This window comes from Urocampus carinirostris, chromosome 1 (genome assembly GCF_059441175.1).
Source record: "Urocampus carinirostris isolate Australia breed hairy pipefish chromosome 1, RoL_Ucar_1.0, whole genome shotgun sequence".
NCBI classification, from domain to species: Eukaryota; Metazoa; Chordata; class Actinopteri; order Syngnathiformes; family Syngnathidae; genus Urocampus; species Urocampus carinirostris.
The window spans coordinates 11,845,535-11,915,375 of NC_142349.1; the positions used below are offsets into that span (position 1 = coordinate 11,845,535).

General features: G+C 40.0%; 4 protein-coding genes across 9 annotated transcripts in view; 2 read left to right on the plus strand and 2 right to left on the minus strand.

Annotated features, from left to right (window-relative positions):
• Nucleotides 1-3,879: 3,879 nt before the first annotated feature.
• LOC148373564 (apolipoprotein D-like) lies at nucleotides 3,880-17,803 on the minus strand. 2 transcript variants are annotated; one of them, XM_088326664.1, is made up of 6 exons: nucleotides 17,492-17,803; nucleotides 12,472-12,589; nucleotides 11,865-11,999; nucleotides 10,626-10,747; nucleotides 10,457-10,560; nucleotides 3,880-8,463 (listed from the first exon to the last, which is right to left on the minus strand). In XM_088326664.1, the coding sequence occupies exons 3-6, from the start codon at nucleotides 11,976-11,978 to the stop codon at nucleotides 8,204-8,206; spliced, it is 600 nt and encodes a 199-aa protein (XP_088182790.1). In that variant the 5' UTR covers nucleotides 11,979-11,999; nucleotides 12,472-12,589; nucleotides 17,492-17,803; the 3' UTR covers nucleotides 3,880-8,203. The 2 variants fall into 2 exon arrangements, with proteins under 2 accessions (XP_088182790.1, XP_088182798.1); XM_088326672.1 differs by having other exon boundaries at nucleotides 10,457-10,542; nucleotides 17,492-17,801.
• Nucleotides 17,804-18,029: 226 nt separating this feature from the next.
• Nucleotides 18,030-32,636, plus strand: samd7 (sterile alpha motif domain containing 7). Of its 3 annotated transcripts, none has more exons than XM_088326694.1 (9): nucleotides 18,030-18,305; nucleotides 24,739-24,870; nucleotides 24,932-25,055; nucleotides 25,130-25,254; nucleotides 25,316-25,397; nucleotides 28,065-28,711; nucleotides 29,566-29,681; nucleotides 29,754-29,864; nucleotides 31,709-32,636. In XM_088326694.1, exons 2-9 carry the CDS (start codon nucleotides 24,768-24,770, stop codon nucleotides 31,961-31,963), a joined length of 1,563 nt encoding a protein of 520 aa, XP_088182820.1. In that variant the 5' UTR covers nucleotides 18,030-18,305; nucleotides 24,739-24,767; the 3' UTR covers nucleotides 31,964-32,636. The 3 variants fall into 3 exon arrangements, with proteins under 3 accessions (XP_088182820.1, XP_088182828.1, XP_088182811.1); XM_088326702.1 differs by lacking the exon at nucleotides 18,030-18,305 and adding an exon at nucleotides 22,814-22,877; XM_088326685.1 differs by lacking the exon at nucleotides 18,030-18,305 and adding an exon at nucleotides 22,819-22,869.
• A 7,014-nt stretch (nucleotides 32,637-39,650) lies between these two features.
• sec62 (SEC62 homolog, preprotein translocation factor) lies at nucleotides 39,651-55,520 on the plus strand. Its single transcript, XM_088326715.1, has 8 exons — nucleotides 39,651-39,750; nucleotides 41,802-41,907; nucleotides 43,388-43,493; nucleotides 43,601-43,772; nucleotides 47,587-47,673; nucleotides 47,742-47,802; nucleotides 48,822-48,941; nucleotides 50,736-55,520. The coding sequence occupies exons 1-8, from the start codon at nucleotides 39,715-39,717 to the stop codon at nucleotides 51,215-51,217; spliced, it is 1,170 nt and encodes a 389-aa protein (XP_088182841.1). The 5' UTR covers nucleotides 39,651-39,714; the 3' UTR covers nucleotides 51,218-55,520.
• Nucleotides 55,521-59,853: 4,333 nt separating this feature from the next.
• nadkb (NAD kinase b) overlaps nucleotides 59,854-69,841 on the minus strand; it is a 20,216-nt gene continuing 10,228 nt past the window's right edge. For all 3 annotated transcript variants that reach the window (XM_088326726.1, XM_088326734.1, XM_088326745.1), the window contains 5 exons: nucleotides 69,436-69,596; nucleotides 65,593-65,692; nucleotides 65,373-65,530; nucleotides 63,999-64,081; nucleotides 59,854-61,160 (listed from right to left, as the gene is read on the minus strand). In XM_088326726.1, the coding sequence (XP_088182852.1) occupies nucleotides 61,001-61,160; nucleotides 63,999-64,081; nucleotides 65,373-65,530; nucleotides 65,593-65,692; nucleotides 69,436-69,596 (662 nt within the window). In that variant the 3' untranslated portion in view covers nucleotides 59,854-61,000. The remainder of the gene's footprint in view (nucleotides 61,161-63,998; nucleotides 64,082-65,372; nucleotides 65,531-65,592; nucleotides 65,693-69,435; nucleotides 69,597-69,841) is intronic.

Below are 69,841 nucleotides of genomic sequence, written 5' to 3' on the forward strand. Positions count from 1 at the left end.
ATAGATAGATAGATAGATAGATAGATAGATAGATAGATAGATACTTTGTTCATCCCCGAAGGGAAATTCACATTTCCAGCAGCATCCCTGAGCTGAGAACAATCGAGAACAATCGAAAATAACACGGGAGCTGCTGGAGTGGCTGCCATTCGTGACGGCGCCGGAAGAAAAGATTCAATTTGAATCATGTACAAACAAACAAACAATTGAATCATGTACAAACAAACAAACAAACAGAAAGAAATGGTAGGTTTGACACAGGTGTATAATTACATAAGCTTTCTGGATCAAGGTTGGGTCGTTTCTGTGGAGGTTTAATAACAGCAGACTTAAAAGCCTCTGGAACAACACCTGATGAGAATGATATATTTATAATATTTAGAACTGAAGGTCCAAGGACTCCAAAAAATCCTTTAATCGGAAAACCCGGAGCAGGTCAAACAGGCAATTAGTAGGTTTGGCCCTACTCACCACCTGTGTAATATTATCAAGTAACAGATCAACAAATGGGGAAAAAAATCCCTGGACAGCCACCATGTGGCGCATCCAAAAAATTTTAGGCGTTTGAAATGTGACATATTGACATGGTCTTTAGAAATCTTTTCCCGTATGCGTTGAATCTTCTTGTTAAAGAAGACCATAAAGTCATGGGCTGAATGGGTAGAACTATCTGGAAAAAATTGTTGCCTCGTTAGCGACGCGACAGTGTCAAAGAGGATTTGGGGGTTATTCTTTTGTGCCGCAATCACCTTTGAAAAATAGGCTGATTTTGCAGAGGCAAGGGCTGCTTTAACAAGCTGTCACACCAGGTTTGACAGAAAACCTCAAGCTTGGTAGCGTGCCATTTTTGTTCAAATTTCCTGCAGTCTTGTTTAAGCTATGTAATTTTTTCAAAAGGTGTATCTTACTAGTATGGTTGGAAAAATGGATTGGTCTCTCAGGAACCGTCCTCTTATGGTTCAGATCCTACCTCTCAGATAGGACGCACTGTGTTAAATATGGTGAAATGACATCTGAGCCCACCTGTAGTGTTTTGCAGGGTTCAGTACTTGGCCCCCTTCTTTTCAACATTTACATGCTTCCATTAGGGGATCCGGAAAGACTACAAAGACTGAACTTGGACTTTTTGGAGCTCCGTAGAATTTGATTTGATTTAATTTTTGTGTTCAAAGTACTGCATGGAATGATCGATGTGCCTTTTGATCAATTTTTTGAGTTCTGTCGTGTTGATGGTTTACGTGGTCACAGATATAAGTTACGGGTGCCTAGACCTACCAGCAACTTGCATGGAAACTTTATTTCTTTCAGGATACCAAAAATTTGGAATTTTTTGCCTGACCGGGTTATTAGTGCAAATACGGTGCAAACCTTTAAGCAAAGGTTGGCAGAAACAGATCTGTCAAATTTCCTTAAGGGAGGGGGTGTAAGGTGACCATATTTGGCCATGCTCACTCTCAACATTAGTTTTTTTTTCTTTGTGTCATGTTTTGATTAATGTATCCAACAATACCTTCAATAAACATTTTTTATTTATTTATTATTATTATTCGCAAGTATAATACCATTGCTACGTAGATGACACTCAACTATATCTTCCGCTGGAGGAATCTGCCACACTAAACTGTGGAAATTTGGAGGCTAGCCTCACTGAGATAAAAAAGAATGGATGTCACTCAAATTCTTGCGCTTTAACTCTGAAAAGACTGAAATGTAAGTTATTGGTCCATCTAAATGCCGTGACTTGTTCTCAAAAACTGCTCTGAACATTGACAAATGTAATGTCACCCAGAGTGACTCAGTCAAAAATTGAGGTGTCATATTTGACCCCGATCTGTCCTTTCAAACACACGTTAAGAATCTTACGAGAACAGCTTTTTTCCATGTTCGCAACATTGCTAAAATTCGCCCTATGCTGTCTCAGTCGGATGCGGAGATTATAATTCACGCATTTGTTACTTCCCGTGTCGATTACTGTAATGTACTACTCTCCGGTCTCCAGAAGTACAAAATCAAGAGCTTTCAGCTGGTACAAAATGCTGCAGCGAGGCTTTTAACTAAGACAAAAAAGTTTGATCACATTACCCCGATTATAGCTAACCTGCATCGCTCCCTGTTAGCTTAAGATGTGATTTTAAGGTTCTGTTCGTATCATACAAAATTATGCATGGACTTGCTCCCACATATCTTTCAGATTTAATTTCCCCATCTGATCCGGTCCGGAGCCTTCGCTCTGAAAATGTTGGTCTACTAGTGATCCCAAGAGCTAAGAAGAGATCCGCAGGTTCGAGAGCGTTCTCCATTCGGGCCCCGGTGCTGTGGAATGCTCTTACCCCTGAGTTTCGATCTGCAACCTCAGTGGAAATGTTTAAATCTATGCTTAAAACGCACTTCTATTCTATAGCATATGAATAACTTATATTTTATGCTGACAATATCTGTGTGTTATATGCCCTCATGTAGGTTTTAGATCAGGGAATGGTGTCAAAATAGTCTGTGGTTTGCAATAATCTGTGGTCTGTGCAGCCCTTTGAGACTCTTTGTGATTAAGGGCTATACAAATCAACATGACTGGACTTGACTTGACTTATTTTGTCTGCATAAGCTACTAAATCAGTTCCGAGAATTCATCTAAGAAAATCGAGAATGGTCCTCGGGCGCGATTGATAGTTACTACAGAAATCGACATGAAAAGGGATCCTCATGACAAACGCCTTATAATTATTAGAGGCACGGGGAGTAAATTTGAGCATATATTCAGAAATAACCACAACACCGCCACCCTTCTTCCAAGAGCGTTCCACATGACAGTTCATACGATCAGGGGGAGAAGTCTCATTCGGCGGCAAAATCTCATCCGGTCTCAACCAGGATTTCACATAGGCCAATAGGGTTAGAGAGTCATCACCAAAACACTGGACAAACATGAAGGTAAAGTCAGCATTGAGGGACACAGTCTCACTTACCTCAGTTTTGTTGATGATAATGCTGGACTGGTCGGAGTAGAACAGGAACTCAGAGATCTGGTCAATCGCCTTGACAAAGCATCACCCCAGTATGGGATGGGAATCAGTAATGACCAAAAACCCCAAGGTATCACTACAAAGATCACCATCAACCACCGAGAGCTTGAACCTGTCACCAAAATGAAATATCTTAGGGCTGTCATATCAGAAGAGGGTCATTCCCAGAAATAATGGCCAGTATAGATCTAACCACAGATGCACTTGTTAAACTTAAACTCATCTGGAGAAACAACTGACTGTAGCAGTAAAATCAAAGATCAGACTCATGCAAGCGCTGAAAATCTCAGCCAGGGAAATGCGATGCTACGGGCAACTTCTAGGCATTTGCTACAAAGTCGATGAGACAAACAAAACGGTGTGCAACACCATCAAAGGGCACATTGGACCCTACAAAGAACTGTTGTCAACTGTGCGCAGACGAAAACTGCAGTCACAAGATCGTCAGGACCGGCCAAGATTATTCTCCAGGGCACACTCCTAAGGGGCTTGAGGAGAGGAAGACCGAGAAAGAACTTGGCCGACAACATCAAGGAATGGTTTGGTGCCAACTTAGCCATAAACCGGCCAGGAACCGTCAGCAGTGGAGAAAGATGTTGCGTCCTCAGTGGTGCCCCCACGCAAAAACGGTTTAGTGAATATGAAAATGTAATGAGTATTTTATTTTATTTTTTCAAATAAGCCCAAAATTGTGAAGTTCAATGAGAAAGAACTTTAACATGAAATAAATGTAAACATTTAATACATTCTAAATATTCTGTATTTCCATGGTGACAGGTGAGGCACTGCCCGTCACCGTGTTGAACATCATGCACATGACACGAAAGATTTTTTTTTGCAGTGTGTTTATTGTCTGGATTGGCCGTATAACACATCCTAGCAGCAAGGGAATTCTGGAAGAAGTCAAGAACTCTAGGCTTGTTTTAGGAGCCATGTTATAGGGTATTTCTCATGCCTCCGGGCATGCGTCTTAATGGCATTGGTCGAACAGCAGGAAATTATTGTGCTCACCTTCCCCAAAACCCATATTAAAAAAATCCATACATCCCTTTCCGCTTTTGACACACTCGTTAAACGTCTTTACCTAGTGAGGTTTTGGTCCTGAGGCAGACATGTCAAACCACTCAGACCTTTTGCCACTCTATTTCACTCTCTCTCACTCACTAAAAGAGACTTTCAGTCATATCCAAGTAAAACAATAGTATGCTTCAAAATACCAACTCTTAAGTATTAGCTGATTTTTTGGGGCCTTCCACTTATGGAACAAGATGTTTCATGCTGTTTTTTCCCACTACCTTTTGAAGTTTGTCTCAGAAAAACATAAAACTAAGACACCATTTGTAGAATGCAATGGATTTAACACAAGTAGCACAGCAACATATTTAGAAAGACTATAACAATACGCAGATTTATATTCTTTATCTCCTGCAAAATACAAGTACTATCTGAAGCAGAGTTACAACCTTTCTGGAATGTATATATTTGTAATATATGTCTTTTTTTGGCAGAAACAATTCCTTCCACTTCAATTATTTGTTGACGAAATTGTGTTTGGCCAAAAATTCAAACTAAATCAAAACGTAAACTTTAAACAGCCATCGTATTTTATTTAAAACAGTGCTTCTCAACTGGTCTGACTCTAGGACCCACCCTAATGATAAGCTGTGACGCAAATTGCGAAAAAAATTCCACTTCTCAAATTTAACAAATGTAGTTTAAAGCAAAAACTGTAGAACATTTTCTCAATTTTTCAGTTAAAAATAACCAGAAAAAAACTAAACACCTTCAAATACGGTACATACTCACCTAAAGGCCTACATCGCGTATGGAACACCCCCTACAACTGCTTTAAAATAACCCAATAGTAAAAGAAGTTCGTACCCAGAGTATTTAAAAAATCGTATTCCTATACTTTTTTTCACTTTTTCTTACCCTATCAACCTTCTTTTTTATGGGCAGAAAAAGGTAATAAATCAAACAAAATCCCAACAAAATGAGATATGGCCCCTCTTAAACACAATTAGGGCCATACAAAAATGACTGAACATGAGGAAGATATCGAGCTGGGCATTATTGCCATCTACTGTGTAATTGACCCTCAGTTAATTTTTCTACTTAGCATTATTTTGCCAGGGCAAAGGCCCGCAACCCACTAAAGACTAGTCTCTGACCTACTCTTGGGCCCTGACCTACCAGTTGAATAAAACTAAATTGAAAGGACAGGTAAACTTCACTTCCTCTAAGGTGCAGAAAACCTGGATGTGCATGTGGCATCAAAAGATGATCTGTAAGATTTGATTTAGTTTTGGTTAGATGAACTCTAACTTTTGTTACCCAACTGCTCATTTCCTCTCTTTGATTCAGTGGCGTGAGGTAAAGTTCATGCCTCGTGAGGCACAGCCAGAACTACAAGTAAATGAACTAACATTTTATCAATCATTTGATTGAAAAAGTAAGAAAGCTATATATAAACTAGCATAGAGGAAAATGTTTCATTGTTTCACCTAGACTTATAAATGAAGTGTGTGCATGGCTGCTATTGAATGAAAGCATTAATAGTTAGGTAATCCTACATTATTCAAAAATATGCAACGAGAAAAAAAAAACTCTGGAAGATTTGCTGTTAGTTTGATAATACTATCACCAATTCTATTGTTTGGGGCTGAGGTGTGCGCCGAATCAGAATCGTTGGTCTCACTATCACCCCCTGCCATGAGTCAAGAGAATTGCATGCCTCATTCTGAATCTGCAGACACCAGCACAGAAATATGTTACATACTAGGTCACAGGTGTCAAACAGGTGGCCCACGGGCCAAATCAGGCCCGCTAAGGGATTGAATCCAGCCCGCGAGACAACACTCAGAGAAGTGCAAGAGAAAAACAAGCTGCAGGTTGAAATATGTCAACTTGATGTTGCCAAAGCCAGGTGCCTCTCACAAAGACACTGTACTTGTATTTATTTCACTGTACTTGTATTTATTTCTCTCTCTCTCTCTGTCTCTCTCTCCCACCCCTTTTCCCCCACTCTGTCTCTTTCACTCTCTGTGTCTTTTAACCTCTTTTACTCTGACTTCCTTTTTTGCTTTTCTCTTTCTCTCTTCATAACCTTCGTGCTTTCTTTTCTCTCTTCTCTCCTTCTGTCTTTCTATTTCTCTTTGAATTTCTTTCTTCCTCTCCCTTTCTTTTCCCCTTCTATTACGACTTTTTATCTTTTGTTTCTAACGCTCTCTCCCTCTCTGTCTTTTTCTTTCTTTGTCTCACCCTCTCTCCTTTTCCTTCCCTCTTACTCTTATTTCTTTATCTCTCTTTTTCTTTCTCTTTAATCTACTAGTCCGGCCCCCGACAGAATGTTTGTTCTATCGTGTGGCCCCCGGGTTAAAATGAGTTTGACACCCCTGTACTAGGTTTTATCAATAATATTCATGATATACCGTGAAAATTGGGTGATTTTGAAAAAGAAAATCCAAAAATGAGTGTAATAAAGTGTAATATTTAGTCCCTCCTAGTGTACACAAAGCTTTCAGTAAAAAAACATTGATTTGAATACTAGGCAAAAATACATGAACTATCATACCAATTTTATGATTCATAAAAAAGAATCATGGATTGAGAAATGTGTATATCTTTTACACAGTGGAATCCACACTTAGTTCACCGACATGTTTGTGTGGTATCCAGATGAGACGCTGTGCTCTGAGGCACTGGCTCTCTCTCCCACCAAACAACACAATGCCATCTAGTGGTCAAATATCATACACTAGGGCTCTAACACTGAATAAATATAACCATAAATAAAATTAATTTTATGTTTCAATTATGGCAGGTGAGGCACAGCCTCCCTTGACTACACGTCAATGCTTTGATCTAATTCTGAACTTAACTTTCTGGTTTATGTTTTAATGGGTTTTGGAGTTTGGTTTTCATGAGTGCATGGTAAGTTCATTTGTTGCCACTTAGATTTAGTTGCATGTGATGTGAGTTAAAACCAATGTTCCCTCTAATTTTCCACGGGTCTGAGCGTTCACACAAAGTCGGCGAGCAGCGCTTGAAACAACAGTGAGCAACAGCAATCCCAAGTGTGGCAACTAAGTCCTTAGTAGTACGATACACAACTATACACAAGATTTTTTAGTGGAAGTACAATGTTGGCAACAAGATTGACTTGGTATAATTGGTAATTATTTGAATGTAACATAAACTTTTTCTTCTTTTTCCTTTTTTTCTATTTTTTTTTTATTCCTTTTAAAAAATTCACATTGTGTTTATTTTTTCCTAGCTGTTACTTTTTTATTTTTGTTCTCTATTTACTTTTTTACTTTGTTTCTTTCTTTTCTTTTTTTTCTCGCTTTTTTTCTGAAATTTTCCTCCTTTTTCTCTTCCTTTTGTTTCTTTTTTTCTCAGCTTCTCTCTACTTTTTCATTTTGGTATTTTTTCTTTTTTGTTCTATTCCCCCTTCCTTTTAGTCATTTTGTGCATAATTTTACATAATATTCGGTCATATAGGGATGAAAGAAGCAAAAACAACCTGAAGAGGCGTTTAGGACCCGAAAAAGCCGGTTCCTTTTAGTGAGCCGAGCCGAAGAAGCCGGTTCTCGAAAAACTCTACTGACTTTACTCAACTTCGTTCTACTTTGACCTTGACTTCAAAATACCGCATTTAGAACACAGCGTCAGGGGAACCCGTGTATTTTTACCTTCATGCACTGTGACTTTGACTTAATTCGCTTTTTAATTAGCCATTTCCCTTTCATTTTTGTGAGCTGGCTAGATTTTCTTGTGCGCAGAAAAGCTCTGGGCGGTGCGCAATTGCGTGCACACGCAGTTTAGAGAGAACATTGCGCTGGATAGATTTTCTTGTGCGCTGAGAATGTGCAGGCAGTGCGCGATTGCGCACACGCGCACCTTAGAGGGAACATTGGTTAAAACTATTATAAATTTGAACAAATTCACAACCAAGAAGGAATTTCAAATGATTTTCTCTCATCACCTCATTTGGGCTTTGTCGTTTGAATGATTTTACTGTTTGTAATATTTAGACAGAAGCAGTGATTCAGCACCATCATATGTGTTGCTATGTTAAACAGCATTATGTAAGGGGCGGCAGGGGGGTTGGTTGTGGTTGACCAATTTTGCTCCCTTCCCCACTATAGAGAGTAAAGCAATACTATAGAAAAACAAGATAATTATAATTGCTCGTCATCGCTCCAGGATGCCTCTTTGTCACAGCCCTGCTGCTTGGCATCCATCATGCGAATCACATCAATGTTGTTATGGGCGAAGGTGGCCCGGGCCTTGTCAATGGCGGTCTGAGGCAGAGTACGCGTGCGGCTCAGGATCCAAGCAAAGTCCAAATGGAAGAGACGCAGGATGTCCGTGCAGGAGTACACCACTGCAGTGTTCACGTAGTCGGTGGACAGGATCCAGTACGGCGAGTAAGGCAGCACTGGCGCATGGAAGACAGAAATGTGACTACAACAGTGTCATCAGATACCAGTTTAATTGCTTTTAACTATGCTAATAGGTGCCTCCAGGTTGTACTTGCCCAATACACACCACAGGAACTGGTGTGCCTACGACCCTAGTGGTTAAGGGATACACCCACCCACTCCTGCTGCTAATAATAATTGTACCAATCTTACAACTACACCGCAACAAAATAAAAGTTAAAAGTCTGTGCTTTAGATTTAGGTTTGGACTTAACTTATTGGTCTCCTCAGGGAAATTCAATTTCCCCGACTGTACCGGGGTAAAACAACACGCATTCCATTACGAAAACTGTAGAATAAGACATATATTTAAAACATATATGATATAATGATTGGATGGGTCGGCGGGGCCTGTCCTTTAGAAGGGAACTGGCAGAGGCTTTTCCCGAAGCAGTGCCCCCTCCATCCTATTGTCCTGAATCTGTGCTATGGCAGTAGTGGGATAAAGTATTGGTGTAATGAATGAGTGATATCCTGGATTGTCAGTCGAAATATGGACCTGTTATTTAAGTCTGACAGGTTGGGTGTGGGAAGGCCAATGGTGTTACCTGCTGTGTAAGTGATACATGTTAGTTTGGCCTTCTGACAGAGCATAGTGAAAACATCAGGGAGCACTTCAGGTGGATGGATAGAAAAACGCTTTGGTACAGTGGTACAATGTGCAAAAATTTCTGTTAATAGGGTAGGATTTTTTTTTTTCCAGCGCACTACTACGACCTCTTACTCTACCTCTGCTGTGAGTGTCTCAGTAAGATACTGTAACGATAGCCACTTTTGCCTCGCACTTTTGTATACTCTAGAGCACAGGTGTCAAACAGGTCGGATCAGGCCCGCTAAGGGATTGAATACGGCCCGCGAGACAACACTCAGAGAAGCGCAAGAGAAAAACAAGCTGCAGGTTGAAATATGTCATCTTAATGTTGCCAAAGCCAAGTGCTTCACAAAGACACTGTACTTGTATTTATTTATTTCTCTCTCTCTCTCTCTTTCCTTTCCACCCCTTTTCTCCCACTCTGTCTCTGTCTCTTTCACTCTCTGTGTCTCTTTTTCTTCCTACCCTTCGCGCTTTCTTTTCTCTTTTCTCTCCTTCTGTCTTTCTATTTCTCTTTGGATTTCTTTCTTCCGCTCCCTTTCTTTCCCTCTCTCTCACGACTTCTCTTTTTATCTCTTTTGTTTGTCACGCTCTCTCCCTGTCTCTCTTTTTCTTTCTTTGTCCCACCCTCTCTCCTTTTCCCTCCCTCTTTCTCTTATTTTTTTATCTCTCTTTTTCTTTCTCTTGAATCTACTAGTCCGGCCCCCAACAGAAAGTTTGTTCTATCGTGTGGCCCCAAGTTAAAAGGAGTTTGACACCCCTGCTCTAGTCTAGAATTTTTTTCTATTAAGAATAGGAAAAAAATACTTGACATAAGCAAAACATTCTGCCATGAGATAATTTTTCTATCTTTAAGCATTCTTTATTTATTTTATTAGACTTTTTTAAAACATATATTAAATTTAAGAAACAAATAAAGTATGCAACATTTTTTTCAATGGGGTGTGATTTTCTTACAGTCTGTTAATGTCTTTTTTATGTTTAGCTTGGCAGTACATTTGTAAAACACGATTGAGGAGTGGAATGTTTGCTTTGTACTTACCACAAAACCTCTGGTAATATTTGTTTAACAAATGCACAGAGCGTGGAGAGCGCCTTAATACTTAACAATGTGCCAAATTTGCAATTTGTTTGACAAAACAGTACTTGAACAAATAGTATTGCGATATTGTGTCTTCAAAGGTTTTGGGAGACAGCACTACAACTCATTCACATAAATTCTATACATCTGAATAGGGAAATTCCATTTCCTGTGACAAGTGTGGTGTGGAAAAATAAACACAAGCCTCAACAACTTATTATTAAAAATATTCATTAAATTGGTGTATGCAAATGTAATGAACATCCTTATATCTTACCATAAGAGTAGCTAATTCCAAGTTTGGCAGGATTCTTCTGATCCTCTATGACACCGGTTCCTTCGATTTTTCTCAGCTCTCCTTTTCTGTTGAACAAACCGATTCTTGTATAGTCCAGAGAGTTTCATTGAAATCCTTCAATTTTATTTTTACTCACTCATTCACTCACAATATTTCTGAGCTGACCACACGAATGGATTTGTCTCCTCGGAATGTGAAATTAGTCTCGATGCAGCGGCCTCTCTCGAACTGCGTTGGCAGCCTGGCTATTTCAAACCACCTGCCCATGAACTGTAACAAAGTTGATTGTCGGATAAATATTAGTCTGAATGGTTGTTTTTGAGCTAAAGAAGAACATGACCAGTCACATTTGAAGAAGGTTGTACTGATTACAGGTGTGAAAAACTTGTATGGCATGATCATAAGACAATCAATGAGCATCAGCATAACTCTGAAAGTTTTTCATTAGAAATACAATCACTGTTCACCGTAAACGAATCTCTTGGGTTGCTGAAGCACTACTGAGGACTCAACTCTAGACAGCCTTCTCAACTGTTGAAAGTTCCTCGCCTGTGTTTTGGACGTTGCAAAGTTGTCTCCAGTCCGATCCTTTATGATGTCGACCAAGTTCTTTTTCAGTCTTCCTCTCCTTCTGCACTTTGGAGTATGCCCTGGAGAATGATCTTGTCCAGAACTGATGATCTTGGGACGTGACCATACCACTGCAGTTTTCGCCTGTGCACAGTTGACAACAGTTCTTCGTAGGGTCCATTGTGTCCTCTGATGGCTTTGCGCACTGTTTTGTTTGTCACACGAGCTACGTAGCTGATGTGTAGAAGTTCCCTGTAGCATCACATCTCCATGGCCTGGATTTCCCCTTCCATCTTTGCTGTGAGAATCCATGTCTCACAAGCGTAGAGGATGATGAAAATAGCCAGTTGCTCGCATGAGTCTGATCTTTGATTTTGCTCCTATGTTCTTATCTCTCCAGATGGGTTTAGGTATGACAAGTGTGGCTGTGGTTTGTGCTAACCTGGCTATGATCACTAGTTCTGACTACTCTTCTGGTATGACATGTCCGATATATTTATATTTTAACTCGGTAACTTTTTTGGCAGAAGTAGTGAGTACAGTACCTATAACTAAGAAAGTCTCCGCTGTTTGTATTCTTTGTTTGCTTTTTGACACTTGTTCCTGTTTCACTATACAATACAGCAACATCTAGTAATCTAATAATACACACTGTCACTTTAAGGATAAGTTTGTACCCAAAGCTACCCTTCCTTTTATACATCTGCAGCAAAAGACTGTTCAGCATTAGCAGACTGAAACTCAATTTCAAAAACTTGTACAACTTAATAGTGCTCTGATGCAATCGATGTACAGTACATGGTTTATCTGAGGTTACCTGTTGGAGGTTGAAAGCAGTTTGAACCTCGGGTTCTGGGCATGGACCCCAATGAGGAACTTGTGCTTCCATGAGGGGCACAATGAATGCCACCAGTACCAAAATTTGCTTCATGGTGAGCTTCAACTTTGAAATCTGACAAAGTCGAAATAATTTGCTGTTTAGTCACACATATTGAATTTGTTTTCATAATTCAAACCAGTTTTGTAGAACTCTTTGTAAAGTGTGCTGTGATTGAATATAAGCATATGCCTGTTGTTGATATCATACGCAATTCTACTTTATCATTTTTATCACAGTAATTGATTGAGCAACTTTACTGCTGTATTTTAACGGCACAATCATAATGGCAAAACATCACATTAAAAAAGAAAAAAATGTATTATAAATTGAATACATTTAACCAACAAAAACAAGCTGCAGTAATCTTTAACTTTGCTTTCGGCATTTTTCTCATCACATTTTTAGCAGACAAACACTTGTCGTGAACTAAAAGTATGACCATACATATGCTTTGTAAATAAATCAAAATTATCATGAATGGAGGTTTACATGCTTATTTTTGTTTTTGAGAATATAAAGCCCTGAACAGATCAACAGTTCTTACCTCAGAGGTGGCTGGACAGAAGTATTGCTGCCAGTGAGATTCGATCCTTGGTGCGCTTCTGCATTATGAACGAGTTCTTTGTCTTGGGGCCACCTCATAATTTCGAACTTGAAGTCTCCTATTAGAAAATTGGAGTCATGGGGGACATACTGGGACAAGTTATAAAACATCCTACATGGAGCCTCTGCCATGCCTTCTGAAATAGTTTGATACCATGTAAACATCTTAGGTATTTTGATCATTTGGACACAATTCTGGAGTACGGGTCAGAAAATGGTCAAAATAAACCTAAAATAGTCACTCAATACCAAATTATTTAGTCTTCTCCTGCACAGGGTTGATCCAAAATATCTATCTAATCAATAGTAAGCAAGTACTTGGATCAGATTGATACTATCGTCCTGGGATCTAGAAGAGAATTTCCTCAAGGCACCGTTTCATTATGTAGACAGCGCAGCCCTTCTCTCTCTCACCAGGAGCCCCCGCCAACTCTTAAATTCATTACCGAGTGTATGACCGACAGGCACACTTTTAACACATCTCCCTACCTGGCCTGCTGTTGTCCTCTGCCTGCGGGGCAGAAGAGAGGGCCAAATCTGAGCGCACACCCCTACCAGAAGCTAAAACTCATCGAGTCAAACGGGAAGTGCAACTCGGTGTGAACAGTTTTAAACTACCGGAAATGATAGTAATTGGTGTAATTTGTGTGGTAAAGTGGTCTGCTACAAATTAGCCCCTACACCACAAATTTACATAAAAACACAAAAGAAAGCTCCCTCTCCCAAGTTGCAACTAAAAATGTAAACACGTTACTGTTGCTGAACAAAAACCTGCTGAGGTTTTGAGTTTTTCCTTGCCCGCATGCCAGTTTCAGATGAGGGTATGGTGTAATTGTAAACTTGTGCAGTCCTTTGAGACATCTTGTGATTAAAGGCTATACAAATAAATGTGACTTGACTTGACCCTGGAATACCATGTCTAATCTTATTAAATTGTGATATGAATGACAAAAAGTACAATTCATTTAATTCAATTTTTATGCGGTGTTTATAATAATTATACATTCAAGGGGGAGGGTTCAATGACCATAACGTTTCCAATGCAAAAGTATCAGTATAGGATCTGATACGCCCATTTGTTCACTTGTTTCCGATCTGTACCAGAATTCCCAGTATCACCCGTACCTACTCAAGGTCTATTGACAGTCAAAAGGTTCAAAAGTATGTATACATTCAGGTAAAATTGATTTTGGGACAAAAAAGGTAAAAAGGTAATCAATTGATGAAAAATGTTACCATCCAACTGCCAAGTGAACATGCCCAAAGAAGCAAACAGTCCTAAACCTTGTCTGTTTTTCCAGCAACATTCTGATGCCAACAGCATGTTCCTGAATGCGCCACCACTCCAATTTAAGGCTTATTTTCGGGATTATTCAAACTAAACAATCAGCTCTCAGTCATCAAGACCTAAACAAGATTTGCGCGAGACGTAATGCTTCCCCTTGAGCTGGATTAAGCCGCAGTGTGAAACGTCCGGACGGCAGATTGTAGCTGTAATTAGAAAAGAAGCAAGCAAAAAGAGTGTCTTGTTTGTCAATTTATAGCCATGGAGGTTAAACCTGTCGTGATCCCTTTGCCTCACAGTGACTCTATAATGCTGCCTGCAAACAAGATGGACAAAAATCCCCTCATAAAAAGCTTATTGGACCCATAGATTCTTAGATGACCAGTTTAGATGTTTTTAAATCCTAATGCTTTACTCTAAAGTCCTTTGTGAAGTCTTGTGAAAGGCAAAATTGCAGTAGAATTGCTTTTAACCCATTCGGTGCCATGGACGTATTTTCACGTCATTTAGGGTTTTTTTACATTGCAAAAAAATAATAATAATAACACCCCCAAGATCAGAGGATGATGGTGTAATTGTAACCTGTGCAGTCCTTTGAGACATTTTGTCATCAGGGGCTATACAAATAAATGTAACTTGACCTGACTTGTCAGAAAATTGTAATGTGTTGTCATTATACCGTATTTTTGCTTCATTTTTTAGCTAAATTATACTCTAATTACAAAAATAAAACATTGTAAAAAATAACTCAGATTCCTACCCCATTATTCATTTGCTTGTAATCGTAGGATATTTTCATTTGAATTTATAACTAAATTACACTTACATTGCAAAAATAAATAATAATTTCACTCAATGTGACTTATTTTCTTTTTCATTATATTTTGTCTTCAAATTATGACATAATTGCACCCGTATTGCAAAACATGATTATAATTTTGACCCTATTGTTAAAAAATGCTCTTATTAGGTATTTTTTTCAAATTTTTAATTTTTTACATTTTTTTTTTTATTAACTCGTACTCATTTTTCAAAAAAATTCCCCCGTCTAGAAAATTTTATATGATTTTGCTTATTTACTTATGTATTCTTTTTAAAAGGACATTTATTATTTGACCACTACAGGTTGTTTTAATAAAAACAAACACATTTGGATCTTTTGCTATTTCAACATTTTTTTATCTTAAGATTAGCTAAATTATATGTAGGTTATTTTAAGTGTGATTTTTCTCATTTTAAAATATTTTTACTTCAACTTATAACTAAATAGTACATCAAAATAGGCAAATGTGTCGATGCTAGCATTAGTGAATGATGTAAAAATCCTTCTTTGGAACTGAATGAGCTTATTAGGAGGCATGTACTGAGCATATACTGTATGACTCAAAATCCACAACATCTACATCTTCTTTCAATGAGGGAGGCCATATTTAATCAAAATGTCTCCATTGTTATGCATCTGATGAACTTATTAGCCTGAACTTGTGTGATAAACCCTGGTGCCTTCATTTACACAGTAATTTATCAAGGGCAAGTGAAACTATTAGAAACCCTTCATTGACTTAATTCTGTGTGAAAGACGACGTCAGAAAATTCTGCAGGGTTTGTGGAAACTATGATTTTACAAAATCTATTCGAGGTTTGACTGCCTGGGGCATTCGAGACAAAGAATGGGGATTAACTACACACTCTGCATTTTTCACATGCGCCTTTAAACCAGAACTCAGTGATAAATGCGTGATAAAATTATCTCCTGTGCTGCAGAAGACTAGGTAGAACTTCAGCCTCTATTATATGAAGAACGGATAAGTATTAATAAGAACCACTATGTGGGTTTGTGAAAAATGGGGAAAATGTGTTGAAACAAGTAAAAGTAATAATAGTAACACACACACAAATGTAATAGAAGGGAAAATGTACTTGTAATGAGCTCCATTACCTACCAACAGCTATATAAGATCATTTTGCTCATTCTAAGTATTATTTTTTTAATTTAAAAAAATAAAAGGCCCAAATATATTTGATAATGTTTTAATTCAAAACGAGGTTGAATTATGGTTAAATTTGTAAAAACTAATCGTCGAGGAGAGCAAAATGATCTAGCACATGGCGTATATCAGCCATATAAGATAACTTTGCTCATTTTAAGTACCGGTAGTATTTTTATTGTTTGAGTCAAAATCACAAACACATTGGGAATTCACGTTAAAAATAAGTAGAAAAATATAATTAAAATTTACTTTAAATGAAAAAAAATTACGTAACATGCTAAATGGCAGTTAACCTGGCTTATTTGAAGTATGTTTCTTTTATGTGGTCCGTATAATTATTTTATACTCAAAATCAATAAAAAAAATGAAATCAGGTAAATTATTATTGACAGTATTTTTTCAAATGAGCAACAATACCTGCCAGCTTTATTAGATCATATTGCTCGGTTTAAATACTGCATTTTTTTAAGTCACAAATTATAAGTTTAAATGATCACAAAATTAAATTAATAATACCTAAAATGAGATAATGTGGATCATTTTAGGAATTTCTGTTTTATTTTTACATTGTATTTTTTTAAAGGAGCTGTACGGAATTGGGAACTTTTTTACTGTCGCCATCTCCTGCCTTGTGTCATAATTTCAGCCTCCCTCAGCTAATTCATGATGCGTGTGCGAGTATGTGCATTTCTTAGACACAATCAAATAGACTTCTTTTTTTCATCTTTCTTGAGGTTTGGACTCTACTTGAGGCAAGCACTTTTCTTACTTTCACTATTTACATGCTCCACTAAGAAATATAACCAAAACAAAAAAACAGGGGATGAGCACAACCTCACTTAAAAAACATCATTACTTAAAAGAAAATATATTTATTTGAATCATGTGCAAAAATACATGAATTATCATTTAAATGTGCATTTTTTTTGAACACTCAGAGGTGGGTAAATGCGTATTTATTCAGCATTAAATTGGGAATACCCTGAAGGGGCCGACATATTTGTCGGTCATCTTGCTGCCTAGTTTACCCCTCAAAAAAATGGTTCTTTTCTTTTTTTCCATTTTTGCCTTTTTTCTTATGTATTTTGTTTTGTTTCGTTTTTCGTTTTTTGTCTATATTTTTACTTTTCTTTTTTCTGACTTTTTTGCCATTTTTCTACTTTGTTTTATTATTATTTTTTGCCAACACTCTTTTCTTCATTGCTCTCTTCCTTTTTAACTTTTTTCTTTTGTCTTTTTTTTCTTTAATTCCTATTTTTTTATTTTTTTATTTCTGTTTTCTATTTTTATTCTCTTTTTTTTCTTTCATTCTGTATTTTGTTCTTTCTTTTCTTCTCTCTTGATATGTTTTTTATTCTTCTTTTTCTTTTCTTCTTCTTTCCTATTTTTGCCCTTTTTTTTGTTTGTTTGTTTTTCTTATTTTTTTCAAAATACTTCCCTATTTTCCTTTTTTGTTTATTTTCTTTTTTTTTCCTCCATTCACAAAAGTCTAGGAAAAATATCAAAGTAAAAAACAACGGTTGTTGGTGCATTTGCTTTTTAGCACTCATTTTTTTTCACTACACAATACAGCTACATCTAGCTATCAACTATTGCACACTGTACTACTTGCCCGAGACACACCACAGGAAATGGTGCCCCTTTGACCGAAGTGGTTAAGGGATCCAACCTACCAACCAACCAACCTTTAAAATGAGTGTCTGCCACCTCTACTTTGTTCTGTGTGAAAATCCCAGGACGCCAAATGAATAATGCCGTCATACTGCATAAATTTGCGCCCCCAAAGATCTGGAACGTGAAATCCTTTGAGAAACCTGGCTCAAAATGCAGACTCCAGGCAATAAACGTCTGGTGAGGGCAAACCATCAGCTTAGGAGGTCTGAGTAGATGATCCGGTAAATGTAGATTGAATTCTAAGAAATGAGCAGTGGTCAAAACTCTAGCAACCCCAGTGAGAGCAAGACTTAGCAAAAACAACTGAAAAAAAAGACACAAACACGACTTATCCAAGGATTTGTTATCCAAGGTAGTGTGGCAGCATCAGGCCTCTGAGCGGGAGGTCTTTGCTTATTTCGCTGTTGCAAAAAGGTAGCTAAGCATTTAGGTGTCTTAACTATGGCCTAAAGTGCTAACAAGGGATTAGTGAGGTAAACGTCCAAAGAGGTTTAGCGCTTAAGGGGCAGTACTGCTTCAGTAATTACACATGAGTTTTCGCAAGGTGCACCCGGGCAGTCGGACAGGCGAGATCACGGTGATGTCAGGACGAGGGAGGGCTTATGGCCACAGATAAGGCGCGCTAATGGAGATGAAACCAATCGGTATTTAAAAGGTCTTTTTTAGTTAAGGCAGTTAGGCTGGCAAGCAGTTTGGTCCTGCGGCGGGAAGACGGGAAGGAGTTGACACGCAGGACAGCGCGCTTCCTGTCCAATCTCCAGGCCCCTATTCTACTTTCTTTTTTATTCATTTTGAATAGATAGATACACTCGCTGGATTTTCAAGGTCAGTCCTCCTAAACTCTTTCTGTCATCACAGAACGTACCGGTATTTGTGTTTTCTTTCGTTTAAAGAAACGTTTGAATACATTGCTTGTAAATGATGGTGGCCAAAGGTGGTTGTTGAAAACAAAATGTGTCAAATGCTGCTGAGGCTGCTGAGTATGACATGATGCTGGGCAATGTTTGTTCAAACAGCACTTTTATGAAAAAATGTTTAATCTATAGTCACTTATCGTGAGGGAACAGCATTGGGATTGTTTTCCATGGTGGTGAATGATTTAGAACACATGTGTCGAATGCTGCCTGCCACATCATTTTGTGCGCACCACAAGAGCTTAAAATGATTGCACGTATAAAAAATAAATGGGCCAAAAGTGTGTTTTGACCAAAAACTAGCTTTGCTATAATGCCCGTTGACCAGAATACCTACAAAGTGTTGGCTCAGCACCACTGCACGGCAGTGTTTCTGTGTAAATACTAAGGAGGGGAATTAAGAAGTGATACCCAAAATATTTTTGTTGACAGACAAGAAGAAGTGGGCACCGCTAGGCCGTACTTGCCCAAGACACACACCAGGAAATGGTACCCCTACAACTCGTGTGGTTAAGGGATCCAACCAGCCCACCAGTAACACACTACTAAGCTTAAAACACACTTCTACTCTATAGCATATGAATAACCTATATTTTTTGTTGACAATATATGTGTATTATTTGTTATTGCAACATCCATTGCAGCCTGGTCATCCTGGAAGGGGGGTTACCAAATGTGCCGTCCTTTCTCAAGGTTTCTTCATTTTCCTCATGTTGAGGTTTTTTGAGTTTTTCCTTGCCCTCGTGTCGGTTTTAGACCAGGGGATGGTGTAATAATAGTCTGTAATAATAGTCTGTGGTCTGCAATAACCTGTGCAGCCCTTTGAGACTCTTTGTGATTTAGGGCTACACAAATAAAAATGACTTGACTTGACTTGACTACATACCCGTACGTGTAGCTACATTTTTTTCAATGTAGCAGTATTTTTTGTGACTTAGAGTAATAAATTATTTTACTTTTTTTTTCATTAAGAAGGTGCATTTTCTTTGAAAACTGTTCATCACATTAAGTTGAATTTACAAGTTACATCCGGCTCATTGAAAGCCCTTGGTTAAAATGAGTTTGACACCCCTGATTTAGAAAAATCCGTGTATGATTGTGTAGGGAGGGAAAATCATAATTGTTGATCTTGACCAATGTTTCTGTAATTAAAACCCATAAGAAAAACTACAATTAGAATTGTATTGTCATTGATATCGTCATAGTGAACTTTCTTTACAACTACATTAAACATGGCACAACAGGATACACATGTAATAAATACCTAAAAGACAAAAATAAGAAAAAAGGAGGATTTTTAAAAAACAACAATATTTACAATAGGAGTACGTGAAGGCAGCCCATGTTAGAATAATCTAAAAGTAGATATTAAGTGATTATTTTGGTAAACATACCAGATAAATTGACAGAACAGGTATTTTAAATGATTTTGGTGAAAGATAAAGTCTCACAGCACAAACGTTTCTGTTTTGGCTAGAGGCATTGAAAATATTTCACAGGGGTTATACAAAAAAATGGAAAAAATAAAAAAAATGAAAACAATGTGTAGAGGAATTCATGATGTAGAACAAAAGGGGGTACATCATGTAATATGTACCTGTCTTAGCCGATGTATCTGTTGTGCAGTGGTTAGCACATTCGCCTAACACAGAAAAGGTCCCGCGTTCAAGACTAAGTGGAAACATGTTGGCCTGAAGACGGCCAATAGGCTGTATTTGCCCAAGACACACTACAGGAAGTGGTGCTCTACGACCCTTGTGGTTAATGGAATCCAACCAAACCACAAAAAAACAATTGAAAAGTAAAACCTTTATGTCAGTTTCTCAACACAAAAAGTTTATAGTATTTGCTTTAAGAGTTATCCATCAGATTTTGGGGATATTTCGAGGGCAGGTAAACCCTCAATCAATTTATAAAAATAATACTTATAATTTTATATTAAAAGTAAGAAAACATGTGTGGAAATAATGATAATGATAGCTAAAAAAAACATAAAAATTAATTAAGCATTATAAAAAGAATAAAAACAATGATAAGAATAAATTAAGCAATCGCAAAGAAAGTCATCAACACCACCCAAAATCATTGGCTCCTCTCTTCCCAGACTGAATCACATTGCGGGCATGATGTATCGCAGCAGAGCCAACAACTTTATAAACGACTTCTCTCACCCTGGCTACCACCTCTTTGTCCTTCTGCTAAAAGGCACTACAGGTCCCATAAAACAAGGACTAACAGGCTAGAGAAAGTTTCTTCCCCAGGGCCATCACCACCCTAAACAAGTGCACAAAGCTGTGATAAATATATGTCTTGCTAATGTATAGAAAAATTGCTACTTTTATCTTATTTATTGATTGATTTTAGCATTACGTTGGTGCTAAATGTTATTTCAACATTTAGCATTGCACTCATAACTTAGACCAGCCTGATCACTATCAGAGGTCTCCAACGTGGTGCCTGCGAGCGCCGGGTAGCCCCTTGAGAAAACCCAAGTACCCTGCAGACAGATTCTGAAAATAGCTTACAAGTGATGGGTATTTGCGATTTTCCAGTAAATTCGCTTTATAATTGACGTGATGTTTTAGTGGCTGACCCAACTTCTAATAATTACAACTTGGTATTAACATAGTAACAACATAGTAATAATATGAGTTGTTATTTTAGAAATGTACACCACTGCTCAAAAGTTTGGCGTCACCCAGACAATATTTATTATTTTTTCACGTAAATTCACACTGTTTTTAATTAATCGAAATGAAAGTATAGCTGAGACATTGAAAAGGTTTGAAATATTTATTTTTATACGAAAATATATATGCATTATCCCTAGAACTTTTGTCAAAGAACGGACATTTTTAAGCCAAGCCAAACTTTTGAACGGTAGTGTATTTCAAAATGGTAGCCCTTTGCGCCAATCAGTAACAATAAGCACCTCTAAGCTTCAAATTGGTTGGGGACCCCTGGTTTATATCTATCAAACTATGACACATAAACTAAACCCTCAAGTCCATTTTAATATTTAATGAATTATTTATTTTCCTCAACTGAAAATCGAACTTGAGTAATAGAGTCATCGCACTTTGCAGGGTCGTAATCGTGTTTACTCCGAGAGCCGTTTTAGACTGTGACCCTGCTTTAATTGTTCAATCAGTGCTTACCACTGACAAGCTTCGTATAATGGAATTGTCTACGTGTAACTGAGAGTACGCGAAGCTCTTGTGTGTACGACGGCATGTGTGTGTTTGGATGTGTGTGCATCTGCGATTGTGCATTTGTGTTAGGGTGGGGTTACTTAAGAAGGGGCGAGACAATGTCTGATATGACCTCCTGAAGGCTGCGGCTAAGTCGTCAGCAATTTTTCCCTTGAATTCATTCTTGTAATGAGATTACGTAGACAACACTAAGTCCAAAGGAGTCCACAATCCCTGCGCATTAGGCAGCCCGCCTGTCGCACAAATACTTTGAGCGCTCACCTTTCATTCGGATATTCTCCTTTTAAAATAATGACGGCAATTACGAAGTGGGAGATTTGTTCCTGGCCTGTTCTCAACTCCTGTTTTTAAGCAGTGATTGAATCTGAATTGACAATAATGTGAGTTGTTGGTAATGTTATTGTACATTTCACTCGAAAAAAATGTTGAAATATGTTTTCCTTCTTGTATATAAAGTTTGACATCTTAAATATTATCACAAAAGGGAAATGTTAGAAAGTACGAAATGGAGAAACAAATTTTGCACTTGACAGCAGTGACATGCTTTGAGTTTTATGTTTAGTGAGGCAGATTTAAAAATAAAAAATGCTACATCAAATTCATTATTTGATTGCTAGGACAAGAAAGAAATGCATAGAATAATTGGCCTAAATTGTGTGCTAAGATATTCAAGCATTTAACCAATCAAATTTCAGCCATAAATTGTTGCCAGGGTCGGAATTCTGCCCAGAGGCCTTCACAATCAGTTTTGCAGGCCCACAGTGGTAACAAAAGTGTGGATAAAGCTGTGGGTTAGCCAATCAAATTTTTAGTTCAGGGACCTGGGGCTTCAAGTAGGCGTAAGGAAGCGTTTTCATAAACTATCATTTTGGGGCGGTATCTGAAGGGTGCTTCTGTCGAAAGGACATATTCAACTCTAAAAAACTGAAGTCAGAAATACGACAGGTTTGATCGATTCAGACGTAACAACACTGAAGGCCTAGGTGTGAAATGCACGGACGACACCATTCATCATTTGCTTTCCTTTTCGCTGCTTCCACTGCCGCTTTTACCAACCTTTTCTTCACTTTATATCTTTCATACGCATCGCCACTCTTCAGCCACTCCTCAAAGGCACGTCTCCTTTCTGTCACAGCCTCTAATATCTCATCATTCCACCATTCACTTCCTCTCCTAATACCTCGACCAACTTTTCTCATTCCACACACTTCTCCTGCACTCCTCAACACATCATCTGGAGGGACGAAAGCATGACCAACTTAGGTGCTGAGGTGCCTAACTTGTTTGGGTGTTTGGGCAATTGGGTTGGCCATATCTTACTTAATTACCTACTTGAAACTGGCGTAATTGAGAATAAAAAAAAGATGTATTTTAATTAGAATTGTTTTTGTTTTCATTGGTAAAAATGTAATCGTCATTGTTTAGAAATGGCATTCCAGAATAATCACGTAAGAAAGGCTTAAAAGACAAGAAAAAACAAAACAAATAAATGTCAGGAAAAATAGGCAAAATATTGAAAAGGTACTGCTTGGACACTGGCCTTTGTTATATCCAATTTTTCTTTCATAATGATTATTCTATCATTGAAAATTTCCTTCAGTTTTCTGTTTTTAATCACCTAAAATAATCTGCTGTGTTTTTCTAAGGCAAAGTTCCTCTTCTCCAACATATTGCTATCGCCACCATTTTTTTTTTCAATTCATATTGATTTTTTTTTAACTGTTGCTGAGGTAGGAGGATTAACCCAACTTGAATGTTTAACTGTGGAGATAATCCAATAAACCTTAAACAAACGAGTTGCTTTTCCAAAGAGCGCCCCACGAGGAAGGTGTTTACTTATTTCAAAATGACATTACCGAATATGTAACATATGTTTTGTATCGTGGGGAAGGAGGAGGCAGGTGTGTTGGGCCGCCCACATAGCAACGTATTAACCCATTGCGCCCCCCCATATTCATCCCTGAGGTGTTTTTAGGGCATCCTGGGTGCTAATGGGGGCTAATAGGCTTAACACTCAAGGTGTATTGTGCAGGATGCTTACGGGGAAGGTTTGCTGGGGGTAAAACTCTAAACGTGAGGATTACCGCCGACACATCCCGTTAAAGTGCTGTATAGCCACGATTTAGCTAATAGGATCCTGGGGGAAGTGGGTGAGTGGGTTGGGGGCCCGGGCGGGGCCGGGCTGGGCTGAGCTGGGGGTGGGGCAGAATACAGGGTCAGCAGATGTAGTTAGCAGACTGTTGAAGGGCTACCGAGAAGATTACAAGCTAATAAGATGCTTTCAGGAGAACTTGACAGGCTGTCATAATACGCAAGGGTTAAGGACAGCATCATAAGTAATTATACATGGGTGTCGAATGGGGAGAACACAATCAAATAAAGGGCAAATTATACAAGGCGTTTAAAAAATGGAATGCTCTCAAAATTAATGTATGGGGTTGCATTCCAAAAAACTCCCGCAAGAGTAAAAACTTACAAAGTAGAAAAATGTATTAATTACTACCCACTACACCAATACTTCATCCCGCTACCGTCAGAGGGCAGATACAGAACAATGCTATTTAGGAGTGCTTACCTCTGGAAAAGCCTGATCCTCACTGCCTTCACCTTTCTAAACAACAAGCACTGCTGACCCATCAAATCAGTTCTGCCCTCATTGTCTTACTGTTATGTATGTTTATCATTCTGCTGTTTTTTTTGTTTTTTTGTGTATGTAATGTAAAGACTATTGTTTCCCCCGGTACAGTCGGTGGCGGTGAAATTCCCTAAGGAGATGAATCAAATCGAAATCTAAATTAGATATTCATAACAAATAATACACAGTATATTACTTTAACAAAATATCAACTGTGGATCTACAAACAAAAACAGAGTACAGATTTAAATGAATGGTCTTTATTGTCATTCTACAATAATGACACAATAGTACAACGAAATTGGAGGCCTTTTCCTTTAAGTACAAGAAAGCAAAATAAAGAGCAGCAGACGAGGTTCACGTTAGCATCCTTTAAATGAATAAGATGTGGGTTCATTCATTTGTTAATCTGACTGTGCCTCACACAGACATAAACCTCACTGCACGTCACTGGTTTTTAACCCCGCTTATTTCTTTTTTCTACCAATTTTCTCTAGCATTCTCGTGGTGGCCGGAGGAGGGTACAATGACCCCTCGCGAGCAACTGAGGAAGATGACGACACTGGGAGAGCAGGGAGCTTTGGATGAAAAGCACTGGTACCGCTTGGTCAACGGCATGTCGGCAAACGGTAAGAAATGAAAAAAAATGTGCTTGTCCTGGTCGCTAATGGCCGTGTTTTTGTGTGGTAGAGATGAGACAGAGGCAGGAGATGATGATGAGAAACCAAATGGCCATGGCACCACAGATCCTCACCCAGGGTCAGCAGAGGTTACAGGGGATCCCCACACCGTTTGAACCGCGATTCATGGAAAGGTTCGGGAGGGCTGCTCCTAATATTTTTGTGACCTTACCTGTTATGATATCACTAAAATGTGCTCCTTTTTCAGAGAGTTGGTCCCTTCGGCTGAGATGGTGGCCCCAGATGGGAGGCAGTTACACGTGGCACCTCACCTTGGCCCCCCTCTTCCGCCGCATGCTAGCGTTATGCCAGGAAGAACATTTCCAGGGGCAGGTAAAAACAAAGTTTTTGCACATTCTTAACATATTGAATGTGACATCTCTTTTTGTTTCAGCTGGCTATGGCTTCCTACCCTCAGAGCCCATAGAAACGGTCGCCCGGCGACAGGAGCTCATTCACAAGCAAAACATGGCCAGGTGAGATGATGGTCAGCATCTGGCAAAAGCACTCAACGAAGTAGAAAAAATTTATCAAGAAAGGCAATCAGAAATCTGGAGGGGGACAAAAGTGCAGGTTTTAGATCAGGGGTCTCAAACTCAATTTACCCGGGGGCCGCTGGAAACCGAGATTGGGGGAGGCCGCATAAGGTTTTTTACAACAAAAACCTCACATTAAAACATTCCACTGTTCTCAAATTGCCTTATTTTTTTAGGATAGAAGAAGATGGAAAAATGAACATATTATCAAATCAATAAATTAAAAAAATAATAATAATTCAGTAGATATAAACCTGTCCATGCAACCTTATTTCTAAAGTCATGCCCATTCCATCACGTGAACACTTCATCACTTTACTCTTCCCAACATTCACACATAACTTATGCCTATCACATACTCTTCCAATTCTCTCCATACCATCAATCGCCTCAACTCTCACTTCCCTCCCATCCTCCACATTAGCAACTCCTCAAAATACTCTGCCCATCTCATCCTGACTGCACTTCCGCTAACCAGCAATCTACCATCCTTATCTTTCACTTTTTCTTCCTTTCCAGACTCACTGTTTCTTTTCACTTCTTTCCAGAACACTTTTCTCCTTTCCTCAAAGTTCACTCCTATCTTTCGACACCATTTATCATTTGCTTTCCTTTTCGCTGCTTCCACTGCTGCTTTTACCAACCTTTTCTTCACTTTATATTTTTCATACGCATCGCCACTCTTCAGCCACTCCTCAAAGGCACGTCTCCTTTCTGTCACAGCCTCTGATACCTCATCATTCTACCATTCACTTCCTCTCCTAATACCTCGACCAACTTTTCTCATTCCACACACTTCTCTTGCACTCCTCAACACATCATCTGGAGGGACGAAAGCATGACCAACTTAGGTGCCGAGGTGCCTAACTTGTTTGGGTGTTTGGGCAATTGGGTTGGCCATGGTCCAAAAATTTGTGTGTGTGTTTTTTTGCTATTTTTTTTTCGCTTTTATTTTCTTTGTTATTGTATGTGTTTGTCTTGCTGTCGGTCACCCCTCTTGAGGGATATGACCAAGGTAGATAGATAGATAGATATGAACGACTGAAAAACCACATGTAGTTAAGTTGTTGACGAGATAAAAATAAACATTATTATCCGGTTTATCTCATCTCATCAGCTGCACCGCTTATCCTCAGTAGGGTAGCGGGGGTGCTGGAGCCCATCCCAGCAATCATTGGGCAGTGGGCAGGGGACACCCTGAACTGGTTGCCAGCCAATCGCAGGGCACACAGGGACAGACAGCTCGCTCGCTCATTCACACCTAGGGACAATTTTGGACCGGCCAATCCACCTGAAATGCATGTTTTTGGAATGTGGGAGGAAACCGGAGTGCCCGGAGGAAACCCACGCAAGCACGGGGAGAACATACAAACTCCACACAGTAAGTCCGGTAGCTGGATTTGAACCCAAACAGGAGGTTCCCGAGACCTTAGGAATGTCCCGCACACGCGCTAACCACTGCGCCACCGTGCTGCCCCATCCGGTTTATTTTCTTTATTAATACTTCTTTAACTTTTAACTTTCTAAAGGTGTATAGAAAAGTGAAAATAAACTGTACTTAACACTTTTTCTCTTGCTTACTTCTTTCTGCTTGAAAATCCACCAAAAACAACTGCCAAAAAACACAAGAAAGACATCTGAAAATGATAAAGACATTTGAAAATGATAAAGAAAACCACAACTTTAAATGAAAGTCAACAAAAAATGAACAAAAAACACTCCAAAAAACATCAAAAAAACAACAACCACCAAAAATCTCCTTATCTGTAAAAGTATAAAGAATGTACTGAAAAGTACTAAAAAATAACTGGAAAAGTATTGAAAAGTATGGAACAAGATATAATAAATAATATGGGAAAGAACTGAAAAGCATTAAAAAGTCCTGAAAAGTAAGTAGAAGTACAGAAAATTTATAGAAATACACACTTTACTCAAAAGTGTAAACATGAACGAAGAATGCCTGAAAAATGACCAAAGAAGAGACCCAAAATTGACTGAAAATCGACCAAAATATGCCTCAATAATGACGAAATGTCAAAGAAAAAAGTCCAAAAGCAACCCCAAATCCACATTTTGATTAAAAAAAATAAAAATAAAATACTTTTTCTTTTTTTAAGGCAGCGGTCACAAACATTCTGGGGTGCAGGTTTGAGATCCCTGTTTTAGATGGTTCTGACCTACATCACACATGATTCTTAATATTGGTATAGGCTCTGGTTGAATTTAATGATGAGTTGATTACATAAATAAGGTTTTGGAAGCGGGTAAAATGTAAAAAGTGCAGGACTTGATTCAGAGTGTAATTTACTGTTGTGAGAGGAAATCAGGGTAAAGAGTAATGCTAACTATCAGAAATGTATTAGCCCAATTTCAGTCAGACTCGTTAGTTGTTAGCAAATGTATCAAACATTTAGTTTTTTATTGGCTTATTTGACGTATATAGTTTGATTATACAAAAAGAGAATCGCATCACTCCCCTTTATTAGTCAACATAAGAATCACAACGATTTCAACCCTGTCAATTGCTTATTTAGGTTGGTTTTTGACTACTATTCTGAGGTTTTTGTCGACAAAATATCACAATGGTCTATCTTTATCTTTACATAGAATGGAGATGAACGCCATACTGCACCAAAAAGAGCTGGAGAACGCCCACCAAAAGGGTCTAATGGGCATGGAAAACCCCATGTCCTATCCTCCTAACCCAATGCCCTTCAGAGGTCGCCAGCGCATGCCCGACAGCCACGAAGTCTTCGTCCACAGACCCACTCTGGACGACCTGCACACCAACAGCATTCTCATGACAACCAGTCCGTACCCCCCCATCGGCACCCTGCACCGAGAGCGAGGCCGTCGAGTGGGAAGGCGGCCCGCCACCCAGAAGAGCGCAGACCAACACCCCGGTCCCGTCAAGGGCCACGCAGAAGACAAAAGTGTGGAACGAAGTCCGGGCGGCGGATCGGGTGGGGAGGACAAAGAGACGGAGATCAAGGGGGAAGTGGGAGAAGAGTGCAACGTCAGCAAGGCACACCACCCAGCCAAAGCCGAGGCTGACCTGGCAGCGGGGGGCAGGAAAATGGAAGTTACCCTGCGTAAGGGCGGCGCTCAGGCGCAATGCACGGACGCAGGCAACAGTGGCTCCAACGACAAAGATGTTCCCACACAGTGTGCTTCCTTCCAGGAGAAGTTCATGTATCCCACTGGTGGCATGCCTTACATGTTCCCCGTTGCTGGGAATGGCTTCCTACCACCAGGTGCGCTTAAAAACAACCATGCATTCGAGAGGCCATTTGAGAAGTACATCATACTTGCTCTCACACAAAAGGGATATACAAATAAACATGACTTGACTTGACTTATGTAAAAAGTAATTCCTTTAGCCCCAGATTGCCGACATCCTAAAGTAGCGCATTACTCCAAAACTATATGTGATTACCGTTTATACTCGCATTGAAGCTGATAACCTAAAACTGCTTAAGAATGGCCACATAATAAAAGAAATAGAAGAAAACATGAAGCCTTCATAGTTTTTGTGACCACTAGCTGAAACACTCCATTTACATTTTGTCTATGGGCTTCAAACCAATCAGAGATTTCCTCCTCCATTGCTAAATACTTTTAAAGACGTTTTATTTTTTTTCCAGGCATGGAGTAGCAAAAATAATTTTACCCCCAAAAAAAACAAAACACCAAAATTCAGAAGACTTGACTTGCTCCAAGCTTGCTAATCTGATCCCTAATTCTATTGTTTAGGCTAAGGTATGCACCAAATTGGAATCCTTGGTTTTCGCTATCACCCTCTGCAAGAATTGCGTGCCACACCCTGCATTTGTAGACTTTCAGCACAGTAATACGTTACATAGTAATTATATTACTATTTTTATAATTATAATGTAATTAATTCTGTGGTTTTGAAAAAGAAAATGCCCAAATTATTAAGTAAAATTAAAAATATTTTTATTGAGAAAATCTAATGATTAAATTTAAGTTTGATAAAAAAATTGATTTCATTTTCATGACTACTACCCTGACTTCACGTCACTGTTCATACTGTTATCACAAAATTAGGAAAGTTTTTTTTAACCTTTGTGACTAAAAATGTTCACAGGTCCGCCCAACGTCTTCCTAAATGGTGAGGAAGTGTCGGAGGACATAAGAAAATGGAGCGTCAATGAAGTCTGCAGCTTTATCAACAACATTCCCTCGTGTTCAGAGTACACTCAGGTACATATCACAACTGTGGACTTTTCACTTCATGCGGTTTTGATAATAGAAGAAAAACATTTGACCGTGCAGACGTTTAAAGACCACATGATTGATGGTGAAACGCTGCCCCTCCTCTCAGAAGAGCATTTGCTGGACACGCTGGGCCTTAAACTTGGGCCCGCTCTGAAGATTCGTTCTCAGGTAAATCAAATGGAATGTCCTAGGCCAAAGGTCTCCAACCTTTTTAAAGCTACGAGCTACTTTTTGTTACTGATTGGGGACTAATATTTTAATATACATTTTTAAAATACCACCCTATGTTATTACTATGTTACTACCATATATTAGAAGTTAAGTCAACCACTGAAATATCATGTCAATTAGAAATCAAATTTACTAGAAAATCACAATGATAATATGGCTATTTCAACATTTCAAGTTGCAGTTTTCAGCAAAGTTCACATGATGCCCACAAAGTATCATGTGACATAAAAACAGTGTTTCCTGACATAATTTCTGCTTCTTAGTGAAATGCATGCTCAAACTATTTTTAGAATTATAATTAAACAATACAGAAGTTATTAAAAGAAGTTATTAACAGAGGTTAAATAAAACAACAACATGTTTACAAAGTACAAGGGAGTCGCGTTCCAAAAAGGTCCCGCGATAGTCAAAATCTGTGAAGTACCAACATTTATACATTGGATATCAGTAACATCTAATATATATGACAGTAACAAAATAACAATTCGCGATCTACAAATTACACAGAAATGCAGTTGAATAAATTGTGTTTTTTGTCATTACACAATAAAATAACAAAATTGGAGGGTTTATTCTTTCAGAGTAAGAAAGCGGTGTAGAGAGCTTCCGGCTAGGGCATGCGAGCATCGTTATACCCGAATTTAGCCAGGTCTCCGGGATGATCAAAATACAATAGTCACAAATGTAGCAGTTTCCCACGAGTTGTAACTCCAGGTCATCCGTTTTGTGGATAATTGGTCTGGCGTTGGTGAGATAGATGCTCGGCAGGGGTGTCTTGTTATGTAGCTGTAACAGAAGGCCAGACACCTGACACCGCCTCAGTCTCTTACCTGACCCAATAACAATCCACGGAGCACCTGCTGGTAATCACATAACTTTGCGCTATCCTGACTTTACTCATAGTCCAATTTAATTGACAAATGTAATTTCAATGCTATGAGCCGCTAAAAGCTAGCTGTCGCTGTGCTTTGCAGTTCGTCTAGTAGACCTATTTATTTGTTTGACCGGCAGCATACACCAGCCTATCACAGTCACGTGCACGCATCCACCCCGCTTGCCCCTGTGATACCATTTGCTGTGTGTAATCTGCTGCAGAAACAAATGCACGATGAAAATCCACAAAGTATCGAAGCCGTGAAAAGCAAACCACGATACAGCAAAGGATTCCTGTACTTTTATTTGTCAAAAAAAAATACATGAGCCTCTTAACTGGATTTGTTTTTTGGTTTTAATGTGTAATGGAGTATTGGATAAATAAAGGTTTCTACTTTCCGAGTTTTGACTATCGAGGCACCTTTTTTGAACGTAACCCTTGCAAAAAACGAGTGGTTACTGTACTCCAGGGGTGCTCATTAAGTAGACTGCGATCTACTGGTGGATCACAGGGGTAGTACTAACTGGTAGATCACGGGAAAGTGTATCCGTTACATTGTATTTGTTGGGATATGCTGTCATCTAGCGGTCAAATGCAGCATGTGACACTTATTACAATTTGGCGATTGCATTACATAATTTTTTTACTTTGATGAAACATATTTGATTTAATTATGCGTGCGTTGAAAAATATTGTGAGCATTCAATTCCACTAATTGTGACACTTTTTTAGAATGCTTGACTGCTCTTCAATCTCTATTTTTGGGGGGTAGGTAGATAATTTTAACTTGGTCATTTTGTAAGTAGCTCGCATGCGGATAAAGTGTGAGTACCCCTGTGGTAATCCATCGGCAGAAGAGCAAAAAAAAAAAAAGTTGATTTACCAGGACGTGCTGTGCCTCCTAAAGGTTTCGAGGCGCATGGGAAGCATGCTGTACATGATGAACCTTCCGCTCCCCGCCGGCACGCTGCAGGCCGCCCCCGACAAGTCTGCCGACCATTTATCGGAGATGGGCTCCCCTATCAACTGCAACAACGAGGAGATGATGATGATGGCGGCGAGCCCCCGGGAGGCTGCCGACGTCCTCAAACCTGTCGAGCATCTCTCCGAGCCGGACAACAGTTCACCTCGTCCCAAAGAATTAGCCAATGAACCTATTTAAAACATTTCGCTGAAAAAAACAGCAGCACTTACCGCTAGCGAATATTTATAAGAACTAAGTCCAAGAAAATCAAAGTGTAAAGTATTTATTTGAACTATGATTAACTTTACTGTACACTGCGATGAGGTCATTCCACAATGTTGTATGTGTGTGTTCATGTTTTGATCTGTATGGCTCAAGAAAGTCAAACTCAGTTTGGCTCGGGGGCCAGATCCAAATATTGACTTTTGTTTTTCAGTACCATGCTTTATCATTTAGCCTAAATGGGTAGCCTACTCTAAAAATTATAATCTTGGATGATAAGGGATCTTTTTTTAAGCACCATTATCATGCTTGGCATTGAATCTGTTTTTTTTAACAGTTGACTTAATGCAGCATCACATCTGAATCGACGGACAACAAATATGGCAAATATAAACAAACTATTCTTGAAACAATGGCCATACTGCTTTGAAATAAATGAAAAAAAATACAAATTAAGAATGTTAGCAATGAACATGCAATTACATCCGACAAAACTACTAATACAAGGCTGGTCCTGTTGCAGCTGAGAAAAAACTACACAATATTGTCTTTAACATGTAACCAGATTGGTCATCAGCAGGTTTTGCTGCCATCTAGTGTCAGAAAAGAGCATTTGTTTTGTATTTAATAAAAATATATTTTGATAGAGCTTGAGACTTGCTTTTATATATATATATGTATATATATATATATATATATATATATATATATATATATATATATATATATATATATATATATATATATAGGGCAGCACGGCGGCGCGGTGGTTAGCGCGTGTGCGGCACAGTTCTGAGGTCATGAGATCGGACCTCCTGCGTGGAGTTTGTATGTTCTCCCTGTGCTTGCGTGGGTTTCCTCCGGGCACTCTGGTTACCTCCCAGATATTGGATGGATAATTTAGTCGCTCATATAATCTCTCATCTCATTAGCTGCACCGCTTATCCTCAGTAGGGTCGCGGGGGTGCTGGAGCCCATCCCAGCAATCATCGGGCAGTGGGCAGGGGACACCCTGAACTGGTTGCCAGGCAATCGCAGGGCACACAGGGTCAGACAACTCACTCGCACATTCACACCTAGGGACAATTTGGACCGGCCAATCCACCTGAAATGCATGTCTTTGGAATGTGGGAGGAAACCACGCAAGCACGGGAAGGACATACAAACTCCGCAAAGGAAGTCCGGTAGCTGGATTTAAACCCACACAGGAGGTTCCCAAGACCTTAGAACTGTGCCGCCGTGTATATACACAGGAAGCGGGACGTTGCTACTTCGCACTTTGACGTTTGCAGATTCAGAGCTTCGCGGGCCTAAAAAATAATAATAATAAAATAAAATAATTTTTAAAAGTATATATATATTTTTTTTTGGTATATTTTTTTAAGCATTTTTGAAGGGGCGTCGCTACTTCGTGGTTCCATGTTTGCGGGTTCAGAGCTTCGCAGGTCTAAAAGATAATATCAATAAAATGAAATAATTTAAAAAAAAAAAAGCGCAGGTCTAAAAATAATAATAATAGAATAAATTAATAATAATAAATAATCATTATTTCATTTTATTTTTCAAGCATTTTTGAATAGGCGCAGATTTTCACTTTTTGCGGGTGGTTTTGGTCCCCATTAACCGGGTCTAAAAAATAATAATAATTACAAATATATACATATATTTTATTTTATTTTTAAGGTGCGCCGCTATTTCGCGGTTTTTGGTCCCCATTAACCGCGATAACCTTGGTCCCATATATATATATATATATATATATATATATATATATATATATATATATATATATATATATATATATATATATATATATATATATATATACAAACAAATATACATATATATATGGTATAGAGTGCTACGAAGTCCTAAGATTACCCACAATGCATTGCTGGTGGCCATTTTGGAAGTCCACAGAGCTTTTCACTTCATTGTTATTGTTCAGCGAACCAGTTAGATTCTACATTGTAATGCCGAATACGTGCGTTATTGTTGGCTGTTGTAGCCGAGGGGGAAAGGGTGGGAAGGGCTTCTTTAGACTTCCGAAGTGTGTTTACAATCAGGGGATTGAAGCTCAGGAGAAAAGTGAACGGCGAAGACGAATGTGGCTGGCAGCTATCAACCGGTCGAATTTGCCAAAGCTTGACTGTGTTCGTGTTTGTTCTGACCACTTTCTGACGGGTAAATTGAATTATTTATGATGTAGAAATACATTTTAAAAAGGTTATTATTTCTGTGTCACAGTAGTGGTCTCCCTCAGTCTTGTGGCAGCTTCAACATAGAACAAAAGGGAAGCAACATGAGAACAACATTCCCCTAAACCTGCAACACAGTTGCAATGGGCACACAGAATCGATGATGACTTGTCAACAATGATCCATGGTTGTAAACTTGGCTGAGACAAACTCTGAGGATGTAGAACTTTCCCTTTCACAATCTTGTTTTCATCACCTTCGCTTGTGTGCACAGACACATCCCGAACCCAACCAGACACAAATCTGTCGTAGGCTTCCATACTTTTGTAATTTTGAAAATCCTTCAGTTCACAAAAGGGACTTGGGTGGAAAATAAGATAGTTAACAAGTTCGATGTAAGTCACACACGGCAATTGGGATCAGACTTCCAGTCCTTGTTTTTAATTTTGTAGGGATCCAATTTTCCAATAAAATGCAACTTCGCAGCGTACCGCTCGCGTGCTTGCTTGTCTAAACTCTCCACGTAGTTTTCCATAGTGTTGATGGACAAAATCCGTACACAAACGAAGCTAGTTGAGTAAATAAATAGACAAACTGAGTAAATATTTGCTCCTCTCGCTATCACCGCTTGTAATCGACAGACTTCCAAGATGGCGGCACGAAGCCGTGTTACTATTTTTAGCACAAAGCACGGAGCCCTCTATAGGTGGTTTCTAGTGTACTCCTATAATATATATATATAAATATATATATATATATATATATATATATATATATATATATATATATATTGTAGCGAGCTGAGACGGGAGTCGTAGTCGGAGTGTCAAACAAAGGTGCCAACGAAAGCTGCTTTAATGACATTTAAACTTGCAATAACAAAACAAAACAAGAGAGCGGCTCGAGCCGGCCGAATTAAGAGTCCCCCTAGGAACTCGCTAACTAAACAATGGTTCCGTGGGTGAATTATGTTAAACACACTACACAAGCCCCCCCAGAATTCACCCATAGTCAAAGTCTCTGTGCCTGGTTGGGACGCTGACCCGGCCACTGCGGGTACAAGGAGCTGGAACAGCGGGGGGGGTGAGAGCTTGTGGACTCAGTTGGAGAGCCCACAGGTGCTGGGGGCGGAGGGTCAGAGTGGGTACCCACAGGGCCAGAGGGTCGTGTCGCAGGAGGACGGCCGCGCCGTGGGGCTTGGGCCAGTTCCAATGGCTTGGACATATCCATGTGGGCAGGCTTAACCCTGTCCACGGAGACAGTCTCTGGCCTACCACCAATGTCCACGACCATGGTCTTGTCACCATGCTGCAGGACCTTAAACGGTCCATCATAAGGAGGGCGCAATGGTCCGCGGTGGGCATCGTGGCGAATGAAAACAAAACCAGCCGAGCGCAGGTTGGAGGGAACCCGTGAAACTGGCCTGCCGTGTCGCGATGTGGGGATAGGCACAAACGCTCCTGCAGTGCCCTGCAAGATGGACTTCTCCCTGGATGCAGCCCCGGGTGTCGTTGGGTCTGGGATGAAATCACCTGGCACCCGCAGCACTTGACCGTAAACCAACTCAGCTGAAGAGCACTGAAGGTCCTCTTTGGGAGCGGTCCTCAGTCCCAGCATGACCCAGGGTAGCTTATCGACCCAGTCCCCATCGGTCAGGCTGGCGCGCAGGGCCGCTTTCATCGAGCGGTGGAACCGCTCGCACAACCCGTTAGCCTGGGGGTGGTAGGCAGTGGTGCGGTGAAGTTTGACTCCCAGGCTCTCGGCAACCGTGTTCCACACCTCGGAGGTGAATTGTGCGCCCCTGTCAGATGAGAGATCTGCAGGGGGTCCAAAACGGGCGACCCAAGTGCCGATGAACGCCCGGGCCACATCGACAGCTGAGGTGGAAGTCAGCGGAACTGCTTCAGGCCAACGGGTCGTCCTGTCCACCATCGTCAGGAGGTAAGTGAAACCGTGTGAAGGGGGCAGTGGGCCCACCAGGTCAATGTTAACGTGGTCAAACTTCCGTTCGGGGATGGCGAATGGTACCAATGGAGCCTTGATGTGACGGTGCACTTTGGCGCGTTGACAACCCACGCATGAGTCGACCCAGTCCCGGACGTCCTTTCTCATCCCTTTCCACACAAACTTCTGGGCCACTAGCTTAATGGATGCTTTCCTGCCAGGATGAGACAGGCCGTGTATTGCCTCAAAAACAGCCCGACGCCAGCCAGCAGGGACAAGCGGCCTAGGCCAACCCATGGAGAGGTCACAACAAAGCTTGGCCCCTGAGTCTCCGACCGCAACCTCCTCCAGCCGCAAACCAGTGTCTGAGCTCTTGAGCGTTTGGATGCCGTTATCAGAAGCCTGGTCCACACTCATACTGGAATAATCAAGCCCCAATTGCACAGCGCTGATGGTTGCTCTGGACAGGCAATCCGCAACCACGTTGGACTTCCCAGCAATGTGCCTGATGTCAGTCGTGTATTCCGATATGAATGACAGCTGGCGCTGCTGGCGGGCGGACCACGGTTCGGACGTCTTGGAAATGGAGAACGTAAGAGGCTTATGATCAACAAAGACGATGAACTCACGGCCCTCCAAGATGAAACGGAAGTGGCGAATCGCCAACCAGATGGCAAGTAGTTCTCTGTCGAATGCACTGTATTTACGTTCTCTGGGGACCAGCTGGCGACTAAAAAAGGCGAGTGGCTGCCAAGCATTGTCAACCCACTGCTCGAACACGGCACCCACTGCTAGGTCTGATGCGTCTGTAGTCAGTGTGACTGGGGCTCCGGGGGCTGGGTGAGCCAGCATGGCTGCCTGGCACAGCGCGGTTTTTGTGTCCTCGAATGCCTTGGTCCTCTCAGCGGTCCATTCAACAGCTTGATTGGGTGACCTACCCTTGAGGGCCTCGTAGAGTGGGCGCATGACATCAGCGGCTCGGCGAATAAACCTATGGTAGAATGTCACCATGCCGAGAAACTCCCTGAGGCCCCGTGCTGTTGGCGGCTGAGGAAAGGTGGAGACGGCCTCTACTTTAGACGGTAGGGGGGAAGCCCCATCCTTGGTGATGAGATGCCCGAGGAAGTGGATGGAGGGTACGCCGAAAACACAGCTGACTGAGCTTGGTGAAGAGGTCTCTGAGGTGCTCCAAGTGTTCCTCTTCTGAGGAGCTGGCAACAAGGACGTCGTCCAGGTAGACGAACACAAAAGGCATGTCCCTGAGCACTGAATCCATCAGCCTTTGGAAGGACTGAGCGGCATTTTTCAGTCCGAACGTCATCCTGAGAAATTCGAACAACCCAAATGGAGTTATCACGGCCGTCTTCGGTATATCTGAGGGATGCACTGGCAGTTGGTGGTATCCCCGCACTAGGTCCACCTTGGAAAAGAGAAGTTTGCCCGCCAGGTGTGCAGAGAAGTCTTGAATGTGCGGGACTGGGTAACGGTCGGGCGTGGTAGCCTCGTTAAGGCGGCGATAGTCCCCGCATGGGCGCCAGCCACCGCCTGGTTTAGGGACCATGTGTAGTGGAGAGGCCCAGGGGCTGTCTGATCTACGAATGATGCCGAGACGTTCCATGTTAGCAAATTCGGATTTAGCAGCTGCCAGTCTTTCTGGATTGAGTCGTCGGGCCCTGGCATGAACAGGGGGGCCCTTGGTTTCAATGTGGTGCTCAACCCCATGTCTGGTCGTGGAGGCTGAGAAGGTGGGCTTCGCCAGACTGGGGAACTCAGCGAGGAGCCGGTGGTAAATATCACCGTCTAAGAGAGAGCTGGACAGACCCTCAAAAATCCCTTTGTCGCGGACACACGCGAGAGAGGAGAAATTCAATGCGTCAACGAGGCGGCCATTTTTCACATCGACGAGTAATCCATTGGCACACAGAAAATCTGCACCAAGAAGAGGAAAAGCAATATCCGCAGTGACAAAGTCCCATGTAAACTGCTGACCCCCAAAACACACGTCCACCGTCCGTGTCCCGTATGTGCGGATGGGGGTGTCATTGGCAGAAGTTAATGGAGGTCCATGTGTTCCCCCCCCACATCGTCCACAGTGGCAGGGAGGACGCTCCTCTGGGCGCCGGTGTCACACAAGAACTTTTGGCCGGAGATGGCGTCCCGGATGAACAGTAGCCGGTTTCTTGCGCCTGCACTCACGGCCGCTACAGAGTGCAGGCCTTGAAGTTTCCCGTCGCGTTGGAGGTGCAAGGGGGACGGCACTTCTTGGCCCTGGGCCCAAAACGTGCATGCTAGTAACACAGACCTGACACATTCTGATCGTCAGTGGCCGTGCGTGCCTTGCTGGCTGGGGGCGTCGCACTTGATGGTGTGTAGGTGCGTGTAGGAGCCAGCACCTCATGTGTGTATGTATGTGTGGCCAGGAAAAAACGGTCCGCTTCCTCTGCCAGTGCACGCGGATCTGTAATGGTTGTATTCGCAAGCGCCGTCTGGACATGCGGCGGCATGTGACGCAGAAAAAGTTCAGTGAAAAGAAAATTTGGCTCTTCGGTGCCAAGCAAGTTTAACATCATTTCCATGTGATACGATGGCTTACTGTCTCCTAAGCCCTGAATAGCAAGGAGGCGTCGAGCATGCTCAGAACGCGACAGTTCAAAGATTCTGAGGAGCTATGCCTTCAGTCCCTTATATTTATCCAGTTCAGGAGGGGATGTGATGAAACTCACCGCTCTGGCTGCAGTTGAGCTCCCCAGAGCAGACACCACGTTGTAATAGCGAGAGTCATCATCAGTGATTCCGCGCAGGGCGAATTGAGCCTCTGCTTGTGCGAACCACGTTAACGCCGATGACTCCCAGAACTCGGGGAGCTTGAGAACGGGCGCGTATGCCATGTCGGTATGCTCAGTATTATGCACGGCCTCGGAAACTTCCACGAGACTAATGTCGGGGTCACCAATGTAGCGAGCTGAGACGGGAGTCGTAGTCGGAGTGTCAAACAAAGGTGCCAACGAAAGCTGCTTTAATGACATTTAAACTTGCAATAACAAAACAAAACAAGAGAGCGGCTCGAGCCGGCCGAATTAAGAGTCCCCCTAAGAACTCGCTAACTAAACAATGGTTCCGTGGATGAATTATGTATATATATATATATATATATATATATATATATATATATATATATATATATATATATATATATATATATATATATATATATATATATATATATATATATATATATATATATATATAGTTGTATTTATAATTACTGCTGTTATATTGCACTTATGTACTTGTTGCAATGCACTATGATTTCTCATTGCATTATGATTATAATTTAGGCATAACTTAGGCCAGCTCTTTTGCCTATGCATCCTGATAGTTCTTTATCTTTTTTTTCTCTTTATTACACGTTTTACCCTGGAGTGCCATGTCTAATTTCGTCGCATACATTGTTCACAACGTTTATATCAATGACAATAAAGAATATTCTGTTCGATTACCTAGACTAGAAACTACCTTAGTGTTTGAACTCTCGCGACACTAGACGCGTAGTCTCGGTCAGTCAAACCTGAGCTGCTACTGATCATGGCGGAGCGTAGGAGACACAAAAAACGGATCCAGGTACAATATTTCTCCCCTTTTTGACATTCTTTAACCTCTGTCAGTGGTGCAACGGGGGCAGGTGGTTTCTAGTGTACTCGTAAGCTCGCTTGGAGGCCGTCAGTTGCCGGCAAAGCAAAGCTAGGTGATTGCTAACATGGCTAAGTTAGCTTGCCTTCCAACCCGATACAAGTGGAGCTGCTTATTTATCACAAGTCAAACGCTGTTTCCTTGCTTTATTTTCAAACAACACCACCAATGAAATATATTCAGGCAGCTTCTCTATCTGTCACGTCTTACTGCGCTTAATTGCATACCTGTCAACCTCCACACGGCTCCATGCCCTTACAAACTGTCGTATGTTACCTTTTATAATACAAAATAATCTTCCCCCGTATTTTTTCCTACGTTTTTATTCATGTAGTTTCGCATGTTATATTGTACGCGTGTTTCGTTGTATCATATATATTGTTAATTAACATTTTGTTGTGAGATACTGAGTTGCTCGACATGAATGAGGTTTATTATTAAAAAAAAATCAAAAATTTAGTAGCTTGGACGTTCACTGTCGAAGGAAAACATGTGCAAATATAATGAAGTAGTCAAGTCATGTTTATTTGTATAGCCTTAATCACAAAGAGTCTCAAAGGGCTGCACAAATCTATTGCAAACTATTATTACAGACTATTAACCTACATGAGGGCAAATGATACATATATTATCAACATAAAGTATAGGTTATTCATATGCTATAGAATCGAAGTGTGTTTTAAGCTTAGATTTAAACATTTCCACTGAGGTTGCTGAAGAACGCTCTCGATCCTGTGGAAATCTTCTTGGCTCTTGGAATCACCAGTAGACCAGCATTTTCAGAGTGAAGGCTCTGGCCCGGAACATAGGAGGAAATTAAATCTGAAAGATATGATGGAGCAAGTCCGTGTATGATTTTGTATAATACCAACAGAACCTTAAAATCACAGCATAAGCGAACAGGGAGCCAATGCAGGTTAGCTAAAATCAGGGTCATGTGATCAAACTTTCTTGTCTTAGTTAAAAGCCTCGCTGCAGCATTTTGTACCAGCTGAAGGCTCTTGATTTTGGACTTGGGGTGACCGGAGAGCAGTGCATTATTACAGTCATCGAGAAAGGAAGTAACAAAAGCGTGAATTATAATCACCGCATCCGACTGAGACAGCATAGGACGAATTTTAGCAATGATGCGAAGATGGAAGAAAGCTGTTCTAGTAATATTCTTCACGTGTGTTTGAAAGAACAGATCAGGGTCAAATATAACACCTACATTTTTAACTGAGTCACTCTAATGTCTCAAAAGATGCCGCCGCTACCATTGTTGCTTGCAATGAAAAGTGGCCATGGATCGTGACATAAAGCTGGTTTTCAAGCTGGGTTGTTTTTCCTCTTCGATTTTGAAGTAGAATAATACATTGTCTTATTCAAATTATTAATTCATTTTCTGCATTAAATTATTGTTGTTAATATACTGATTAAAGGGATAACCACAAACCTGTCTTTTTTCATTTTCTCCTTTTATCTTCCTTTTTTTCTTAACTTCTTTATACAAGATAATAATTCGTAATATAATGCATCAAAGCAAGTGAGCCGTTTGAGAGCTGGCTCTCTTTAATGAGTTGAGCCGAAAAAGCCAGTTCTCTTAAAAGAGATGGACTTCCTTTCACTACACAACTACCACATGGATGCAATGGGAATTCCCCAGGAGGCAGTACCATCAAACCGCTCGCTTCGTTTGCAACGGGAAAAAAACGATACCAAGATAGAGGCTACAGTGGCAAACTCGTTTGACTTGATTGATTTGCAGGAAGTTTGAGGATCATTCTGTTGTGTTAGATAAAATCCACAGATGCAAAGGGAAAGACGTTTGCAGCCTTTATATGTATAAATGCATGTAAGCGTTACGACAACTCGCATTAATGAAATAAATTGTGAATGATAACATTTCTTCTCAATTTAGAGCCAGTGAGTATAAACTTTGTTATCTATTGAAGCTATTCTGTAAGTGACTCGTATCAATTTTGCTGTGGTTGTTGATGCAGGAGGTGAGTGATCCCACCAAAGACTTTGCAGTGGCGAAGTACATGCGCTTCAACTGTCCCACCAAATCCACCAACATGATGGGCCAGCGGGTGGATTACTTCACTGGTAAGGGGTTTCAAAACCAAAATAAACACAATAACTCGTCTTAGTCAATCTCTAGGACATTCATTCATTTTTCAGCTGCTTATTGAGGTGGCAGGGGACACCCTGGACTGATTGCCAGTCAATCGCATGGCACACAGAGACAAACAACAATTCACTCACGATGGACACATTTGACTCACCAATCGACCTGTCATGCATGTTTTTAGTACGTGGGAGGTACCAGGAGTGTACTATCAATATTGACCAGGTGATTGCGCTTATCAACAGCTCCCGAAGCCCAGTTATTCTTAACGGGACTGTATGGAATTTGGAACTTTTACACTCTGCTGCCATCTCCTGGCTTCAATTCATGATTGCAGCGTCGGTCAGCACATGAAGTACGCGGATCTCTAAGACGCAATCGAATAAACCCTAAACATTTTTGGGAGTTCTGGTTTGGACTGTAAACAGGCCTTTTCTTTCTTTCACCATTTTCATGCTACACTGACAAATAGAAAAAGCAAAAAAATGCTGTCGGAGGAGAGCGGAAAACCGCGCCAGGTTTGCCATTGGCGTTCTGCAGCTGCTTTTGACTGTCAATAACTAATTGCGTTCCAACGGCAGGAAAAACAATTACATTACCCCTTTACTGAAAAAAATTAGCGCTGGTAAGTAACTGCATTATGAATAACTCTAGTTATTCCCAACACTGGCAGAGACGAGCATTTGTCAAACCTAATGTTTTGTGCCCAGAACAGCTGTGAAAAAATTAGAAAAAAAACTTTGGATAGGCACAGTGGGGGGAAAAACAAGGTCTCGTTGAACTCAGCTATCCAGTGTTAACACATACAAAATATAGAAAATGTTTAACTTTTTAAGGAAACCTCAAGCGACACACCCCACCTTTTAAAGGCAAGCATAAGTGATGCTCAAATGAAAATGTATTTGTATAGCACTTTTCAGACACAGAAATGCTACTCATGGTGCTGTATAAATATATTTTGTGTACAATAGGAAAAATCTCCCCACCCAACCAGGAACGTCAAAACACAGCTTAAGTGTTTTAATTTTTTTTTAAATCCCGAATTAGAGCGTAGTTCAAATAACAAAATACTGGCCAATATCTCAATAGGAATATTTCGTCATGGAAACGTAACCAATGTACAATCAGTACAACGTTGGCAATTACAAAATATTAAAGAATTCAATATACTTGAACCAGTGACTGGTGAATCTTAGCTTATTGTGTCATTCTGATTCACACACACCTCACTGGGCTTTGTATTGTTTTTGTGGTGTACTGCATTCAAGTGTACCATGTAAAGTGGAAGACTTCTACTGCCGCACAGTTACATCTTAAATGACTCTCTTCGTAACCGAAACATGGCTTTGTTTGTAATCACATTATTTGGTCCTAGGTTATATTGACCAAAATCGCTCAATTCCCCAAAATGTTAAATTAAAGCCACAAAAACATTTTTTTTTGTATTTTGTTGACCAGCATCCAAGGCAGTGGACTGTTTACTTGACTCAAAGTGGGCCAAGGCCAAGAAAGGTGAGGAAGCCATCTTCACCACCAGAGACTCTGTGCTCGATTACTGCAACAGGTAAACACCTGGCAAAGGACCTGGACGTCGCCGGCATTATATGTTTGATTTTGTTTTGGTTTTTTTGTTAAACTCAACATCAAATTTTCAACATGTCCTTCTGTCAGGCTCCTTAAAAAGAAGTTCTTTCAGCGTGCTCTCAAAGTGATGAAGAAGAAGACGGAGAAGGACGTCAAGAAGGACAAGAAGTCCAAAGCGGAGAGTGGCAAGGATGAAGAAAAAAAGGGAAAGAAGGACAAAGATAAGAAGAAAGATGTGACTGATGCCGGTGACAAAAGCGTATGTTTTAAGAAGCTTTTCTATGACGAACAATAGTGATTTGATAAGTTGTTTGTCCATACTATCATGTATGGACATACATTTTCTTCACTCCTTTTAGGTCGAAAAATGTATTTTACCTAACATGGAACTTACTTAAAGGAAGCTGACACAATTGTCCGACATCTTGCTAATGCGGGTAGCCCCAAAACCATATGTAGGGTTGGGCAAATAAATGAGAAGAAAAATTTGGTCACTTTGAGTCTCTGTAGCTTGTAATCTACTTGGTGATTTGTAGCACCCGTTCTTGGTCAAAATCACAATTCACCATCACTCACAAATTAAAATGTGTAAATTTTGGTTGTCTTTGAGCTTGATTGCTCAAATCAAGTTAATTTGTCGTGCCGGGCTTTAATACCTGCCAGCCTGGTGGAGTCGGGCTGGAATTTATTGGCCCGATCTTACCTGTACTACAGCTCTCTTTAGTCACACTTTCGTTACGCGTTTCTGTTACATTTTGATGGAGAGGCGGAGACAAATCTCCTTGGATACGTTTTTTTCTAAAACATTTTATAAAGTAAAAGCGTTATGAGTCAGAAGAAAGTAATAAATAAAAATTGAAACGGGAAAAAAAACAGTGCTGTAAAAAGGTTTGCGCGTATGTTTATTTAAAGTTACTTCTTCGTTCGTCTTGGCCATGTTGGCTATAATTTGCGTCGTCTCGACAACAACGAATGTTAACATTGTCTCAGTATTCTACTTAGTCTGTCTTTCTGTGAGTAGTTAAGTGCCTTGTTAGTTAGGTTTATTATCGTCTAATAAGGGGAATTGGTATATGGGATTGAGAGACTGTTGATACGTGACCTTTTACTGTAAACCTAAAATTAAAGTTACTGTAACTTTAAATGAACGTACAAAAAAATATATACATTTTTTTTAAACTTTGTTCCAGTAGTAGTTTGAATGTAGTTAAACAGTGCAGTGGTTAGCACATTCACCTGACACGCGAAAGGTCCCCGGTTCGAGACCGGGTGGAAACAATGGTGATTTGGAGAGGGATGGGCGCCACCAGGCTGTACAGTACTTGCCCAAGACACACCACAGGAAATGTTGCCCCTAAGACTCAGTTGGTTAAGGGGTCCAACCAGTAGTTTGCATGTGAAAACTTGACAAGCTGATGCTGCCTTTAGCAGTCACAAGCAGTCTCTTGTGGTAGCCTCATTGGAATGCTCGTGACATGGGTTTGAATTCGAATTTGAAGGAAGCTTTTTTTCTCGTGTTTATAGGTGCTCCTATAAAGAGTACCACTGTTATACTTAAAATGTGCTTTTTCTTTTGCCAATGGAGTTGTGGTAGCGTGAGCACCACCTGTGTGGTGTGTTGTGCCTGCTGAAATCAGGGTTTGTATGGGTGCTTGAAATTCTTAAATGCTTGAATTTTAATGTTGTGTTTTCAAGGTTTGAAAAGTGGTAGAATTTTTGGTGATGTGCTTGGAAATGCTTGAAATTGCCGCCATGTTTTTCAGCAGTCTGACTCTATAGACCACGCATTAAAAAAAAAAAACAAGTCTGCCTAAAAATAACACACACACTGCTTTGTGGTGGCTTCAGTTTCCCATTGCGTTTCTTCTTCTCGTGTTATTAACAGCAGCGGTCATTAGTTTGTATGATGTTTTCATGTGAAGTGTCATTCCCCCTTACGGATCGCATTGTATAGGTGCATCAAGGGAGCAGTGTTCATTTTACCTCTGAAAAGTGATGGGTCCCGGGGACACGCATGCTCAAAAATCTATGGGTCCCAACAGAGATCTATGGGTCCACAAAATTTAGTGTTATCGAGGTTGAAATTGTAAAACGGCGACAAATATATAATATAAATTTATATATAATTCAGTTTTAATCATCACAGTTTATTGGTAATACAAATGTGTTATCACCTCAAGATTTTTCAGTTGTACATTATACAAAATAATATTGCTGAAATATATTAATCTATATTTTCATTTTGTTTTAATCATCACAGTTAATTGGTAATACAAAGCAGTTATATCTTCAGATTTTTCAGTTCATATATTCTTCGTGGTTTGCTGTCCCATCACAGTTGTAATGCCTTCTCATGGTCCAATCCATTATCATCCTCCTCATAGCGTCACCAGGAATATAATTTAGTCAATTTTGGCAGAAGAAAAGTCCTTATCTTGCTAGGAGTATTATTTTGTTTATTTTCTCTCGTCGAATCGTTCGCTTCGACACACGTGTTTTCCTTGCCTCCGCGATCTTCTGAAGAAATTCTCCGCCGTTTGTTCGTGCCGGAATTATTGCCGTTGTTATCACTTTCTGCATTATGTTGCGACTTATTACTGACACTGAAAAAATGACCAATTTTGTGTCGATTTTCACCTAATACTTACTGTCTTGCTCGACATGAATGAGGTTTATTGTACAAAAAAAAAAGTTCAAAAATTAAGTAGCTTGGATGTTCACTGTAGAAGGAATAAATACATGCAAATATAATTAGGTAGAATAATAAATGTTCTCATTCAAATTATTAATTCATTATCTGCATTAAATTATTTTTGGTAATACTGATTAAACCACCTCGGTAGCCTAGATGGTAGGGCGCCCGCTCCGAGACTGGGACGTCGCTGGTTCAAGCCTCGGCCGAGTCATACCTAAGACTTACAACATTGGTACCCATTGCCTCCCTGCTTGGCGCTCGGCATTTAAGGGTTGGAATTGGGGGGTTTGGTCACCTAATGACTCCCAACACAGCAGTTGGGTCTAAAAACCCGGCGCCGATCGAAGGCGACGAGTCATGTCGATAGCTTCGCGTGACAAAACGATTTCCGGTAGATATCATGTTGATGGTTGATACTGGCTGAATAATAAATAATAATAATAATAAGGGATAACCACAAACCTGTCTTTTTTAATTTTCTCCTTTTATATTTTTTTCTTAACTTCTCTATACAACATAATAATTCGTAACATCATGCATCATAATGCAAGTGAGCCATTTGAGAGCTGTCTCTTTAATGAGTTGAGCCGAAAAAGCCGGTTCTCTAAAAAGAGAAGGACTTTCACTACACAACTCGAACTCGTTTGACTTGATTGATTTGCCGTTTCGTGATAGTCGATGTATTCCGGATGGTACCCATCATTGACAAATTTGCTTTTTTCCATACAGATTTTCTTGTACGTGGTACAAGTCTTAAAATGCATAATAAGCGTACTGCGTACGGCAAAATTGTACAGGTTGACAGGTTTGCATACTTAACCTTCACTTAACGACAAGCACCACAACAATGACGTAATCTCAGAACAACGAGATTTCGTTTGCCGAGATCGGCGTGCAGACGAAAACTCGAACCGCGAGACGAAAACAACAATGGCGGGTCTGCCTGCCGAAAACTTTGGAGTGCGGTGAATCTTTTTTTTTTTTTTTTTTTTTTTTTTTTTTTTTTTGGTAATCGGGTAATAATGACAATTTTGTGTCAAAAAAGTTGCGTCCCGGGGACGCACGTTGATTTGAGACTATGCGTCCCCAGCAAAAATGATGCGTCTAGGACGCGGGCAAACGAGAACACTGAGGGGGTCTGCCGTTTTGCTGAACGATGGCTAGAAAATGGTAAATAGAAACAATGTATAGATCGCGGAACAAATCCATGCACAGAATGCAATGAAGTATGCAAAAAGGAGATCCTACTCTTCACAATGGTAGAGCCTGCTCTATCCAGTCATATGTAACTGGAAAATAGGGAAAGTTGTATTTGAAGGCCTTAAGTGCTTGAATTTGCCCATGAAAAAGGTGCTCAAACCCTGTGAAATGTTTGCAGGATGACAACCCCAAGAAAAAGAAGGAGGTGAAGAAGAAGTTCAAACTAGAGCTGCACGAGGACCAAATCTTCCTTGATGGAAACGAGGTCAGGGGCCATGTGGAAACAACTTGACCATTCTTTCCTACCAACAATTAACAACCTGTCTGGTTCAGGTGTACGTGTGGATTTACGATCCGGTCCAATTCAAGACAGTCGCCATGGGGCTGGTCCTGGGTCAGTTTTGCACATCTCGTGGCATCTTGTGTAACAAGCAGGGTTGGGACGGTTACTTTAAAACTAATCTGATACAGTTACCTGTTAAGAAAATGTAATCAGTAATGTAATCTGAGCACTACAATATCGCAGTAATTGAATTTGATTGCTTTTGGAGTACTTAATACCACATGTACAAATAAAAGACTGAAAAAAACATGATATAAACGAAATTACCAAATTTAAGAGAAATTAACAATGTAACTTTGAAAAGGAATTGGAGGAAACCAAGGTCAGGTAGTTGCTTGTGGTTCTACAATAAAGTGCTCAAATTTTACCCATGTAATATAGTTTATTAAGCAAAAATAAAACTGTCTTTCTTATGGCAGCCAACATATGCTCTGTTTATCATGTAGACGTCCTGATACCATTGTTGTTTTAAACACATCAATTGTTGACTTTATTAATTTCCCAGAAGCCCGGGGATTCAGATTTACTAGGCCAAGTAAAACATTCTCACAACATAACAATACAGTGGTTGTATAGTGGATTCTGAACCACAATTAACTGGAAAATACAAAAAGAAGACAATTCAATGTATTAAATGTCCCCAAGCACACTACTAGCGGCCCTGTGCCGAATACCCAGACATGTAAGCAGTCTCCTAAAACTGCAGGTTCGAGCCAATTTAACAAAATAAGTGCAAACTTGAAGGTGAAATAAAATGCAGACAAAAAGAAAAGGGCTTTCACCTGCAACACAGTATGACAAACGTGCAGTGGTGGATGAGTTGGCCGCCTTTACAATATGCGCAACAGATATGACTCGTGCATGTCGTGCGTAATCTCTGTCTCTCTACAATCAGTGATTAAAAATATAGTTTATCTGTGCATTATTTATATGTAAATATACTTTTTTTTTTTCCTTTTTCTGTAACTTACTTTTTTTTTGTATTCTAATGACATAGCGATATTACCTTTATTCCGTTACTCCCCAAGCCTGGTAACAAGCGTGTAACCACTTGTAATGGTTCTCCTCAGTGATTGCAGTGATCGCCGCCACGCTTTTCCCTCTGTGGCCCGCCGAGATGCGCGTGGGTGTCTACTACCTGAGCGTCGCCGCCGGATGCTTCGTGGCCAGCATTCTCTTCCTCGCCATCGGTGGGTACGCTCACGCCATCCACGCAAAAGAACATCTTTATACAATGATCCCTTTCTGTAACGCTGTTTACTAGTACTGCACGTTCAACCAAAATCGAATCAATATCGTGCTGTGACGTAGCGTGATTGTGTAACCGCAAGACAACGCGTTTGTTTTGTTTTATTACGATTTATAGTTCCATGTTTGTGTTTTTTTTCCCCATTTCTTTGATGGAGTGTTTGGCCAACCAGAATTGTCAGTTTGCGTTTTAACAGCCAATCAGAGGCGAGTTTTAACGGGACTAGCCAATAAAGGCGAGCAGCACGCAATGCCACACACCCACCATGTGTCAACATACGGCAACCCTAACAAAGCTCACCAGAAGAGGACGCTGTTTAACAAAAGAGTGCGTTGTGTCACCCTGACCCGAGTGACATGGCTGCTTTTTTGTGTCCCATTTCATCTGGAGGGACGAAAGCATGACCAACTTAGGTGCCGAGGTGCCTAACTTGTTTGGGCATTTGGGTTGGCCATGGTACAAAAATTTTAATGTGTGTTTTTTTTGCTATTTTTTTCCCTTTTATTTTCTTTGTTATTGTATGTGTTTGTCTTGCTGTCGGTCACCCCTCTTGAGGGAAATGACCTAGATAGATAGATAGATAGATAGATAGATAGATAGATAGATATATGGATAGATAGACATCATATTTTAAAGCATTCCTTGTTTTTCTAGATAAAACCCTCAAAGTTATAGTATAGTATTCGTTTTTTGCGGGTGTAACGTTCCTAAAATAACCCGTGATAGGTAAATCTGTGAAGTGGAAACTTTTATTTATATTTTTTACAGTTATTAGAAAATACGAATGACCTGTAGCGCCTATCACAAAGCAACAGGTCAAAGAGGTAATGGCCGGGGTGAGAGAAATCCTTTGTAATAGAGTTTCTCAACTGGTGGATCAGGACCCAAAAGTGGGTCACGAGCCTTTGCCTTGGCAAAATAATACTAAGAAGGGTCGATTACACTCCTTTACAGTAGATGGCGATGATAATCTGTTTGATCTGTTATTCCTGTTCAGTCCATCGGCATGTATGAGAGCGACCATATTTCATTTTAATAGGATTTTGTTGATTTTATTTCCTTTTTTTTTTTTGCCCAAAATAATGGGTCTCAATGAAATTAGTGATAAGGGGAACGAAAAATGAAAAACGGGAAACACAACAATCAAGTCAAAAGAAAATGATTGCAAAGTATGATAATAATGTATGCGTGTCTGCCATTTAGGCGCTGCCCGAAGGTTCAGTAAATGGTGGAAATGTTTTAGCTTTTTACATGTGTATTCATCTTTATTCGATATAAAAGTAAATAACTCGTTCTTTAGGTACAGGTTTTATTATTATTTTGAATTATTATCATTATTTTTTTTTAGTAAGTGGCTATTTTAAAGCTGTTTAGGGGGTTGCTAATATGTGACGTAGGCGTATATTCGGTACTTGAAGAGGTTGTTTCTTTTCTTTTTGGTCATTTTGTTTGTTGAAAAAAGGTGAATAGTTTTTACGATCTCTGCTTTAAACTGCATGATCCTTTAATCGGATACATTTAAGAATAGTTCGCAGCTTGTCCTCAGGATATAATGATGGGTCCTCAAGTCAGACCAGATGAGAAACACTGCTTTATGATATTGTTGGCTCTGTTGCGATGTTGTTTATCACAAGTATTTGTTCAGCATTCCTGACTTAAGTTGTTTTTGCGATTGACTCCTTTAGTGAACGTGTTAGCCCATAAATTCCAAGTTGACGATGTTGTGTTGAAACAGCTCGCTGCATCCTGTTCCTGTTAATCTGGCTGGTGACGGGCGGGCGTCATCACTTCTGGTTCCTGCCCAACCTGACGGCCGACGTGGGCTTCATCGACTCCTTCCGCCCACTCTACACGCACGAGTACAAAGGCCCGCCAGGCAGCAAGAAGGTCAAAGACGGCAAAGTCGACAAGGACGGCGAGGCCCGCAGGACGGACAGCGACGACAACAAGTCGGACAGCGAGAAAAAGGACGAAGACAACGACGAAGACGAAGAGGACGACAAGGAGCGCAAAAGCGGCGAGGACGAAGAGGACGAGCAGGAAGAACGGCGCTCGGACACGGATAGCGAGCGCAAGGAAGAGGACGGATCGCAGCACAGCAACGGCTACGACTTTGAGATGATCACCAGGGAGGAACTGGACCAGCACACGGAAGAAGACGAGGACGGAGACGAAAAAGACAAAGAGACAGAGGAGCGCCAAGAGGCTCAATCGTGAACTCCATTCAAAAAAAAAGACAGTGAGATAAACATGTCCCTGGCCATTTAATTCCTTTCTGCCATCCTTTACTTTCCAGCAACATTTCGCTTTCTGGTTTCACATGTGGGAAATTCACAAATTGGAAACTTTTTACTCATTGGAAATTTGGCTCCTAATGGGGAGATTTCAGAGTTTATAGGAAAATTCTGTCATTGAAGAAATGTGATGTTCTCACATCTGGGCAAGGAGAGCCTATTTACCTGCCACAAAATACCGTATTTTACCTTACTATAAGGCGCACCGCCCAAAAAATATGTCGTATCTTTTTCATATAGAAACATACTCGTCAACCTCAGCCAAGTGATCCCCTTAATAATGAAAGGGTTCGTACGGGTGCTTGAAATCCTTGAAAATGCTTGGATATTCATAATGTTTGTTTTTAAGAAATGAAAAGTACTTGAATTTCAGGTGCTTGTAATTGCCTGAAATTGTTTCTCAACAAATCTTAAAAGCATTGTCCTTTGAATCGTCATCGCGCCTGAGAGACCAGTTCCATGTTACACCTAAATTGGGCATTATGAAATGTGTATTAGTTCAAGGATTATTTATCAATTGTGGACATTTTTTATGGGCCAAGCAAACAATTAAGGTACATCAAATTGTAATGGAAAGAACTTCCTGCAACTGAAAATCATTCTAACCCAATACCTATATGAGGATAGACATGTCTCAAAAACAAATATATTTGCGATTTATTTAAAATCTTGACGAATGCCTACTCAAGATTAAAAATCGCATATGTGAATGCAGATATATTCATGAATATGCGAAATACATGATTCACAATGGATTTTGGATTCTTGTAATGTTACTGGAAAACTTATTTACTCACAACAAGACAGACAAGAATACCGTGTTAAAATTGGCAGTCGATGATGACGTTGTCATCTATAACTACTCACTAAAACGATCTGGATTAGAGCCAAAGTGGGCAGTGTAAGAAAAAGATTTTTAAATATTTTTTTATATTTTTCACTGTACAAAAATGCTGTATATTTGTAATGATCAGAAAAAGTATACGTTAACAGGTATGTATAAGGCACATGGGAACTTAATTACAGTAATAGCTACCGTACGTATTAGTGTATAACTGTCTCATATTTTATTCACTACAGTAAATATTGCGCAATGATTGTTACATCCCTGACCGTAATTGCCAAGCATTGTATGCAACAATAACCAAACCTGGGTTGTGACGGTGGAAGCGCTATATCCTAACCACTTGACCACCAGTCGTACAGATGACATACAAAAAGACATTCAATTTTATCTCATGAAACTATTTTTACTCACGTTGCCAGAAATGACTGTTGGAAACCTGAGAAAACAGAAAGTCCTCTTGAATGTATAAATTGCAGGGTTTATACTAGTGCTTGAAATCTTTGAAAATGCTTGATTTCTAATGCTGTTTTCCAGGATTGGAAATTGCTTTCATTTTTGGTAAAGTGCATGTAAATGCTTGAAATTGTTGCCACAGGTCTGCCTAAAAATGTCACCGACACTTTTCTAAGGTGGCTTTGCTTCTCCGTTGCAATTCTTCTTCCCTGTATTATGCACTTGAACCAAAGGACAAACCCTCGTGATGAACGGCATCCTATTTTAGTTTCTACGGCGCTGTCCTATAAAGCGTGTGCATAAGAGGACGGGTGCATGCTACACCTAAAGTGGGGAACTATAACAAGTGCTAGTGCAATTAGTGCAAGGATAAGGTATCAATTATGGTCATTTTATATGGCCCATGCAAAAAATGAAGTTAGCAATTCCCTGCGTTAGATTGTAATGTAACAACTTCCTGCAACTGAAAACGTAAGCTACAGATTTGTCTTAAAAACAAATATATTTGCGATATACTCAAGATCTAAAAATCATATGTCTTGATAAATGCACACGCAAGATTAAAAATCACATTTGTAAATTGCAGATATATTTGTGGATCTACAAAATACATGTACTGGATAAATTGGAAAATTGGTTTTGAATGTCATTAAAGGGACAGTGTGTAATATTTAGTGCCTCCTAGTGATCAAACATTTTATTTGAATACTACAAATGTTTTTTTTTTGTTTGTTTGTTTTTAATCATAGGTCAAGAAATTTGAAGTATTTCTTTTTGTTTGTTTGGATCGGCGCCATTTTATTCCTGCAGGCTACTTCCATGCTCTGTCGTGTAGCACTGATCCTTGCTTTTACCGGACAACACAGTACCATCTAGTGGTCAAATATTACGTTATTAAAATATGCTGGAATTTGATAATAGAAAAGTTGTATGAACCCTTAAAATAGACGCAAAAAACGTGAAACAACTCTGCGGTGTATTGATGATGAATTGGACTTTGCATTTATATCTTTGAGGACGACTTTCTGCTTTCTTTTTTTAAATCTGTCTCTTGTACTGTGAGTAAAAATACTGTGATAATGAGATAGAAACTAATGTGTATTATATATATCACAGGTGGTCTAGTGGTTAGGATTTAGGGTTGTCATGATCACTTTCAGGGTTTGATTCATGTTGCATACAATGTTTTGCATTAACATGTTCTAATGCATTTGAATAGGTACTTTCGTGCACCAGTATTTTGGGGTATATTCTGGCAAATTTAGGGTTTTTAGGTTCGCCTTACAGTCCGGAAAATACGGTAATTCATATTTACATTTAAATTGATGTCCATTCCATTCACTGACCTTTAATCGAGGAAAGTTTCCGCTTAGGAAAACATATTTCCACAATACACAATTCCGCTAAAATTTACTCCCCCCCAAAACATTTAACAGTCACACAAAACCGAGTACAGTAGTCTCTTGTCCTACCTATTTGGCTGTCATTGCAGTGCACACTGCACCAAGAACCAAGAGGGACCAAGCTTTTATTTTTTTAAAGAAAGGTGTGCAGAAATTCTCTAAGTGTAACTAGAACGATTTGTTTTTGTGTGCAGTCAACAAGTTTAAAGTCCAGTTTCAAGATAAAAAGGTGCCAAAAACACCAAAGCGTGCGAGAAAACTGTCTTGTTGCACAACAAACGAGCACAGTGTGGAAAAGCGTCACAGGTATCACTTTTGCGAACGGAGCTTTCCTATTTTACCAACGCGCAGTGTGGACACACTCAGAAACAAACATAGTTTTGGGTCAAGCATTCAAAATGTTTTATCAAAGCCTCTCACAAAACAAGTGTGATTTTCCCCTTTTTTGTAGTAGGATGAATTCAATATTCTGAATAATATGTTGTCAAAAATAATCCATTTCCAATGGGTCATGTGACTAGTAAACAAGAACTAAGGCATTTTCACCAACAAAACATTACGATGACCTGTATGTGGTGTCTAAAATACCGACAATTTGTGCTTCGGGGGGAGCTAAAAATATGAATGGCATCATGTCTTAAACATGCTTTATGAGGCTTATATGGACTATGACCATATTACATTTTTTTAACTGTTAAAGACTTTGAAGGATAACAACCCATGAAGCCATTTTTCATCCCACTTATGCATCCAAGGGTTAATCCATTTGTTAGTCAAAATCAATCAAATGTATAAGTTTACCAGCAATATTCAAAGCTATAATATTGATTTTTCAAGACGGCTTGTTGTTGAGGAAAACGTATATTGATGGGAATGGGTTCGCTTGCGATGACAACTCTTGACGTACTTTTAAATATGATATTTCAATTTAGGACTTGATTTATTGAGCTGGCTGAAGAAAAGGAAACATTTTGGTGTTTGGATTTGTTTTTCAGTGCGTCCTTCCAAAGCTTTGGTAATATTTGGATCTATAAACTACAGTTATGCATACCGTGTTTGCAGTCCATTTAACTGCCTCTTTGCGGCGACTATTAGGAGGTGATATATATATACACACATCGGTATATATATATATATATATATATATATATATATATATATATATATATATACAATCCCCATCCCTGATACTGTTCATTCTTCTATACAACTTAAAGTCAAAATAACAACCATCTCCTTCACCTTTGCTTCCTCCCTGCTATAGTGCATTCATTTGTTTAATCCATTTTTTCAGTCTGTTGCTTTTTGTGTCCCTCACGTTTTTGCTCTTGTACAACGTAGTATATTATGACCTATTAAAATGACTATTGCACAAAAATTGTATATGGTAATGTCTCTCCTTTGTGTCTTGACGGTCTATAGTTGTTCCTGTTTGATTTTTATGCGAGTATAATTTAATAACTTCAAATAAAGGTGAATGTCCAGATTTTTTTATTGCAATAAAAGCAGATAACACAACCAAAGGTTTATGCCGTATTCTTTGTTGACATGAATGAATTAATGAAACTTTTATTTCGAACAAGAGAAAACAAAACAACAAATTGGGGGGAAAAAAACACAAACAATGTAATATGTAGTAGTATCACAACAAGAAAGACAATACTTGACATAATTCCGGGGGTCGGGGAAACCAAGACACCCTAGGGTAAACTGTCAAGTATGCAACAGAGATAATATTGCCAACAAAAGATCATCAAGAACTAGCCAGTAGTTGAACTTAAATCTACTGATCCATAATAAGATGGGTTATCCATTGCGCCAATAGCCTTAGGCTTCATGTTGAAGTTAGTATATTTATTTTCAAATAAGAATACCATACAAACCACAATAGTCAAAGGTAAACTGAAACCCAGAAAACTTGGGTTAACAGTGTTAGGAAGAAGCTAAAGTAGTGCCCTCAAAAAGCTCTTAGGCGCTAACCCAAAGAATAAACCATAAACTTTTAAGCCATTGTCAGATTCATTACCCACTGAGCTAGGAACTGAGTGTAACTAAATGCAATTAGTAAAATATGTTCCCAAAAACTTCACTGTCAAGTCCTGTTCATGGCAATCAAACCATTAAAAGATAAGATGAACCTGCTTTGACTTGGAGTCGAAAAGGTTGCTACAACCAACACGTTGAGTACTCACCTGTAAAGTTAGTAATTTTGTTTCCGATGAACATCACTGTCAAAACCACAATAGTAAATAAAAAAAAATGCTATGACCTGGAGTTGAACAGTTGCATCTCCCTCAATGCGAGTACTAAACCGAACCCTAAACCGAGCCCTAACCCTAACCCTAGCCTTAACCCCAACCCCAATTGTGTCCCACAGTTAGCTATTCTGTGCATTTACAAACAAATAACACCTCTCGACACATTGGCTCTGTGGATACACAGTCTCTTCATTATCATTAGTATCACCACTTCCATCACTGTATTTATCCTACCAGATTAATTTAGTTTTAACCCTCTATTAACGTTATAATGCTAGTAATCACCTCATATCATTCAGTCACCAATAATCATAACAATTAATGACAGTTGTAATAATTGTAATTATTATTACCATTATATTGATATAATAATAATAATAATAGCAACGTTGATTTGCTTACATCTACCTTTTGCTATATCATTCAGACGCCATTTTCTTCCTCTCTGTACTTTGCCAATACTGTTTTTTGTATCTGGATTTAAACACGTGAATACTTGGATATTTTTTGAGCTCATCCTATAATTTGTTCCAAAGTGTAACTCCACATACAGACACACACATACTTTTCATGGTAGTTCTCACCGGTTGGATTTTAGAGTTACTACATCCCCTCAAGTTGTAGCTTCCTTCCTTTTTTTTTGTGAATAATTTTTGTATGTTCTCTGGCACTATATCTTTGTTCACTTTGAATAGTAGTCGGGATGTGGAAAACTCCACAAGCAGTTTTAATAATTTGGACAGCAGAAGTAGAATATTGGTATGATCACAGTATACTGCCTTGCTCGTTTTTGGAGTAAAAAAAAGGGGATGGAGTGAACTTTTGTAATCATTGCCTCAAACCTCTGCACAGTACATTAAGTGTGGCAAAATTAAAGAACAATATAATAAGTACAGCCCATTATAATTTAAAAAGAATTTGGCTTTATTAATGATTGAAATACTTTTAGATAACTTAGTTTGTATGTGTCTGATGTGTGTTTTTCAATTTAATTTACTGTCTATTGTAACTCATAAAAATTTGAGGTGACTTTAAAAAGTTGAGTGTAAAATATTAAGTATGTGGTAATAATGCCAAACTTAGTTCAAAAGGGCTTTATAAAAAAAATCCTACACGCTTTACTGCTTTTATCTTACTTGGAGCACCGCTGGTCCTGGACTCGCAACTCTTTAGAAATTGGGGGCTGATTTCATGGTTGCTCCTGGTTTTTTGTTGTTGTTTTTTTAAGTGTTTTTTTTTGGTTTGAACAAATTTATTGACACTAATAACAGAAAACAATCATGACAATCTCAACAGCAATTAAGCACATTCACAATATTATTTTTAAATGTAGCCCAAAAATGTAAAAGAAAGAAAAGGCCTGTTTTAAATATAGTCCAAACGACAACGAATACAGTAGAGTATTTACTGATGCAGCCTGATGAATGCCCGCAAACAATGCGTGTCATCTCTATGAGGCGGCTCATGGAAGTGAGCAAAGAGAGCCGGATCCCTCCCAATCAACTGCCCATCCCCCGAGAGACACCCTTTTTCTACTATGATTGGGGATTGTGTGTTGTAGACTTTAAATTTTTTGAGCATACAAAGGTTAAAATTGTTGTTTAATTGATCTTTTTGTAGATTTATGAATATTTTAATTGTATGTATTTACAAACTTGCTATTACACATCTATGCACCCTTGCTTCATCGGTATCATCTGAGTTTGTCAAAAGCAGGTTAAATACTCTGCAATAATAGAAACCGCATGGGCCAAGTCAACTAATGTTTATTTGTATAGCCCTTAATCACAAAGACTCTCAAAGGGCTGCACAAACCACAGCTTATTGCAAACCACTATTATTACACCATCCCCTGATCTAAAACCTACACGAGGGCAAGGAAAAACTCAAAAACCTCAACATGAGGAAAATGAAGAAACCTTGAGAAGGAACCGCACATTAAGTAATCCTCCTTCCAGGGTGACCAGGCTGCAACAGATGTTGCAATGACAAATTATACGCAGATATTGTCAACATAAAGTATAAGTTATTCATATGCTACAGAATAGATGTGTTTTAAGCTTAGATTTGAACATTTCCACTGAGGTTGCAAATCGAATCTCAGGGGGAAGAGCATTCCACAGCACCGGAGCCCGGATGGAGAACGCTCTCGAACCCGCGGATCTCTTCTAGGCTCTTGGGATCACTAGTAGACCAGCGTTTTCAGAGTGAAGGCTCCGGACCGTCTAAAACCATTTATTATTTTTTTTAATAAGCACTTTATTTTACCTGTTGCATATGCACAAAGTAAGGCAGATCAATTAATGATACACTCTTAATACACTACTCAAATTTATACGTATATATTTTTTTTCAGAGCGTATTTTACACAAGCATGTTATACATTTTTCTGTCCGCATGATGGCGTAGTCGAGGTAATAATTCATCTGGAAGCCTCTACGCGTGTACGTGTGTGCGTGCGCGCGTATGTGCGTGTAGCATTTCCCTTGAGGGCTTTATTGTTTTATGGGGCTTCATTTTGCCATCACTAGTTTAAATAGCCTACTTATTCTTTATCTGCCAATCAAAACATTCATTCATTATTCATTCAATATTTACACCGCTTATCCTCAGTAGGGTTGCGGGGTTGCTGGAGCCCATTCCAGCTATTTTCGGGCAGTGGGCAGGGGACACCCAGAACCGGTTGCCAGCCAGTGGCAGGGCACATAGAGACAGACAAGTGACTCGCTCATCACACAATTTGGACCGGCCAATTAACCTGACATGCATGTTTTTGGAAATGAGGGAGGAAACCGGAGTGCCCGGAGAAAACCCACGCAAGCACAGACAGAACATGCAAACCCCACACAGGAAGGTTTGATCTTATGGACCTCACAACTGTGGCAGACACGTGCTAAGCACTGCGCCTCCGTGCTGTCCTCAATCAAAATTTAAGATGGAATAAAAAAATATCTAATAAGATAAATGTTTGTAAATCTGTCTGTGCCTGGCAACGTCACACACGAACCTCAGCGCACATCACTGCATAACTGCATAGATGTAAGGTGCAAGTAACTTGACGGTTAACTCCCACATAAGTTTAACACTAATTGGGTAGGCTGATCTATAGCAGCTAGTTGGCGCCATCTAAAGGCATCTCTTTGCAATACATGACGCTGGCATTGAGCTTAACCCGGATGCCCCAAACAGGGGTCTAGAACACAATATAATGGGGGGCACTGGGTGAGATTTGGCCATATCAGCTTTTCCACAGGAAAATGTACAATAAATGCATTCCCACTTTTCTCAAAGATCTTTTACAAAAAATAACATCTGAAAAATGTTAATGATGAATTCATAAGAAAATCAATCTGTAATAAATAGATAAAAGATTAGAGTAAATTGATTCCAGGGACTAAATGTTTGAGTGAATAATGTCTTATTTCAAATCATGGCTTACAGGCAGAAAACCACCCAAAGTTACATGCCACGGGCATCCTCTGTCCTTTAAGCTTCAGTTCAACAGGGGTGACCATTTCCTCCCACTACCTGGAAGCCAGTGGTGGGCGATACCAGGACTTCCGGTATCGATCCGATTAAAATAGACAGTAGACCGAAAGAGTTTTCAAAGTTTTAATAACAAAGACACAAGGCGATAAGTCCTCGCTGCACAGTAACACAACAGGAAAAAAAAAAAACAGCAAGACAGGTAACACATTTCCAGTGGTGGGCTGTGAGGGCCTGCATGACCTTATCTGCTGGTCAAAAAATATCTGAATCATGTGATGTTAATTATATTTTGTCCATCAATATTTTCTAAATAATTCCAAATTGTCTATCAGCTTCCTTTAATTGCTCCTCCCTGGTTGCGCTGCTTCCATATGTGTATGTTCATATTTAAGCATTTAACCAATCACATTTCAGCCATTATTTGTTGCTAGGCTCATGATCTAACCGGAAGCCTTCACAAAAAATCCTGTAGGTCACGTCACATATTAAGTCTTCGAGAAATCTTTTGGTTTAGCCAATAAAATTGCGAGTCGAGTCTGAGAGTCTTCCAGAGTGACTTGAGAAAACTTCACCGGTTTTACAAACTATGATTAGCTAGTGGGCGGTAATCCACCAAAGCAATTGCGACAACAGCTGTTAAACTGAGACCTAGCTGCACAATAAAAAGCTTTTGTCCACCGCTTTCAGCCTAGAATCAAGATCTGAAGACCAAGCTTCACCCGAATTTCAGGTCAGGACGGTACATTGAAGTTGTTTCGAGCTTTTCTCTCAAACCTTTTTTTGTTATTTAAGTATACGCCTGTCATTGTTATTCCTTGCCTGTTCATACAGTCGTGTTTAATTCAGATTTTGCATCAAGACAGGCATGTCTGCCAAAACAAGCAGAAAAATAATCAGAGAAGCATCCAAAAAGGCCAATGATCACATTTGATGACTTGCAGGTATACAGAGCTGTGGTGGTACAATCTGCATAACAAATTAGTCGTACATACATAAATTTGCCCTTTATGGAAGAGTGTCTGCAAAGTACTTCATATGAATTATGGCTCAAAGAAACAATGCTGCTTTACGTGGTGCTAGATAACTCTTTGGAAGTTTATAAATACGACACTAAAACTAAAATAGAATTGGTACAAATATATACATAAACCTCTCTCAATGTGGAATGTTAAAAAAAAAAAAAAAGGGGGGGGGGCGTCATCTGGCTCAGAAAGTGCGACAAGGCAAGAAGAGTCCTGCAGCGTCTGGAGGCCGGTTCAATTCTCGGTGTCGGACGTGTCGGACGCTTCGGCGAGGCGCGTCTGCCGCTTGCGCACGTTCCAGTGCAGGCACTGCGCCAAGCTTTCGAACCAGTCGTACACCAGGTCGTGGCAGCAGATGGACGGCACCGGGTAGCAGGACGTCGTGATCTTGATGCTGAACGCACACAATAGTCAATGGAAATGATTACAAGTCATGTACAGAGAACCCTCGCTGGTTTACCGCTTGCAGATTTTGAATTGAATTGTCTTCATTGTCATTGATATGAACGTATTGTGCATTGTGTTCTGCAGAAGACAACAGACAGCAAAGGCTATCACAGGGGCCGGTTGTGTGGATTTGTTTGCATGACTGTGATAGGCTGGTGTATTCTGACGGTCAAACAGCGGGACGGCGCACAAATAAATGGCTCCAGTCAAACTGCAAAGCACAGCGACAGCTAGCCCTTAGCGGCTCGTTACATTGAAAATAAAGGTGGGAATTAAAATGGACTCTGAGGAAAGTCAGCAGAGCACAAAGAAATCCTGATCACCAGCAAGTGCTACGGCTTTGTGGCGTGGGGAGAGAAGGCGCCGCAGGTCCGCCCTACAGCAGCTTGGCTACATCACAACTCACTCAAGGTACCCCTGCTAAGCTTATATTTCAGCGACACCAGATCAATTACCCATGAAATGAATAATCTGGAGCTAAAACTTGTAGGAAACCGTTACATTGGGGACATTGTATTTAATCATTGCGTACATTTGTCTCAACCTGAGGATACCCGATGCTAGCCTACAGCTAGCCAGCAACTCTCTAAGTCGCTTTCTTACACTGAAAGGAGAAGCCCTCCAATTGTGTTGTGCTTTTGCATAGACAAGAAATACTATTTATTCAACTGTAATTCTATGTTTCGTGTCTTTATTTTTAGCTCTAAAATGTTTTTTTTTTTGTTTTTTGACAGTCTTATACTCTATGACATCATCCCAGGGTGAGTTTGCCTCTTGGTGGCTTCTATGAAGGGGCGACGTTACTTCACAAATTTACCACATGTAGAGGTAACTAAAGGATTACTGTATTCTGTGTTTTCTGAAACTAGGAGGCGAACCAGATTGTAAAGTTTATACCCCCCCAAAAAAAAGAAAAAAAAAAGAAATCAAAATGTGTGTGTGTGTGTAAAAGGTGTAATAATAACTGTTTTGTTTTGTTGAAATTCCTGCTGAAATATGTTTGTATAGTTTGTGTATAAGTGTCCTGCAATGACGAATCCAACAGTGCCACCTGCTGGTATGGGGTAAGGTTTATTTTAGCCTCTGATTTTATGACCGTAAAGGCGGATATTGTTAGCAGTCTCCAACACGCTGCTAACGCTAAGCCACGACTTTTTGGTGCTCCGCAAAAAGTTAATTGACAACATCGATTGTATTACTGAGTATGTTGCAAGATTTGTCAGTTGTGGTTTAATGTTCGTCATATATTTTTCATATTTAAGGTGCACTGGACTATAAAAGTGCATGGATTTAAAACTACAATAAGAGCTAGCGCAGTTGCACATTTTACATACATGTTATTGCAAAGATTGATCAGTTTAAAAATGTCGCTGACCAAGATCGCACAATAGTACATGCAACGGGAATCAAACCCGGGTTGCGGCAGCGAGAGCGCCAAATCCTAACTAGTAGACCAACAACGACACAGATGTCAGAGTACAAACATTCAATTTGATCTCATTATCTCACTATTTCTACTCACAGTGCCAGAAAAAAATGTTAGGGAATAGAGAAATCAGAAAGTCGTCCTGAAAGATATAAACGCAAAAAGCATGATAAGGGAAACTACTATTATAAATATTCGGCTATTTATAATTCCTCTTGTTTGTAGTTTTTAAACGAGCCACTAGAGGGCGGTTCATATAGGTCATGACTCTCATGAGTGCCAATAATAAAAAAACAGGATGGTATTGTGATAGATACCAGCTATAATTATTATCATTACTATCTTGGTACTTGTGTCTTGGTGCCTTTAACTATTATACACAAGGTTTTACGGTAGTACACTACACCATACTCGAGCAATGACTGATGAAACCTAATGCTGACCTTGTTTTCAAAAAATTGTATGCAACAGGATTCAAAGCAAGATCGCAGCGGTGAAAGGAAAAGGCTTTAGATTTTACCTCATCATCATACTTTTCTTACTCTGTGTTACATTGTAATGGAGTGTTATGGGAAAGAGTTCAGCCCAAACAAAGATGTACAACAGGCTATTGTGAGCTAAAGTAGTGTGGTAAGACAAAATCTAATATATTTTCCTGTTTAATCTGTAACCCTAATAGCCTCATGGTTAAAAGTTGTTGTCTGCAAATTTTGATACTATTCGTTGCCATCTCCAGGGTCTCAGTCAGCTCATTCTTTAAGTACTAATAAACTATTTTATTCATCTAATATTTGGGGGTTCTTTGAACTCAGTTGGCCATTGTTGGCGCATACTTAATGGGGAAAAATTCTACTTTCAACTTATTAAAACGACGCATCCCACCTTTAAGATCAGGTGCTCTCACAGCTGTGATCTGGGTTTGAATCCCGTTGCGCCAAGGTGGTCATTAATATTATTCGACTGGTCAATCATTGCTCGAATATGGTAATTTACCAACTGGGTCCACAGCACAATTTTTGTGACTTGCAAGGCTTAGATGGAGCTGAGAAAAAGTGAAATTACATTTTCAACAGATTTTTCAAGAAAAATTAGGGGGGCTGGATATACACGGGTGCATGTTATACATGAGTACATGCGGTGGCTACCAATAACGTTTTTTTTCCCCGCAAATTAGAGAACAAATATATTTTAGATTAAATTACTTGAATTTACATGAGTAGAATTTAAGGAAATTTGTTTTTCCGGTGTGATTGTGTGAATTCCCCGGTCCTGTACACTAAACATAAAAGGCCAACGTTCTAACATGTAAGCAATCAATCACTCAATCAAATAAAACAACATTAAGTTGAAAAAAATTACCAGTCCCCATGCTGGATCTCTTGTCTCTTCCTACCATCAAACGACACCCAGGCTGTATTCCTGGCATCGGGGGACAAGGTGATCTCGAGGGGAGAAGAAAAATATGCATATAAACACATACACATACAGTACAGTATAGTATAGATACAGGGTGTTCCAAAAGTCTTGGGCACATTTCAAGTCCCCATATTAATTTCACTATTAATGGGAGTAAGATAAAAGTTGTGACTTTTTAAAGCTATTTACATTAAGTTTTTGTATAGCTACTGCATTTTTAATTTATTTTCAGACCTATTAACGGCAATCACTCAACCAGAAAAGGTGTTTTGTATGCTTAAATTTGCAACAACTGATTAATGGACTGCTGTCTAATGTGCATTTTGTAGAATATTTGGAAAAGAGACACCAGAGAGAAAATCCATTGTGAGATAAAATGTTAAATTGATAAGGAAAGAGTGCTTATTCTCGCTTGAATAACTGGACACATCTTACTTCAGAAGAGTGCACTGCTTTCCAGCGAGCCCCCGTAAATAGAAAAGAAGCGCCGGTAAGGAACTTCAGTGTCCTTCAGCAGCTGTTTGATGTGTCTTAAGACGCCTCCCAAGCTACAGTTAGTCCAACAGTTGAAGGGCACTGATGACCCAACTCGTCGTGACTTTTGCATTGCAATGCAACAGAAGATGGAAGATGACGGATCTGACATCGCCTTGTTTTTAGCCATGAGGACACTCGCAAGGTTAAAAAGCAAAACACTCGTATATGGGGTACTGGGAACCCAATGAACTTCTTGAGCATCAACGAGATTCCACGAAGGTGAACATGTTTTGCGCTGTTAAAAAAAGCTGTCTAAGTACCATTCTTTAATGAAAGAGCAACAGTCAATGGTGAGACGTACCCCAACATGCTGGAAAATGGGTTACAGGATAAATTGGGTGAGGAAATGTCTGGTGACTTCATTTTCCAACAAGATGGGGTGCCACCACACCACTGAACACAACACTGCCAGAAAGACGGATTGGACAGAATGATCACTTATGTCCTGGTCATCCAGATCTCACATCATGCGATTTTGTGAAATGCTTGGTCCATGTGCCCCCTATTCCGAAAGACATGGATGAGCTGAAGGCAAGAATGACCGAAGCTGTTGCAACCATTGAAAAGGAATGCTGGGATGCGTTTGGCTTGATGTGTGTCGTGTGGTGTTTTTGCTGAATACATTTGAACTTCTATGTAAAAATTGAGATTACAAACTTTCTGAATTTACCAGATATGTTTTTATATCTTTAATAGTTTCCGAGATATTTAATGTCAAAATGTTCCCTCTAGACTTTTGGAACACCCTGCATAATGAAGTTGTTGTTGGTCTTGCATTACCATAAGCTCGACCCCAGCGGGCACCACGATGGGCCTGAAAGAGAGCGAGTGCGGGCAGATTGGCGTCACCATAATAGCCGGCACGTTGGGGTGGATCATGGAAGCCCCCGCTGCCGCCGCATAAGCTGTGCTGCCCGTTGGCGTTGACACGATCACGCCTGCCAATCACGCTCGTGGTCAGTGAAAGCGCGAGAAACCAATGGTGGGGGGGGGTCCTCACCGTCGCCCTGCACGGAAGTGATGAGACGTCCATCCAAGTATAAGTCCACATTGGACAGGTAGGACGACGGACCCCGGTCCACCACTACCTCGTTCAGCACCTGGGCATAGAAACGGCAAAGAACTCGAATGAATTTTGAAACTAAAATTTATTCTTTTTCACTATATTTTGAAAATATACACCTTTCTTTTGTTATTGCACGTTTTTCATTGCATTATTGTTACAACCTAAGCCAGTCTCTAAGCACTCTATTGTAATAATTTTTTTCTGCCTTTTATCATAACAGCCTTTCTCTTGTTTTCTCCTTGAAATCTCCATTGCATGTTTACCCTGGAGTGCCATATCCAATGTTGTTGTGAAAAATGGTTCACAAAGTTAAAGGCAATGACAAAGACACTTCGATGAAATAAACTTGCCTTTCTGTTCATCATCGAATGCATTTCCAATTTCATGCATCATATTTCCCGTCTATAAGACGCATACTTTAATTTTTGGCTAAACTGGGATTTTTAGGTGCTGGGACCACGGCAGTGGAAAGGAAAAACATAGAGAGTAATGAACACAGTCTGGAGGACATTACTAATCCCGGTGGACATTGCCAGCTTGCAATACCATAGCCGGGGCCGTCAACATTATAAGGGACTCTTCTCACCCCGGTCACCACCTTTTAGGGAGTAAAGGTCTCTTAAAACTAAAGCAAACAGGCTCACAGACAGTTATTTCCCAGGGCCATCACTACCCTAAACAAGCACACAAAACTGTGAAAATAGATGTTTTGCGACTTATTTGGGAATGTTTGTTGCTGCTAATGTTATTGCACAACTTTTCATTGCTCTGTTGTTACGATTCGCTCTTTTTTCATTTGGGCCAGTCTCTAAGCACAACGTTGTAAATATAATTTGCCTATTTATTTTGACAGTCATACAATGTTTCACCATCTTGGTATCAATGACAATAAAGACAATGAAATTCTTTTAGACCTGAAAATACAGTAAAAGTTTTTCAAATCTGTGTTGCTTTAATGTTTTTTTCATGAGGTTGGAAAAACACAATTTCCTAAAGAATTTATTCTGGAGATGAATTCTCCTTTAAATGTATTGTCACAAAAAATAGGACTTGCTATCCTCCTTAAATCCAACCTAAATTCGTCAACAAAATTGAAGCAGCTGCGCTCTCCAACATAAAAATTCCTTTCGACTGAGCACCGGCTTCGGCTGAATCCAAACAAGAGATCGTGACGATGCGGCGTGTGGGCCAGCCAGTGTCCTGCACGTCAGATACTCAACACGTCTGACGGGTGAGCTGACGTCAACCCGGCGCCGAGAGAGGAACGTAGACCGTACTAGACAGAAGCGCTGACAGAGCAATCATCAATCAGCGTCTCCTGTCTGCCAATGAGATCAGACGGGCAGGAAGGAGGAAGGGGAGGCAAGTGGGGGGGATGATCCACTGCAGCTGTGTGTGTGTGTGTGTGTGTGTGTGCTTGCGCAAATATGCCAGCAGACTGCATTAAACATTCATTTGCTGCCGACTGCGCTGCTGACGCCACAGTCTCCGTAGCAACCAGGCACAACACAAACGAACGGCATCACGTCCACCTTTCTCCAGCCGCTGTCTTTATTATGACTGTCGCCGTGACAACACAGTCTGCGTGAGCACAACAAGGGGGGGGGACGGACAAGACCAAAGTTGGGGAGTTATGAGGCGAACGGGATGACGTGACCTACTCTTACAGGAACAAAACGCAATGCCACAACGATGAGCACGTTTGGATATCGGCACGGAAAAAAGAACTTTTGGCACAGTTGCTCAGTTGTGTTTGAATAAATTGTAAGTACACACACCCCTACCAGCTTGGTGGCCTTGGGGTTGGGCGCCCGCCGCAGAACTGGAAGATCACAGGCCGAAGCATCGGCAGAGTCATACCTAAGACTTACAACATTGGTTCCCATTACCTCCCTGCTTGGCGCTCGGCATTAGGGGTTAGAATTGGGGGGGCTTGGTCACCTAAAATTGGGAAAAAGGTCAGTTTGACCCTTGTGGGGCTTTTATGAAGGTAGGATGCTACTTTGGGGATTTTCACTTTTCGCAGGTGGTTCTGATCCCTATCAACTCCGATAACCGAGGGATCTTTACTGTATTTTTGGACTACAAGGTAGTGGTGGTAAACTGAAGCAATGAAGCTTTCCATCCAACTGGTTCGCTCCAGGGCTGAAGCATCACGAGGCATCACTTGTTTGATTGCGCATTCATGTAGAAAATAAATGTTGTGACGGAGTGAGTAAAACGATACTATGGATTTGATGGGGTCAAAAGGACAGGGCGTTGTGATGTGAATGAAAGTGCGGGTGTTACTTGAAAAAAGTATTGCTTTATTTTAGACATTACACAAATAAACAAGGAACACCTTTCATTCATTTGATTGAGGAAAACTAGCTTTGCTGAGTTTTTGGCTTTAAACGGTATGGTTTCTTTTTCAGATAGAATATCTCCTGCTTTTGAAAATAAGGACGGAGGTCACAGAGAAAGTTTATTGATTGTTCGTCGAGGTTCAGGTAGACATATTTGTGCAGCTCTCACTTGTCCAGAGGGTCTGACATCCTGCTTTTGTTGGGTTCCCCCAAGTAAGTGTGGACTTCTAATAGTGTTGGGAATAACGCCGTCTTAAATAACGTGACGTAGCGTTAATTTCAATTTCTTCTTTGTAGATTTATAAATATTCTAATTTATGTTTCCTGTGTTTTTTAGTGTTAACGTTGAAGTGTTAATTTTGCTTTATTTTTTCAATGTTTAAGTCATTCATAATCATACATAATAATATAGGGATTAAACACTATGTCTCTCGGCTGGCTTGGGAACGCCTCGGGATCCCGTCAGATGAGTTGGAGGAGGTGGCTGGGGATAAGGACGTCTGGGCTTCCTTTTTAAGGCTGCTGCCCCTGCGACCCGACCTCGGATAAGCGGAAGATAATGGATGGATGGTGGATGGGATTAAACAACAAAAACAACCTGAAGAGCCATTTGGGAGCCAAAAAAGCCAGCTCTTTCGGGTTAGCCAAGCCAAAAAGAGTCAAAATTACTATCTTTACAACGGACCATTTGAGCTATATTTAAATTATTAGACTTACTTTATATTACTTACAGTTGATTTTCTATTTTATTATATTGTTTGCCGTTTATGTTTGTCAGTTTTTTTAATGTTTAACATTACAGGTAAACATATTGTTGCATTTGGTTTTACCAGTACACTCTCTTAAGAAAATATTTTTACATTTTATGTACTTTTACATCACATGTAGGCAATCTCATTTCTCTTAGTTTCTGAAGATGTTAATCTTAGTGAAACTTAAGCTCTGGGGAGTGGGCATAGACCGGTAAACCGGGTGAAGACCACATGCCTGCCAGACCAACCACTACAGCGTACTTCCTCTTTTTTGTGCCTTTTTCAGAATACCGAGTTTCTGGGGATGGGGTCTCAGTGATTCACATTGCTACGTCTATCTTCCACCTCTTCTGGTTTTCTGACTACTTGAGTCTGCGAGGAGTCAAAAATACTCCGAAATGGCCATGGGTAATTCTAGACATATACACTCATGGATCCGATGGAAAAAAAAGTAGGCAGTGACTTCGCTTTCAATGAACGTCATGGGTATTATATGATTTGGTGTTAAGGCTGTTAGTGCATTCTCCCAAAACCGTCAATATATCTTTCCGTGAGGAAAAATCCTTTTGATTATACTATATTGATACTCAAAACTCAAAGGCAAAAAAGTAAACAGAGTGATTGCTTGTATGTTACCTTTCCACTGGTTTTATTAAGTAAAGACGCAGAAAAGAGCTGACCTGGAGCTGCAGGGAGACCTTGCCCGCGTCGCTGCTCGTGTAGCGGTGAGGAACAAGGCCATTGATTTCCTGATCCTGATCTTGTTCCCGCTGCTGAGGCGGGAACATCTCCTTCACCACCTTCACCTTCAAGCGACTGCGCAATGTGATTGCTGCGTTTCCTGAACACATCAGAAGGTGGCTTGTGAATGACACTCATGTGCCATATTATGAGTCCCTGGGACATTTGGGAAACAATATTGGCGCAACATAGTTTTTATTCTGATGTTCTATTTTTTTGGATGCGCCTCATCATCGAAGCATGTTTCTGCCTTTCGCCGAAAACTGCTATAACAGACGCTGCCCTACTTGCGAACGGGTTCTGGACAATCGTTCGTAAGTTGCTTCAGTGCTATATTTTGTATGT

What these genes read in the sequence shown, in the direction of transcription:
- LOC148373564 (XM_088326664.1), bottom strand. Translation starts at nt 11,978, where the DNA reads ATGAAGCAAATTTTGGTACTGGTGGCATTCATTGTGCCCCTCATGGAA. An exon ending in GTGGTCAGCTCAGAAATATT is followed by an intron (nt 10,561 to 10,625) that starts GTGAGTGAATGA and finishes GGACTATACAAG; the next exon opens with AATCGGTTTGTTCAACAGAA. An exon ending in TGGAATTAGCTACTCTTATG is followed by an intron (nt 8,464 to 10,456) that starts GTAAGATATAAG and finishes TCCATGCGCCAG; the next exon opens with TGCTGCCTTACTCGCCGTAC.
- sec62 (XM_088326715.1), top strand. Translation starts at nt 39,715, where the DNA reads ATGGCGGAGCGTAGGAGACACAAAAAACGGATCCAG. An exon ending in GCGGGTGGATTACTTCACTG is followed by an intron (nt 41,908 to 43,387) that starts GTAAGGGGTTTC and finishes TTTGTTGACCAG; the next exon opens with CATCCAAGGCAGTGGACTGT. An exon ending in CATTCTCTTCCTCGCCATCG is followed by an intron (nt 48,942 to 50,735) that starts GTGGGTACGCTC and finishes GTGTTGAAACAG; the next exon opens with CTCGCTGCATCCTGTTCCTG.
- samd7 (XM_088326685.1), top strand. An exon ending in CACAAGCAAAACATGGCCAG is followed by an intron (nt 25,398 to 28,064) that starts GTGAGATGATGG and finishes ATCTTTACATAG; the next exon opens with AATGGAGATGAACGCCATAC. An exon ending in CTCTGAAGATTCGTTCTCAG is followed by an intron (nt 29,865 to 31,708) that starts GTAAATCAAATG and finishes TGCCTCCTAAAG; the next exon opens with GTTTCGAGGCGCATGGGAAG.